This window comes from Dreissena polymorpha, chromosome 7 (assembly GCF_020536995.1).
Source record: "Dreissena polymorpha isolate Duluth1 chromosome 7, UMN_Dpol_1.0, whole genome shotgun sequence".
NCBI classification, from domain to species: domain Eukaryota; kingdom Metazoa; phylum Mollusca; class Bivalvia; order Myida; family Dreissenidae; genus Dreissena; species Dreissena polymorpha.
Genome location: NC_068361.1, coordinates 77,124,181 through 77,196,269, shown reverse-complemented (window position 1 = coordinate 77,196,269; position 72,089 = coordinate 77,124,181). Strand labels below are relative to the sequence as shown.

Genomic DNA, 72,089 nt, shown 5'->3' with positions numbered 1-72,089 from the left:
TAGATTATTCCACGATCGACCGTACAACTTCTCAATGTTTCACGCTGCCTGTACGCTTTTCGTGTTTTTATGGTCTCATTTTCGGGAGCAGTTAAGGTCAGGACATTTCTGTATGGAAATCGCACGGAGATTTGACGATAGTTTGCGAATCTGTACTATGGCCCTCTTTCTCACAGCAACAGTACGGGCATTATACGGCTTTCATTAAGGTCCATGCTGCTTTCGTGCGGCTTTAATATAAAAGCCATGTGGGCTACTCGTTGATTTCGCAATATCCGCGTTAATCACAGACATCGCATGGTTAACCTCATGCAACATTTCTACATGGGAAACGTAATCGTGCCGATGCCGAACGATCCCGTTTCGGTTCTCGTATTTTTCCATTTACGACATTTCTTTCAGTCATAATTTAAATCAACCTAATGTCATCGTAACATGACTGTTCAGCATCGTGTATGTATGTGTATATTTATATTAGTAAACATGCGCACACATTCGGGGCGTATAAAGTATACCATTTGATACGGTATTTTGTGTGATGGAACTTGAATAACTTTTGTCACCAACCAGAAATGGTATGTATATTCGCTCTATATTATTGTATGATATTTTTTTTATAATTATACCCTAAAGATAAATAAAGAAAGGTTTCATCAATATAATCATATTAAAGTTATATATATTTACAAAAGAATATTTCTCTCAACGAGTCCATTAAATGATGTTTTGTCTTTGAGAAACAAAAAGAAAATAATTGAATTATCATGCCTTTACGTATGTCTGTATCAAGTAGATATTACAAATCCCTCTTGAAAATTACGATCCAAACAATATGTTAAATGCTATCTCATAACTATTACTGTTTACCAACGATAATGTGTATTTGAAGACAACCAAAATTACTCCACGTTGTTCAAACTTTCATCAGGAAGTTTGGACAGCAATCGTTCTAAATTGAAGAAGATTGTGTACGACGCCTAATGGAAAATATATCATCAATGCACTTGATAAAACCAGGAAGACTCTTATATGAACTTATCCTAGTAAAGAGGTTTGTGATATATCAATAACTTGATATATCAATAACTTTAAATACTTCCTTGACTTCGGTCCAATAACCTGATTATTTGCATTTTGAATTAATATATTACTCGTTTCGGTGATTTTAGCAAGTATATATCACATACCATATATTAAAATCAAAGAAGAGTGTTTTTAAGCAGCTCGAATAGTATGTTCAAACGATATTTTACTTTGAATGTTTGAGCTCTTAAGTTTAAAATCTTATCTTTTATTCAACACAATTTATACTCATCAATTTTACTGCCGTGTTTGTCATGCGTTATCTTGTTGATTCTTGTATCAAAATTGGACTCATCGTTATTTATCATCCATGAACAAACACTAGATTAGGACACACAAGGGGCCGTTGGTGAACGTTTGGTATTTTAGCATCATTTAACTGTGCATCATTATCATATTATTAGTCCGTTTATATTTTATACAGGTTAAAACTGTCTTTATGATATTGAGAATACATACTATATATATATATATATATATATATATATATATATATATATATATATATATATATATATATATATATATATATATATATATATATATATATATATATATATATATATCAGAAATGCATAAACATATAAATAGTATGCGTTGATGATTAAAGAATCTAGTAAGTGAAAACACTTACTTAACCTGAACAAGTGTTACTTGCTAATTAAAACTGTCATTTCTAAAACAATTTTAAATAGAAAATGTATTTAAATTTCACTGAAAGTGACCATTTGTATATAAATATAAACAGACAATTTTCTAATAATATTATGCTTTTTAACTTAGTGGGATTTGTGTACGTATATCTTTATGTAATATGTTAAGTACACTCCACGGGCGTTACTGAGGCTATTTCAGCTATACGCACGATCGAGCAGCGAAGCTGCGAGTGGGGGTAGGTGCGGGAGGGGGTCACCCCTCCTGCTGGGGAGGTTTGGCCCCCCCCCAAGAAAATTTTGGAATATTTCATAGACAGATATTGCGTTTTGGTGTTATCTTTCAGCCACGTTTTGGCAATTTTAATCCTCAATTACTTACTTGAAAAAGACAGATAAAAGAAAATATTATATTAAACATTGTCAACAGTAAATATACTTTCGACCATAATATATTTGCTATGTTTAAGTGTAAATGCTTAAAAATCAAGAAGCCTTATTGCGAGGGAGAATGGATCCGTAGTTGCATAGGTGTGCGAGGGTGTTCAACTCTATTGCTGGCGGGAGTATGGGGTCCTCCCCTAGAATTTTGTTTAAATTTCTTTGCAAAAGGTGTAATTTGGTGTTGCATTTCAGGAACATTTTGGCAATGTTTATCCTATAATATTAGCTTGAAAAAAAATGAGAAAAATAAATATTTTCAATAAACAATGACAACTGCAAATATACTTTTGACCATAATCTGTTAAGTTTGAGTGTCAAGGCTTTAAATCAAGAAGCCTATGAATGCGCGTGAATGGGTATGTAAATGTGAGGAAATGTTTGACTCTTGCTTCCTTCCTAAGAAAACTTTGGATTTCATTGCAGAAGGAGCGTTCGTTTTTTGTTATCTTTCAGCCACATTTGGCTATTTTATTCCTAAATTTATTCCTCTAAAAAAGTAAAGGATTTTCCATGGAAACCTTTCCCATGTCCGTGTTTTTGTTGCGACTCTGTAAAAATGTGGTACCACGCCCACGGCGTGTGTATTTGTTTAGACGAGTCGTCAAACCTGGTGTGACGTGGCGCCAAAAACTAAGCCCGTCATTATTTTCATCTGAAACTGATTTGATTTGGGGTATTTAGTAAACTGAAAATTAAATTCTTTTTTTAATTAAACTGTAAAAAAACGCTCTTTGAATGTAACAACAGCAAGCTCGAGAGTCTTGAGCGAGCATACTTAACTTTTATTTAACTCGTAGATCTATCAATCGACATCCTAAGCGAAATGTAAAGCTGTGAACATTTTCCCACTTATCCGTCAAAAGAGCTAGCTTCTGGGATCATCTAATAAACATGTTTCGCTGACGCTATCTCTAAAAACATCTGGATAAAACGGAGCGTTCTCCGACATTTTGAAAATTTGCGCCATTTTAACATTATCTGGTTCCTGTGTCCGAATATTGGTCCCTAAAAAAATTGAAGGGCGACAACATAGTCGTAAAAGGAGTAAAGTATGCCAAGTTATTACACAGTGAACCCCTCATCAGTGAAAAAGACTTTACTTCGTATGTTTGGAGTTAAGACTGCGTTGTGTTTTGTACCCGCTGTTATTTTCTAAAAGTGGACGTCTTGTTTGCTTGTTTACATATTTATACCCATAACCCCCTTAGCCCTCAATTTATATAGCATTTTTCAAATTTTAAGAGTTTTCATGTTTTAAAGTTTAAAACTGAATTATACGCACGGGCGTACTGCCGTATGCCTAGGTACGTCATTGCACTCGTTCTTTTCACACGCAAAACACAATTGCAAAAGTAATTTGTTTATTTGTTTAATTGACACCCGTATCGTAGAAACATGAAAACACTGCTTACATTTAGTGACATGTAGTAGCATTGGCCTAAGCTTGAGAAAACATATTAAATAACTTCCTATTATATTTGTAGATTCGAAAGTAATTAACAAAGCTGTAGTTTCATAAGTTGCATAATTGATTTTGTCTGTAATTAGATTATTCGTATTGTTAAAAGGGTAGGATTTTTTAAATAGCGTTTTGTACTTAACGCTTTAAAAAAATAAAAAAAGACTACGGAATACATCCATTATCCAATACCCTTTTTCAATTTCTTTGATATTTCATAGCTTCTTGCCAGCCCTATACATTTCCACACTCTGATGATTGGGGTAGTTGAACTAGAATTTGTGGTAGAGGAAACAAATGCAGGACCTGCGTGTCCTGCGTGTTAATACATCCGAAACGAGAGTGTACCTCTTTTAATGAAAAAGGAGATTTTTGCGATGGTAAGTTTAACGCCGATAGATAAGGCTCTTTATAGTGATCGTTTAAATAATCAACGTAGTAAAACCGTCATATCGTATGATATGCTCTTATATATGCTGCGCTGTTATGTAATAGTTACATATTTGGATTTGTAAAATTAACTGTAAATATATTTAAAGTATAAAATGTTAAGACTTTAACCTATTGATTTTCAGAGCGTTATCAGATTAAAATTCCTCACTTTATTCCAGGACAACAGCAGTGTGGTGGATCTCATGATAGTACCATGTGTATATTTAGCGAAGATCCTTATTGTTTAGGTGGATATTATCAAGGTAGCTTAGGTAAACAGTTGTAATCTGACAATACACTCACATTGTATTATCATATGAATTCAAAATTCTTAACTAAAAATTCGACTCCTCTTTTGTCAAGAGCGATGCCAACTGCCAAGAATACCGCATGTTCAATTGACAGACAAACGCCGACGTGTCAGAAAAAAAGTAAAATGATCGAATACGTCACGCGCCATTTTCTACACGTGGTAGATTTCGAGTCTCTTCGATGTTCGTGGCATTTTGCACGGTGTTTATGTTTCTTATATAGATACTGTATAATATGTAATCAAATAAAAACTATCTCGGTCCGACGTGTTTTCTATGAAAGACTAAGCCGCTAGAGGTATGTTATTGCAAAATTTCGTGATTGTTTATATTTTAAAATGTAGTTTTTTACTTAGGCTTAACGTATGTGTCTGTGAACGCATCACATGCCATTCACTCTTAAGACACGTACTCATTAGTTCCACATATATAAAGATCTTATAATATACAGACATTTATACAATACGCATACTTATCTTAATGATTTGTTACGTTAATTAAAATGTTTTCGCGTGTGCTATTGAAAGATTCGTTTCATGTTATTATTATTTAAAACTGTATGTGCGAGTAGATAGTACTGTTTTAATTGGATAATTATCATTAATTCAGATAGCGATATAAGAACCACATCTCTGAGTATTACAATAATGTAAGGAAGTAACAGAGAAGTCTGTACACGTGAACACTACAACGCCACCTTTTCACACAGGCACCAAAATACATTGCTTGAAGTAAGTAAAGTTTAAATCAATAAGGGTTCGTGGCTCGTTATATTGGGATAATTGTGAATTTGCAAATACTGCAAACCGGATGTTGAGAGCAGCTGTCTCAAATCAAGATTAATCGATATTCCTTGCGATAGGTATGTAAAGGGAAAAATGCAATCATAAAATGCATTTATTACTTTAGAAACTACACAATTCTGAAATTATTTAATATTTGTCAATTAATTATCTTTACATTTTCAAATTTCGATGATAGTATTCAGTAAAAAGGTAAGGCTAAATTTATATACGCATTTTTGTATTCCACACACTACAGCAGAAAAAGTTGGAGGACCTTCTTCAGAAAATAATATCAGTGTGTATGCTTTTTCTTATCAGGACTCATTTACATGAGTGTTCAATACTCAAATGTTCATAAACTGGAGTACATAATTTGTAATAAGTAGAGGCTTATAACATTAAGCCATGCATATAATACGTGTATGACGAGTAGTAAAATATCTGATGATCTATACGCAGTAATGTAAGCATGTTCTGGTTCATCGTTTAATTTTATAAAATTATGATTTTATAATTTAAGAAAGACTAGATGAGCCAGAAACGCTGACATGATGCAATGATACATTTGTTGCATTTGATCATAAGAAAATTTAATTTGTAAAATTGTAAAAAAAATGATTGCGACGTTTTCTATTGAACTGCTTCAAAACGAACTTATGAAGTGAAACAACAAACAAATTGAAAAATAGAGGGGGGAAAGCGGAAAATTATACTGATGAGATGTTTGAAATCATTATCATGATATTTGAGGTTATGTTGGGTGTATAAATGAGTACATGTTACTAACCTAGAAGTAAAAATATGTCTATATAAATAATATACTCTCAAATAGTACAGTGAATACTGTTTGCAAATGATTATATCAGAGTAAGCGTAAGTATAACGATGATACTTTACATAATAAGCGCAAATTACATAAAAGTAAAGTACAGCAATATCAACAGAGCATCAGTGACTCAAGTGACATCTGCTCCCACAAGAACACTCAAGAACGTCATAGTTTGATATTAAAGAGTAAACATACAAAATCGTAATGAGTCAATCATTGTACCAATTATTATAATGTTCAATGTAGTCCACTTAATATAGGCTAAAGTTGTTGAATAGCGAGTGTTTTGTTTTCTTTTAACATGAGAAATGTTTCAAATAAAATTTTAAACCATTAAATTCTCTAAAGCGTTTAGTCGCGTTATTAACCCGCTTGAGTAATAATTAATTGGTTTGAAAGGAAAAAATATGGCGGTGTTGTTACAGATTTTTGCTTTTATATTTAAGAGCACTATACTTAAACAATAAATCATATTAAAACGAGGAACGACCTTTATAATAACTGCGCCTGTAATAATTCATATATTGGCTTCAATCATTGCAGACTTGTTGTTCTTTTAATGACATGGTTTTAGCGAAAAATTTGAACAAAAAAGATGTTTCTAAAATTTGCATTTGCGATTATATGCCCGCTGATGAATAGTTTATGTGCGTTGAAATTAGAACAATCACGTATAGATAAAAATGCGCATCAATTAGCACCATCAGATAATAATGTAGATCAGGCTTATCGGTGTGTGCCACATGATTGGAGGTGTGGCGATTTTAGAAGCTGTAGCAGAAGCTGCGGAGGCGGATATCGATGCAAGACATGCCATGTGGATGAATGTGGTGTAATTTATGCGGAAGACAGATGTGAAAGATGCAACGAACGCTGCATGTATGGGCATTATTAATATGGCGGGATATGTCAATGCCCTAGATGGAGATTCGGATCTTGTTGTGAATGTACTTAAATGCCACAAAATTTGTTTTCTTTAGCTCGCATATCGAAATAATGACCTTTTCTTAACTATATCATCATTATTTATCCTCTTGATTTGTTTGCTATATAATTATATATTTTAAGTTGTCGCACGTGATTCAAGAATATTTTTTATACAATTGTAATAGAAAACAAACATACCCACCTCATCGTTAATTATTCTTTCATACTATTCAAAGGCATATTAAATATTCAAGCTCAAAGCCATTGAATTTGATGGCTGATTTCTGTCATATTGTTCTTGTGTGTTAGCGGGTTGAACATCTCCTGCATGCCAGAACGACAAATACACCCACTAAAACAACGAATAAATGTACTCGTTTTGTCAGTCACGCGTTTTCGCAATTTTCAAGACCACTTAAACACAAGAACGACATTTGCATAGCATGTGTAAGATATTTTGAATCTTAGCAAACTTCGTTCGTTTAATAATGCCATGTGTAGTTCGATGTAATTACGCAATAATATAATTAATCAACGTTGACCTAATTTTAATATTGTCCATAAAATCAACTAAAAATGTGTTACTAAATTTAATGCAAAATAATCATAAAACGCATTTCAAAAGGTCGTAATAATGGTTTCAAATCCATGAGTAAAGCAATAAATCTAAATGTCTTGACGAAAGCTCACTCGTTTACAAAACTTAGCCTTCCTTTATACCAAAATTTGGCTAGTTGTTGTTCTTGATTCGTCTCAACAAAAAGCATACTTTTCTCCTAGATATAATAAATATTTGACCCACAACGCATGTACTATCTTGTAATGAAATCGATCACTTTTATAATCACTAATATATTATTGAAAAAAAAATATGTCGGCGTTTTGATTGATGTCAGATTTTTTTTTGTGTTTATTGCAATCTTAGATATTCAAAACAATTATAATAAAAATGGATCGCTATTATGCAGTAGTGTTTTGGTGTCTCTTTAAGATTTTGACAATTGTTTTAATTTCGTTATTTAATTAAGGTCGAAACACAAACAACAATGACGTGGCTATTTAAAAAAATGTATGATAGATGTTGATCCGTTACGCCACAGAATGCAAATGACAATGCTTCTGATAAGCACAGTGTATTTACAGTATGTGGTCCATCACGTCACTTAATCGATTATCTTTGCCGACTTTTATTGAGAACATGACATCTCAAAATTAATTTAAACGCAAATTAACATTGTACGTTCTTTTTTCGTGTGCACCAAAGGGATGATTGTCGAGCCGAACAACTGCGTATACAATACATTGCAATAAGCACACTGCAGGTATTAATCATTTAAACGTAAGCAATCAGTTTAACAGTTCGCGTAATAAATAGACACAAATAGTGTATAGTGAGTTAATATATTATAGTTTGCAGGTCTATCACAATTCCGAACTGTCTTCATGGACAACAGCAGTGTGGTGGGTATCCTGACGGCATCATGTGCACACAGTGCGAGAATCCGTACTATTCAGGAGGATATCATAATGGTTGCTTACGTAAAATATTAAGTTAACTCCTAAAGTATGCCATACATTCAGGATATTTGAAATGTAATGAGAATGCATGCATGTACTCAAAAGGTATATTATTAGTGAACAGTATTATTTTGTATTAATATCTAAACTGTGTGTTTAAATTGTCTGTAATGATTGATAGTTAGTGGTTATACTTTTAATTGATATAAATAGTTAGAATTAATTTCCGATTTAAAACAGTTTGACACGTGTTTTGGTACTTCAGCTTATAATTTGTTAAAACAATTTATCCCGGTGTCTGCACGATGCTCTCGTTTTTCGCACTGACTTTCGTAAGCTGGAGGGGTGAAGAGAAATCCGTAAGGAGACCGCAAGTAGATTACAATATACATGAGAACGATATTCGCAATGCTCACAGCCATCTTACGAACATTTTACGACAGGCTGCGACAATGAATATGAGTAATTTATTAGCGTATGCATTTCACTCGTCATGTCACTGGATGATCGCGTAAATACGTCGCTATATTTGGATAACGTATGTTATCCGCTTGCAACATTAGGCCAGCATTTTTTTATTTGTTTTACGTGAAATTTGAAAAAAAAATGAGTCGGGGGATAAATAAGATAACAATAAAATCATGAAAAGTGAGCAGTCTACCAAAAATTAAATAATAAAACTGTCTAAACTGATAAAAAAATATTTTTGAAAATTTAAAATTAAGCCAATTTAACCTTATGTATACTTGCATCAACCTTTAAGTGTTTTATATATCTTATTACACTGTTGAAGAAGCTTTTTATAATAATAGTAAACATATTTTATATATATTTATATGTTAAAGCACCATTCGCATGTTTTATACTATGTTGCTTCAATAGAGACCATTAACCACGCCAGGTGTGTAGTGTGTTATAGTGATCGTTAAACTTTTGTTGAGTGTAATCATATGTATGTTTATAACAAATATAGCATGCATTTGACTTAAATAAAAAAGAATTGAAAACTTATTAAATTGTTTAATAGCTTTAAATAACAACCAACTTTGTAACTTTCATCCATGGGTGGAATATGCACACTAAAAAATACTATTTAATAAACAACAGACTTGCTTTATATCATGATAATTTGTATCAATCATGAGAAAAAATGAGCCACATAACAGGAAATTGGACCTTAGGGCGATTGCGACCATTTTGGCTCCAAAAGAGCAGTCTGATCAGGATCCAAACTGTTCAACATAATTGTCATTCAGTCAGTACTTCTAAAGATGTTAAGCGAACACTTTGGATCTTCATCAGACTGCGCTTGAATTAATGTTGATCCAAACGTTGTGTAGTTAAAGTTAGTAAAGCTAGTAAAATGTGTATATTTTATTTAAGAAACCGTGAGTTATAGACTTATTAAATCATGTGCTGCGTTTCATTATATATTCAGAGAGAGTTATAGTGTTTATATATGTAAAGTGAACACAAGAGGCATGACTACTATATTTGGTGTGTAACATCGTTATGAGGTTCTCTTTGAAGTTTGTTCAAATCATGCAGAAAATTTGCTCTCCTTAGGGGTTACTGTTTTGCTTATAAATATAAATAATATAATCATTCTCTGAAACCGCAAGGCCCTTTGGTTTGTTGCGTTGCATGCCAACCATATAGTGGTTCTTTGCTAAGTTTCATCAAAGCATGTCTCCGTGGTCAAAACTGATTGCGCTTATGGGGTAAACTGATTTATATAGATAAATGTCATTGATAATCCCTAACAACACAGACACCGCAAGGGTCAGGGGTTCAATATTTGGTGTGTTACATGTTAGTGTTTTCTTCTTCTAGGTGTGATCAAACATACATTTGGAGTTAAAAATAACCCGTCCTTGTTTCACATGCTTAATATTGACTTATATAAGAGTCAAACAATATTATTCTCTCAAAACGCATGGGTTAGGTGATAATTATTTTGTATGTGACATTGTATGGCGGTAATCTTCGTAGGTTGTGTATCATGTCCATTGGCTTCACATTATACCGTATAACGAATTAAATAGCACATGTAGCAAGGATTTAAATTGTTCTAGTAGAATTACTCTGCTGACTGTATATAACTTACTCGCAATATTAATTATATATAGAACACAACTTTTGAACTATGTAATTGTATATTTTTAAATAGTATTTTATTTTAAAAAATTCGTAGAAGACTCTCAGTATTGTCAAAATAAAATGGTGTAAACTTTACACATATAATTTTGTTCCTCACTTATTCACAGTTTAAGTTCAAATGAAAATTTCTAGTGAATGTGTTGTCTATATTATTTTAAGGAGAAACAGCAATAACATGTTTTGAATATATAATAAACAGAGAGAGCTATATAAATGTGAAGATAATAATAACCCTTGGAACAAATACATAGAGCCGATTGAGCACCAGGGCCCTTGCTACACTTTGGGGGATTGGGACCGGGCCCTTAGAGGGCGGAATTTCACGTCGTTTTCGGCGAAAAGGAGAATTTTACAAGATCTTTTCACCAATCATTCAACACTTAATATTTCTCTATTTTAATGTAATTTAAATAAATATACATTTAATCAAAGGTTTGTAGCAAGATACCAGCTGGCAACATAGGTATAAAAGTAAAAAAATATTTATTTTTTTGTTTTGGAGGGGGGAAATTTGTACATGAAATAGGGGGAAAAAGTATACTATTTTAAGGTGGGAATGGGGCAGAATTTCGGCCCCAAAAACGACCAAACGAGGGCCCTGAGCACATTTATCAACAGAGCCTGAGGTGTGATCAATTTATTTGCATTTCTGGCAGTACAAATCTTGCAGTATGAAAACATTATTTACAGTTGATAGAACATCATATTTCGGCTAAATAATAACTCATTTTTGAAAAATAATGTCAAGAAAAATAAATAAAACTTTCTTGTGACTTTGACGGACATACGAACATCGGGACCCAATGTTATTTTCTTCAGAAGTTGTGTTGCATATTTTTTTCTAAATAAAGAATATATATGGGTGGGTGGGGAAAGGGATTATTGATGCAAATACCTGTGGTTCAGTCCTCATGTTCATTGTAAAGAAACGTAAAGTAGTACTTCTTGGACATTTTCGGGATGTTGATTTTTATATATAAAACTATTACAGGATATGCATTTTAATAAATACGCATATTTATTAAACCTACCCAAAACTTTTTAACACATCGAAAGTTATCGATGGTGACACCTTTGCATCATCTGCAAAAACTCATTATTATTTTGAATTTCGTATCACATAATATGGGCATGATGTCAGCAATGGTGTTCTGAAGATTATCTTTCAAATTGAAATTGTTTCTGCTCCGTTATAATTAATTTGATTTTAAAATATGCTACATTTGTCTCGTTGATGTTAATGTCCGCCATTTCGGAAATGCAATATGAAAATCATTTGTTAAATACTCACCGATTGGCTAATAGCGTGTGGTATTGGCTGCAATAGCCAATGAAAATCGCTGACGCTTTACAAGTCGAATTGGCACAACGAAACAACCCGTATTATAAACTAATTTTGAACAACACTTTCGTCAATCTGCGCATTTTTTTCTCGTTTTGGATAAAATACTAGGTCGGCGGGTGAAATGTAAATAAAAAAAACGAAAGTGACTTTTTTTTTTTTTTTATTTGTCGGTAAATAGGGTCGGTCGCTCCCGTAAAACAGATAATTAAAAAAATGTTGGCCTTTCTGAACTTGCGATATTTTATTTTACACGTGAAAATGACTTAATTCAGCAGCCGGAAGCGGTATGTGTATTTGTATTTACATTTATATATCTTCTTACATGTATTCATGTTAGATATGTTTATGTTCTCAATCAAGTGATATATATTATTACGTTACATTTATATGATTTGCGATGTTAAATATTAGTTGTAAGTCACTAAATAGTGACAATGTTTAATGAAGTCTTTAATGACTTTTGAGTTCGATGTAATAATAATAAATATTTACCTTAATAATTATATTAATCTTAACGACCACATTTTTGTCTTATTTATAATTCGTAACAATATCCGATAAAAAATAATGTTATTATATTATAAATATAAAATTATATGAATTGCATATGTCGATGATAAACTACGAAATCATGAATTTTTCTAAAAGACAATAATGTCACAAAATGGCGCTTTTTAATTTTATCAAGCAGATTTTGCATAAATTGTGTAAATTTTAAGATACTTCACGTATGGAAAATATATCATGTTTCACTCACTCACTCTTCGATAGGCTGTACGTAACCTTGACAAGAGGGTTGTAATAAATCAAGTACTTTGAATAGATTTGTGACTTTTGTTCGTTTACTTTAGTATTTGTAACAACAAGATCAAATCAATATTACAATAATGCTTGTTTTTATCAATTATGTATAATTCTTTTCAAGTGCTTAGTTATATTGTAAACGAATTGAAACCTTTCGTTTTCAATGCAGACGATAAAAATAACATCGGTGCACCTTATTACCCTACGAGTCGACCCAATGTACTTGTCAAACGTTATCTCGATGACATATACCAAGTGTACCAAAGAATTGGTTCTCTTAATTTAGCTTATCAGTAAAGATACAAGCTGAAAATTCCCCAACGTCTGTTATGATACCATAAAATAACCGTAAATCAGTATCATATTGAGCATCCATTCAATCTATACGATTTTGAGCTCAGACATGTACTTTGCATTTTTTGCGCCTGTACATTCCACATTAAACTATATATTACCATGGTACACATTGCTATGTTAAACTCATGATTTGTACATTCGTTTTTTCCATTAATTTTAATGTAAAGTGTGAATTGTGTCGGTCACAAGAAAAGTGTGCTTATATACACACGTGCATCCAATTAGCTGTTATGAGACTGACAAGATATTTAAAACTGCTTAATTTGATATCGCGGAAGCCGGCGTTCAAGTATTTACAATCACGCAAACAAACTAAGATACTTAATTGAGTCATCAGGCTGATCATATTGCCATGCGTACCCATTACAACCTGATAATGTCACTCTAGAGAGAATAATGAATCAGGTTAAACCTGACGCTGACTAACTACTTATTTGTTTTACAATATGTGAATAACGTCACAATTGTTTTGAAATTAGATACCGTATATGCATTTGACATGTCTATCCCTTAAAGGCAAGATCCGTAAAGAACGCAGGCAATAAACAATATACGTCTTGCCATTCTTATTCGACAAAATAAACATATCGTGGGCTTAGCGCAAAACGGTCGTAACTGACATTTTTTACAAAAATGACTTTATTGCATAATTTGTACTATAATGTCAATATTAATAATCTGAGAAAACATTAAAGCTAAACTCTGCTTTAAAGAAAACCCAAAACCGTCATTTTGCAAATGGTCGTATCTGAAAATGAAATTATTTTCATTGCAAAACGGTCGTATCTGCAGTTGCAACCGTTTTGCACTGAAAATGAATATAAACATTATATTGTAATGGTACCAGTACCTAGCATGTCAGACTGTGACCATGGTACCAGTACATACAGACTGAGACAATGCTGTGATTTTTGTAACACATTGGGAAAAGTATCGGTACCTGCCCAATTCGGAATATTGTGCCAGAAATTGAGAAAATTGGTGTATTTGATGTTTATGCTCACAAATACTTTAAAATTGATAATTAAATTTTGTCAAGTTGTCAATATTATATTAACTTAGGTTCAAGCCATAGAGCTGCATAGGAAGACTAATTAAAAGTTGCATTGTTTTTTTAGTTTTTTTCAATTGAGAATTTTTTTCACAGCCATTGGGAAATTTGTTGTTTTTCCCTATTTCGAAAAATGCCATTTTCCGGTACTTCATAAAAAAAGACAAATATCGCTGCAATTGTACCAGCACGTAGTAAGTCAGACTGTGAAAATGGTATCGGTATGTATTATGTTAGAATGTGACAATGATACCAGTACATACTACATAGCATGTTAGACTGTGACAATGGTACCAGTGGATAGCATGTCAGACTGTGACAATGGCACTAGAACGTAGCATGTCAGACTGTGACAATTATACCAGTACATAGCAGGTAAGACATTTACTAATAAATCGGTATGTAGCATTTCAGACTGTGACAATTATACCAGTACGTAGCATGTCAGACTGTGACAATTATACCAGAACGTAGCATGTCCGATGGTGACAATGCATGGTACAAGTGCTTAGCATCTGAGACTGTGATAATGGTACCAGTACATGGCATGTCAGACTGTGACAATGGTACCAGAAAGTAGCATGTCAGACTGTTACAATCATACCAGTATGTTACATGTCAGACTGTGACAAGTTTGCAAGTAGGTAGAATATAGACTGTGACAATGGTACCAGTATGTAGCATGTGAGACTGTGACAATGGTATCACTACATAGCTTGTCAGACTGTCACAATTATACCAGTAGGTAGTATGTCAGACCGTGACAATCATACCACTACATAGCATGTCAGATTGTGACAATTATACTAGTGTGTGGCATGTCGGGCTGTAACAATGGCACCAGTACGTAGCATGTCAGACTGTGACAATGGTATGTTTTATTTAAAACTGTGACAATCGTGCCAGAATGTAGCATGTCAGACTATTAGAATTTTACCAGTATGTAACATGTGAGACTGTGACAATGGCACCAGTACGTAGCATGTCAGACTGTGACAATGGTTACAGTAAGTTATTAAACATGTCAGACTGTGACAATTTTACCAGTATGTAGCATGTGAGACTGTGACAATGGTACCAGTATGTTACATGTCAAACTGTGACAATTTAACCAATTTGTAGCATGTGTGACTGTGACAGTGGTACCAGTGTGTAGCATGTGAGACTGTGACAATTATACAAGTGCGTAGCATCTGAGACTGTGACAATGGTACCAGTATGTAGCATGTCAGACTGTGAAAATGGTACCACTACGCAGCATGTCAGACTGTGACAATGATACCAGTATGTAGCATGTCAGACTGTTACAATAATACCAGTATGTGGCATGTCAGACTGTGACAATGGTACCAGTATGTAGTATGTCAGACTGTGACAATTTTACCAGTACGTAGCTTGTCAGACTGTGACAATTATACCAGTTCGTAGCATGCAAGACTGTGGCAATGGCACCAGTACGTAGCATGTCGGACTGTGACAATGGTACCAGTATATTGCATGTCAGACTGTAACAATTATACAAGTATGTTGCATGTCAGACTGTGATAAATGATACCACTACGTACCTTGTCAGACTATGACAATGGAACTGGTATGTATTATGATAGACTGTGACAATTGTACCACTACGTGGCATGTCAGACTGTGACAATGATACTAGTACGTAGCATGTCAAATTGTGACAATGGTACCAGTACGTGGCTTGTCAAACTGTGACAATTATACCAGTATGTAGCATGTCAGACTGTGACAATGGTACCGGTATGTGTTATGTTAAACTGTGACAATCGTGCCAGTATGTAGCATGTCAGACTATGACAATTTTACCAGTATGTAGCATGTGAGACTGTGACACTTTTATTTCACTGATATTTCTATATAAATCACCAGAAAGCATACAATAAACTGTTAATACTTTTAAGTTATAGTTATTGGATAAAAAACAAGCACAATGCAATAAATGTCATGTCCCCCAGGCAATCCAACTTTAATTCAAATATATATAAAATGTAGTATTTTCTTCCATCATTAAAATAAAATATTTCAATAAACACATATTTCAAGTATTCCGAAAGAAAGTCTTCATATTAAGACATATGAACAGAAAAAAAACTGATCTGATTTTCAGATACGACCTTTTTGCATAAAAAATAAAATCAAACATTACAAGATTTTAAGCGCAAAACAGTCGTATCTTGATATTTAACAAATATCTCTGACTACAATAATGCCAATAGAGGTATATAGTGTGAACTTTAAATGAATGTACAATACCTACATTTATGCAAAATAATTTTGTATTACTGATAAAAAAGAATAAAATATTATTATTTTTATCGTAATGAAAAGTTTACAAAAAGTCAGTTACGACCGTTTTGCGCAAAGCCCGCGATATATGCCTTCTATAAGTGGCAACATTCAAATTGGGATAAAATAGTGATTATCGCAATTGCCAGACAATTATTATAAAATAGGATGTGAATGAAATTTATTATCTGTGCCCACACCAATGAAAAGAATTACAAATACGTTTTGTTTTCTTTTTGTGTAGTTAGTTACATATCAGGTAAACATACTTCGTTATTATCTAAACGTTCTTATTCTAAAAGTTTTGTCTAAACGATGTGTTTCTATAAATTAATTGTTCATAAATGCAGACATTTGTATCTGGTTTATAAGAAATTAAGATTTTAAATATAATATAATGTGTACACTATGGAAACGTTGGTTCCTTCCATATTTATCATTTTTGTATACAATATTCACTCCAGTGTTGTGTTCGGTGATATAAATATAGGTATTCATTTGTGAATGAAGTCTGTTGGGAGTCGGGGTTCTTGTAGCGTAACTTTTGGCGGGTGTAGTCATTATCGATACAGAGATATGTGTTGTAATCTTAAATACGAATATTCAGACCAAGGTCGTGAATAAAGATATTTTCACATCCCTTGCTATGACGTGGAATCGTTTTCAGTCTGACAGGTACATTGTTTTTCATTGTATCATACAGGTCAAGCTGCGAGACAGGGCAACAATTAATTGTTATTGTTTTCATGATATTCCCCTTATAAATAATCGGTAAAAGTTAAAGTAAGGTAAACATGACTACTTAAATGAGTATTTCTAAAGCTATAAATATTGTTTATGATTTCCATTAAAATATAAATAATTTTGACAATCATGAATGCCGTGTACATTTTGAATGGAGGCGATATAGAAACAATATAGAAACGATATCAATGTCGCATATTGGGCCTTTTAAACAAATAGTACATTTTACGATTGATAAATACGAACGTTTTCAAAGTAGCTGTGATAGCAAACCAAAAAAGGTACGTGCATGTTATTAAACGCTTGATAAAGTTGTGGGATGAGTGATAGATATGTTTATATGTTTCACGAAAGTACAACATGTAATGATAACGTGTTAACCATAATCAGATTTGAATATTTAATTGTTAGCTGCCTGGTATTAATTTATGAAACGTTAAATGAATAACACATGAATTAGATATGCGTCTCATAAACATTATCAACTATCAAATGGGTGGTAAGTGTACACTAAAATTACAAAACGCTACTTTCGAAAAGAAATATGAGCTCTCTTCAAGGAGCAGCTGACATAATTATAATATGGGTAACATAAATGTGTGGGCGATGGTATTGTTAAACAATAAAGTAAAGGCAATTTTGAAAAAATAAACAATCGAATACATTTACATTAATTATAAAGATCGTTAGAATGTTTTCGTTTCGCTTTAATTCCGAGGTCTAAATTATAATCAAGCTATATTAAATAAATATACAGAAAGGTGTATCTCCGTGCAATTAAAACATAAAAGGAGACCCATTTAGTAATTCGTTGTAACATGTATCTAAAAGTTATGGAAAAATAAAAATTGGATATTAATCATTAAAATCACCTGAAGTATCACTTATTTTATATAATTTTCATTTGGCATTTAAATAATTCATGTTTCTTAGTGAAGAATACTTCGCCTTAAGCTTCATGGAAAATAAATCCAAACTGCACATGAATGAACCAAGAAGAAAGGAGAACCACATCTGGGTATGCAATAATACTAAATATTAACTAGCAAAAGATTGAATGTGAAACGCTACTCTTCACACAAGTACTATAAGCAATTCGTGAAGTAAGTCAAGTTTCATACAACACTACAAGTTAATGGCGATGGTGAGTTACTATTGAAGTCGCAAATTCAGAAGCGTCGATTAATGGAAAAAAAGGCGATGAAAATGCTAAAAGGTTGTCTCAAATCACGATACAACTTTATTTTGTGAGATATTGATTTCGCGAGAAATTCGCAAGCATATGTAAGTTGTTGTTTTTATTTAATAAATAAACAACATTAAATATTAAATGTGTGTCAATTACTGTTGCTTTTCTTAAATGATGCAAGTTTATTTATTTTTTTAGCAAAAACGTAAAGGATAAAGTAAAATTGTTTTTTTTATCACACTGAACATACGGACGTCAATCAAAGTGTCACGCATTCCAATATCTGAAGTTAAAGGTTAATTGACACACAACGTAAAGGTGGAAAAGGCATGATTTGTACCAAATAAAAAAAGAACCCCATATGACATATCAAGCTCATATTACCAATAAATGTAGCATCTTACGTTGTAATTGAATTTGTTCACCTTAAATACATTATAGCAAGTTAAGAATATTTCGGAACAAAATTTCATCATTATTTGAACGTTTGAAAGTGTGTTCTGTATATGAACTTTAGCGACCGGTGGATCGTAAAGGCGTACCTTTTGTATTTATCCTCCTTTTGATTTCTCCACTATGAGTTACCGGTTTGTATAAGAAAAAAAGAAATAATCAAGAAAACACGTTACGCACTGTTATTTATGCTCCGTAATCGTCATAAACGTGGGGCATATTTATGCTTCTGCAGCTTCATATGCGTAACCCTTGTTCAATTGTAATTTTGGCTATAGCATATAATTAATCACTGTTTTGTTTGTTTTTGTTATTTTTTTCAGTTCCTTTTCAGTCTTAAACACAATCGCCACACGACAGTGATATTATGTACGCTATATTGACTCGCTTTATTGAGCTCTTTAATGGGTGTTTTTGCAACATACCTTTATAATGTGTTCAAATAATGATATAATATTAAAATGTTATACATATTTAATCGGCACCAGGAAAATGTTGTGGTTTGGCCTCTTTTGTTTATTCTTGTTTTCGTCCAACTGAATTGATTTATCTTATTTCACTTAGTTATTTTATACAAGTTTTTCTATTTTTATCTGTTCTTGATAAGTCTTGATAAGTGAAATACACAAAGAAGGAAGTTGTAAGACTATTTTCAATTGCTACTTGCATTAACGAAAATGATAAGATATAATCACATACTCTCATCGCCTCAAGTGCCTTAATATTCAAGCCATTTTTTACGAAGATCATTGAACGATTATTTGAAGGAGATAAGGGCAACACGTGTTTATACAAACACGTAGTGTCTCAACACATCTTTGCATTATGGAAGACAAGTTGATAATCATAAAAGCAGGTCCCTTATGATAATTGTAATAAAATTTCATACTAATGGAATTTAACTAATATTCACTTCAAATGTGAAGCTGTTTGAATATAATTAACCAAAAATATGGATCAATCATATGTATTTAATTATTTAATATAACGGTCTTATTCTTTTTTATGCGTTTTCTTAAGTCGCTATTTGAATGTATGGGTCATATTGTTACTCAAATTAGAACTATACGTTTTCTCCTGCTGTGTTTACATACGTAATGGGTTTATTTTTTGACGCAATATCTGTTTGTAAACACATTAAGTAAATGTAACTTACGACAACTGTGCTGACCTTGTCTAATCTTTACGGGAAAATGGTAAAAAGTGCATTCACACTCTCGACTTGTTTAGAAAAAGTTTTCAAGTATGTATCTTAAGATAAACCCGAACTGTTAAAACCTTTTTCGTTTTAAGTAGATATATCAATGCGATAAGCATTTGTGTTGGTGGGAAAACTTATTTTGACTTGACGTTATCATATCGATACTTGTCAAATGTTTGTACAAATAATGATTTATTTGCTAAGTGACTCCTCGCTTTCATAGACCTTTAAAATACGCCACAAAGTGTAATAATAAGCATGCGTAAAACATTTTTTTCAAACCACTTTGCGTTCAAGTATAAGTTTGTATTTACTTAATGATTTTGATGTATACGATGATATTAAAGCTATATCTCGTTAAACATGCAAGTGCTCGGACATAGAGCCGCTCTTAAATTAGTACTTTTATTTTCAAAACATGGAATGACTTAAAATGTGAACCCATTAAGGAACTTCATTTGAAGATTTACTCTTCCTCGTTCTCTTTTCAGAATGTAGATAAGTATTAGAAATTGAGCAGATTTTAAATTGTAAGGATGGTTGCACTAAGATTTGATCGTATGCGTAAATTTAAAATATTACTTATATTATTGTATTACTTATAAATACTTTGCAGCTATTAATTGAGTTTCAAGTGTTCAGATAATGAATTATCGCTTTCGATACTTATACACATTGCAGAGTTAATGTGGGCAAATTTAACAAAGTAATAATCAATGTTCGCATGTTGCTAAATTTTAATCACATGCTGGGACTCGGTGCGTAAAAATGTGTGATTTACCAAACACATTTGGTTTAGTCACGGTATAAGGATCAAATATTAGAATCATCGAGTATTTATGTTTTCCAAAAATTAAACGAGTATTTACTCAAAAAATATAACTTACATCATCAAACATATTTTAAACTTTCGCTTCGCAATGACGCAACCATTTACATCGCCGATGTCCGAGTATTTACATAGCAATTTTTGAATCTCTCTTTAAATAGGAATAGCAGACTTCCCGCAAGAAAAACAACAGACTGTATTATCGCTCTTAGCTTTTTGCACCACCATTTAGTGGTTAAAGTTCAATTGATTTCATGTGATTACTATTGTACGATTGTTTAGTGCCAGTGTAACTAATCTATAAATTATATTGAACACTTGCCTAAGGCTTTTTTTCAACGTTAGGAATTATTTATTTTTGTTTAGACATTTATTACATAGGCTTATAATCACATGTTACACAAAATCGAAATAAATTATATATGATAACAGAAAGCTTAATTTATCACACACAATTTTTTGTGGATTTCGATACGTGCAACGTTTTTGTTTTCTATTATGTACATAATGCACTTCCAACTGTTGTCACGGCTATTTATATTCGATTGATATCCGTCATTGTCGTAACTGTTCATACATGTTTCTCTCTGAAAAAACTACATATGGATACTTATATCGCCGTAATTTTATTGTCAAGTACAACAAGGGATATTGCCTGGTATGCAGTTACGAAAAACATTCTTAAGTGAATTGTATGCATTTCGATCTATATACGTAGTGTCTCAGATCACGCCACTTATGATTACAGCTCTTTTGATTATCTTTGGAAATGTGAAAACGAACCCTTGTAAGATAAAAGACGCGTGTATGCGTTTATTTTCTTAAATCGATTGAAACTGAGTTTTGGAACGGTGGTTAATTTAATATTGAAGGCTTCAAAGATTATTTCGTCATTTATATTTATTTCCTATATGATAAGTTTTACAGGTAATTATCATAAGTGAGATATGTATATTCATAATAAAGTTTTGTTTTATTCTTTCGACATACTCGAATAGTATTAAATTATTAAATTATTATTATAGATCAATGTAAATGGTACACATATGGTGATTGTGATCCATGGGGAAGCTGCAACGAGCGTTGTGGAGGAGGGCGACATTGCAGGACGTGTTATTCGTGTGTGCTTAGTGACCGAAAGGAAGAGTGTGGAGGCTGTAACGAACATTGCGACAATGGTGCCCAATATTCAGATGGCTATTGTCATTGTCCGAGCTGGAGGACCGGAAGATGTTGCGAAAGTGAGTCGATTCTCTTCTTTCGGCAAAAGAGCTATACGCGATACACTTCATGCATTTATGAGCTACCGTAATTTCCGAACAAAACGACTTTGTGTTAACTTTTTAAACATGTTTTGAACATTCATCGATTTATTCAAAAAATGGATTCCTATTTAAGTTACTACTGTTATATTGTAATTTATTATCATATTCTTTATTATTATTTTTTTTATTTTTATTTTACAGTTATCCGATACGTCGAAATATTAAGTGTCTATGTATTTCGTAAATTATATTTGTATTTTAAATGTAATGACCAGTTTCCAATGTGTTTTTTCACAGCATGTAGACATATCAACATTGCACATTGTATTTCTGGTCAACAACAGTGTGGAGGATCCCCTGACGGTGTTATGTGTACACATTGCGAGGATCCTTATTATTCTGGAGGATTTAATCGAGGATGCATAGGTAAGGGCATATACATCATGTCCACTTTGTACAATTATTGCTTCGTAGTTTGATATGTTAGAAGAATTTCAGAATTTTTATTTATATGGCTTTTTGCAAACTTATTGCGCCCATAAAGATGTTCGGAAATCTAAAATTACACCAAAGCGTTGAAACATTTGAAATGGAATGACCCTTTACTTTGAATAACCATATGTAAATGGTATTCGATAAATTAATGGTATTGAATAGTGTGTTTATAATTCAAGATGCATTTTCGTTGGTTTTTTAAATATTTTTTTAATAAAAGTAATTTGTTTTTAATTTAAGTGAAAAAAAGCTATCGATAGTAGCAACACAAAGGTTAAAAGGTATTTATGTTATCACGAGTGGATACACAATGCGATATTTTTCATGTGTATACATTTGGGAATCAAGAAATGTAGAGTATGTTGAAAAACTATCGAAAGTGGAAAAGTGATCGAAAAAACATTGGTCACTTTTTATTGCTGGAAGTAATGAATAACCAATAACAAGTCGTATATATTTTCCCATAACCATGAGAAAGCATGCAATAAACACCAAGTCTATAGCTTGCCTTTCGTCGTTGGTTGTTTTAAAGGTCGAGATAGGACACTTAAACAAACACCATATACACTTACAAAGCAAAACACAAGTTGAAATTTACTAAACATCTTCATGAAAAAGATTATAGTAACTACGTGGACAACTAATGAGACATATCGTTTAAGTGCCGGTCAAACAACCAAAACCGTATTGTATCTCTAAATAAGTAACACGACAAACGATAATAAAACAAGTATATTATTAAAGGTTTGAAATATAAATATTGAACGCAATATTAATGCCTCATGCAGAAGCATAATTATTTATCAATTTATTAAAAAATATTTTAGGACACTAGTATAAACACATATATTACGAAATATAGGGTAAAACAATTATAAACATAACAATCAGAAACATGTATCTCTTTATATCTTCTTAAGTGCATGCTAGTTCCATAGTTAATTCGTATCGAGCTTACTGAATAGTCGAATAAGCAACAATTAACGTTGGACATTAATCCTTTAGGTGAATTTTGATAATAGAAAGCTTGATTTATCACACACGAAATATTTATGTTGGTCTAATGACTGATGTTGGCTTATTTCGATACTGTGTGGCATAAGAAAGTACCACTTTGAACTAGCAAATCAAGACTCTGCAATTGACAGTGTGAACTACGTGTCATTACTGTCTGTGCTATGCATTACAATTGTTATATCATATTTTTTATTCTTATAAATAAACTTGTCACAAATTGAAGATAATTATTATTGCTGGGTTTTATATTATATTGTATTATTATTGTATCATATTATGTTATATGTAATTTATTTCATTACAATATATTTTATTATGTTATATTATCAATTTATTTTATTATAAATAGTATATTATCAATACTATATTATACTGAGTGAATGGCAAACATGTTTTTCAATATGTAACCTTTGTTGTAGAGCGCCAAAAATAGTATAACACACCTTAATTGAAGGGACTGTCAACCACGACGACGAAGAAAAGAAAAGTTGTAAAATACCGTATTATTTTTCAATTATTAGTTTATATTGATTAAAATATCACGACTGGTATATTTCATTACTTGAAAAAAGTTCATAATTTCAGTATATTCGGTAATAAAATTTCGCGATGCGAAATCGAAAGTACATCGCGAAAATAGGTGACATGACGATACAACACTTTAAATAACGCAAGTAGATTGATCATTTTATATATACAAGAGTTCCGCGGTCGGAGATGACCGCATTGAAGCCGGATTTTTGATTTAAATGACAGGAAAGTACCTTTCGTGTTTTTGTCAATGCAATACTTAAATTACTGAAATATTGTTCAAAGGTCAAAATGAAATGTAAGTACTTTTCAAGGCATGAGCAAACCTTGTGTTATGTTTTGAATGCATGCATATACATGAACAACAATAACATTTAAGGTCACAAATATGAACTTGAATTGACAATTAGGAAAGTTTGATCTCAATTTTTTTATTAGCAAATTAGTAACATATTGTTTGAAGTTTCCATCAATTTCATTATCAAATGTAAGAAAATAAACTTAGATGAAATAATACTATTTATTGTTTTGCAGTGACCTTGACCTTCAAATGAATGACATTGAAATGAGCAGTGGTGATCTTCTAGTACTGGCCAACCTTTATGTCAAGTTTGAAGACTCTAGGTACAAGCATACCAAAGTTATAACATGGAATAAGAACTTTAACATTTTTACCTACCAAAGTTATAAGAACTTTAACATTTTTACATTCAAGGTCACAGTGACCTTGACCTTAGAATGAATGACCTTGAAATGACCAGTGGTCATCTAAGTGTGCTTGCAAACCTTCATGTCAAGTTTGAAGACTCTATGTCCAAGCATACCAAAGTTATAACAATTTTAACATTTTAACATTTAAAGTCACAGTGACCTTGACCTTCAAATGAATGACATTGAAATGACCAGTGGTCATCTTCTAGTACTGGCCAATCTTTATTTCAAGTTTGAAGACTCTAGGTACAAGCATACCAAAGTTATAACATGAAATAAGAACTTTAACATTTTTACATTCAAGGTCACAGTGACCTTGACCTTCAAATGAATGACCTTGAAATGTCCAGTGGTTACTTACTAGTTCTGGCCAACCTTCATGTCAAGTTTCAAGACTCTAGGTCCAAGCATACCAAAGTTATAACAACTTTAACATTTTTACATTCAAGGTCACAGTGACCTTGACCTTCAAATGAATGACCTTGAAATGTCCAGTGGTTACTTACTAGTTCTGGCCAACCTTCATGTCAAGTTTCAAGACTCTAGGTACAAGCATACCAAAGTTATAACAACTTTAACATTTTTACATTCAAGGTCACAGTGACCTTGACCTTCAAATGAATGACCTTGAAATGTCCAGTGGTTACTTACTAGTTCTGGCCAACCTTCATGTCAAGTTTCAAGACTCTAGGTCCAAGCATACCAAAGTTATAACAACTTTAACATTTTTATATTGAAGGTCACAGTGACCTTCACCTTCAAATGAATGACCTTGAAATGACCAGTGGTCATCTGTTAATCCTGGCCAACCTTCATGTCAAGTTTGAAGACTCTAGGTCCAAGCATACCAAAGTTATACCATGAAATAAGAACTTTAACATTTTTACATTCAAGGTCACAGTGACCTTGACCTTCAAATGAATGACCTTGAAATGACCAGTGGTTACTAACTAGTTATGGCCAACCTTCATGTCAAGTTTCAAGACTCTAGGTCCAAGCATACCAAAGTTATAACAACTTTAACATTTTTTATATTGAAGGTCACAGTGACCTTGACCTTCAAATGAATGACCTTGAAATGACCAGTGGTCATCTGTTAATCCTGGCCAACCTTCATGTCAAGTTTGAAGACTCTAGGTCCAAGCATACCAAAGTTATACCATGAAATAAGAACTTTAACATTTTCGAGCACGCCGCCACCCCGCCCGCCCGCCCCGCCCGCCCGCCCGACAACATCAATCTATAAGCCGAGATTTTTTCGAAAAAAATCCGGCTAAAAATATATACAATTCACTACGCATGCACAGTTTGCATTCCCGGGTATACCACGTAATGATGATGATCAATATACTTGCGTTATTTATTATTAACTGGTAGTTACCTGGTAGACATACCAAGTACAATTTATTACCGAATATCAATATAAACTAATAATTGTAAATAAATACGGTATTTTACAACTTTTCTTTTCTTCGTCGTCGTGGTTGACAGTCCCTTTAATTGATGACTCCTTCTGTTATATTCTTTATTGTAAATATAGCATGTAGGCGAAATATGACAACAACAGGGTTTTATATTGTAAAAATATATATGAAAAACACAGTTATTTCCAAATTTCATAAAACCTTAAATTCATATTGACCTTTCATGAAGAGACTGCACGACCATTTTGTAGTTTAAACAATACACCTTTGTGCCATACTTTATCAAAAGCTTTACTAATATAAAAAAACAACTCTGACTTCAAGGCCATTGTCTAAGGCTCTGCAAAATGTAGTTCGAACGAAGAAAATTAAATATGTGTTTATGTAATATACTCTCAAAGACCTTCTCGATAGTGTTAAGAAGTGATATGGGTCGATAATTGGACGTTAAGGATGGATCGGACACACATTTGCGATTTTCCAACAAGAAGGCATTTTGCAAGAAGTAAGACAAGAATTAAACAAATCACACAAAGGGTAACTTAATTGATGCATTGCCTCTTTGAGAATACGATTGTCTATTTCATCAGGACCGGACGCTTTTCCTTTCTTAAGACATTTTATTGAATCAATAATCTCCTCCTGTGTTATATTTATAGACTGAAGACTGTTTACGTTTGTATTGTGCATAGTTGGAAGTTCGTGGTTGCTTTCATCAATTGAACACTGGCCAGCAAAATACTGGTTTAGCATATCAGCTTTACTAATGTCATCCACTACAAAGATGTTAGTTTGGTTATCGTAAAGAGGTGGATTAGTGTTATTTGATTTCGTAGGAATAAATGTTCGAAGGGTTTTCCACCAGTCTTTAGCGCAAAGGTCGGATGACTTTAGTTTCTGTGAAATATTGTTGAAATATTCTAATTTCGAATTGCGTAAAAGTAATACAACCTCATTCCTAACATGACGGAAATTTGACCAGTGTATATCACTATTGGATTGTTTTGCTTTTTGGTATAGGCGTTTGCGTTTTCGAATTTTTTTCTTTATGTTATTGTTTATCCATGGAATATCACGAGAACGGATACAAACATTTTTGTTCGGAATGCATGTGCTTAAAATGTGTAATTCTGTTTTAGTAATATTTTCTGCGTAGATATCGACATTTTCGCATTTTAGAAGACCCCAATTAGTATCCGTCAATAATTGTCGTAGTTTCGGAAAATCTCCAATATCGTAACGCCAGATGTGTCGATAGAACGTTTTACATCTTGGTTTGGTAAATTTTAATGTAATGAACACCGGGCAGTGGTATCGAACAGTTTGATATAAAAAGGGATCGCCTGTTCCAGAAATAAGTACACTATTCCGGTTACTTACAAAAATTAAATCAATTATAGACGATGTGTATTCAGTATAATGTGTTGGTTCGTTTATAAGTTGCGTTAAGTCATGTTGTTGACATAAATTATTTATTTTTTGTGCCGACGAGTCATTTCTGGGTGCACTTCCTTAATAATCTTTTCGGACTTACGACAATAAATTGAAGATTAAACATAAGTGTACTTCTTAATCTTTGTAAAAAAATGCGTTTCGTTGGTTTATTTATATGTTATAAATTAGGTACACACATATGTTTTATTGTTCGCTATTTGTATTGCATATGTAGTAGTTCGTTATGTGCTCTTGTCTTAAACACTTCAGTTATATTACTCTGCAATCTGTATATATATATAACTTTGAACACACGACGTGTACAAAAGCCCTATGCAACTTATTTGTCTGACTTGTGTGTTATATGTTGCAAGAAGTTCATATATACGTTTATGTACATCAGCTTTGAAACTAAAATAAAGCTTTTTATTTAAAAACAGAACATAAAATGGGAACATTGGTTCCTACCATGTGTTTCTGTTATGTACGTACTAATTGCTCCAATTCAATGTGGGCATTCGACATGTATATGCAAATGCTGGTTTATGCCTAAAATATGCAAGGTTAACATTTACTTATCTTTGTAGATCAAAAGTATTTCGTTTTGTTTGTTTCGGAATCATTTCACTTTCTTTATATCGTTTCTTATGGAAATTTACATATCAAGTACATATAACATATCTAGCAGTGTCAACGGTATCAGAACTTGATATTTACATTCCTTTAAAATATTTACATTAGCACGATTCGATTTTTTTTACTTATTAATACGCGTTTGAATAAATTTCGATTTGCATATTAAATGACTCTTCATACTTAACTTCAATGCGAAAGTTAATTCTTGGTTAAACATTCATCAGAATGATAAATTCTTCAAACATTGAATTTGATTTAACTGTGATACGGTGTTTGTACGATAATCATGTTTGTTCTGAGGACCAATCACTACGATCATCGCACAATTGTTAAATGTACTTAATGTTGATTATATAAGAAGAGGTTATGCCATGTTTTATAAAAACTATTTTATATGTTTAAATGATTGATATTCAAATCAACTTTCATAATTGCGCATTGAAATCAAGATTTGTAATGTTATATGTTTAAAAAAGATACATTTTTATAATCGAAAAAAGTGTCTGCATAAATAACACTAATACATTATATGATACGAACAATTTAGATGATGAAATTTACCTTATAATAAAAGAAATTAGCGTAAAACAATGGTAGCTTGGATTTTAAAAGAATTTTAAAAGTACAAATATATTTTTTATTTTTCAGAATTTTAACGGGTAGCTGAACAAGGGAGACATGTTTATATTGAACTTGCTCATTGATTGCCTGAACGTAACTATGACACGAGGCATGTGAACTATGACACGAGGCATGTGGGAAATAACTCAATTGAACCTTTACGTGTTTTACTTGCATTTACTTATCATTTCAACAATATATTATTACATTACTGATTTGTTTGTTACCACGTAGGTAATAATCTTTCCACTTGTTTGATTTTAAGAACATTGCTTTGAAGTACTAACATCTTAGCAAAAAGATGTTTGACCCTTACTTATTGAACGTTTACGATAAACAGAAAATTTTCCATCGACCAATTACTTCATGGTGCCTTAGATATTCAACTAATTTCCCGACGTAAATGTTATACTGATATCGATAATTCTCCATCCCACTACACTAAAAATTGGCTCAGCTAAATCTTCGTTCGATTCGAAAACAAGGAAGTAGGCATAAACGGATGATTCGAATGGTTTGTTACACCCTCAAATAACCTTTTTCTTATAATAATATTGATAATAAGTCTCTTGTAAATAATTTAAAGCGTAATCACTTACTTTATATTGTTTAGCATTTACTTTACGATTCGACAAATACTGGTATAATATATCATGGTACACATTTCTTTAAGTGACATGATTATTTGATAATCGTTTATTTCAAGTGCATTTTAACCTTTCGGTAGCTGTTTGTTAAATTTATAAATAAAATTTAATACGCAATAATTGTATGCAATGGACTATTCTAGGACTAACTTAACAATTAACTTGTTTATTAAATAATATGGATGTTTTTCGTACATGCATTTCAAATAATTACTTGATTATTGTATGCCCTTAATTAGGATAGCCGAACAATTGTAACTTATATTAATTTGCTTTATAATAATTTCAGTTAAAGAACAATTAACAAAAAGGAGTTCAGCTAAAATATCATGTGTCAAGAAGAAACAGACAGACAGACAGTTTATTTCAATCCAATAAGGCATTTAAGCCCACGAGGACATATATACAATACAAGTGTTGACGAACAGTGTAGACTAGAATACAAAATTTTAACAAAAGTTGTAGTTGCATGTTTCCAACATTTGGAGAAGATCACATACATGCAAGATAATTATGGAAAGTTTTCTAAGCATTTAACCAATCTATTTTAAATTATACTACAATATGTTCTTATCTTAGAGGTTTCTTCAATCAACTACTTTGGGTAGTATAGCTGCCTATATTTATTTTTGTCCTTGTACCGATTACTGGATGATATTCTATTAACAATGTAGAAACATAGAAATTGGCTTTTAAAATGTAGCATACATTTATCCTAATTTGTTTCGTGCTATCAAATATCATCATATAAGCATGATAGTATGTTGTTTAAAAGAAGGCTGTATTCTAAACATATACATGTACATCGATTTAACAAACAATGACAAAAGAGTAGTTATATATACACATTTACATAAGTATGCCATATTACACCTCTTTATCCTGCATTAAATGGTTTCTCTACATCGGCCTGTTCGGATATGTTTATAAATTTAGTTCACTTTTACTATTACGAAAAACAAGTAAAACAACCAATCGCAAAGAAACCTTTATATACAATAATATAATACAGTTTAATCATTTAACTTGTATGAATTATATATCTATCACAGATGGTATTTTAACATCTATGGAATTAACATTAAGAGTGCCATAGATATATATGCCTTACCGAAACGAAAATGTAAGACTGTCAAGAAGAGATAATACTTTATTCACAAACGAGAGTTCATATAATATTCTTGAACACGTTTCTTCATGCAACAGTGACCTATTTAAGGGTCGAGCTGGTATATTTTCATATCTCAAGTCACCAGGAAGTGGCAAAGTTTATACGACGTTTTTCTCGTACTTGATTATTATGTGGATCCGAGCGTCAAAAATGCATGTTTACTATCAAAATGTATTCAAATTATTTCCATTATACTTTCATTTAAAACACAGCTTTTACATGCAGACCATAACACATTTCAAGTCGTGGATGACGTTTGGCAACATAAAGTACTGCTCCGATTGTTGTTTCCAATAGCTGGATGCAATATGTACGTTTCGCTCGAAACGAAATGTTAATTTAACGAAATTAAAATTGTCTTCCATTTAACGCCACTAAACACTCAAAGTGAACGAATATTTCGTAAAATATATTACATGTGAATTTCCTGGGACGATATCCGAACATTTACGAGCGAACGCGAGATTAGCTTCGGGGAGCTCATGACAATTGAGCTCAACTTTTAATTCCCATTATCGTGTTGGTTCTGTGTGGCGACAGTGAAGTTAAGCCATATCTTATAGTGTAGGTGTCGCGCGATGATTGCGAAATATCCGTGCTTATATTTTATGAACTGGGTATTCTGCTGCGACTGCATGATGTCTGTTATGTAACCTGACATATTCCGCATAATTCTACGGCGCCCAGATGTACATACACACCAAATTAAAGTCACGTAATTATACCCACGATAACGTTACGTTTTTCGTAAATTGAAACTTACGATATGTAAACATTACCCGGATAGTATTTTTAAAGATAATACATCAACGGTTATGCATCAATATTATTATTAAAATCTATATATGTATTTTATGTATTTAAAACAGCATGCATTTATATGTTTATATCATGAAATGTTTCATTGTTGCAACACGAGATTTGTTCAGATGGAACGACACACTGACCATGAATACCAATTCGGACTTCTTTAGCGCGGTAACGACTTGACACCTTTATGGTATGTTTAATCCGATTATCGATAATTGAGCGAGCAAAATGTGTGACAAGGCAACGCGCTGTGCTGACTAGGTTTTGCAATTTTCACGCCTCGGGCATCTTGAGAATTTGGACCGTCCGGTGTACTCAATCTATTTTACGTTGAAAATGACCAAATTCACGGAGATATCCGTTCGGTTTCCGGTTTTGCGAGAGTTCGGTTTATTCAACATTTTTTTTACAAAGAAATAGAAGGAGAAAATAAGGGACTGGCCCGACCGTTCGGAATCGGGAGAGTTCCGGTATTCAGGGGTCTACTGTAGTGCGGTCCGCAGAGGGTATGCATTTTTCATTTAAATGTATATGCTTTTAACATATTACTAGGATTTTACATTGATATGATTTACATAATTAATTTTAAATCGTAAAGTATTTAGTAGTAATTACGAGAATAAATTGTGTATATATATTATGCTAAACAGTATAACGAAGGCATTTATATTTAACGATGGGTATTAATATTAACAAAGTTGTAATGATATACACTATGAGACTTTTCACTCGCAAGACACACTTGGAAACGTTTCTATTGCAACTCTTTTCCAACTTTGATATCTTAATAATGAGTTAAGAGTTTGATTTAAAATGCATTAATATGACAATTTGATTTCATTCCGTGCAGGCTCACAATACATTATTCATCCGTGACAATTGGACGCTTAACGACGTGGGATAGATAGCCTGTAGTGCGTTCAGTTACAGCGAACGTTCGCCAATGATCGTTCGTTTCCGTTTTGGTCTTATTGAACGATAAGTTCGGCGCGAACGTTTTAAGATGGCGGCTCCCAGAAAATTGATTGCGATTTTGATGGAGGAAATCGCGATTTACAACATTGTATCAGAGGATAGGTCGTCGGAAGACTAAATACTGACAATTTCATAATACAAAACTATAAATACCCGTATTCTTTTTTAGATTAAGACTTAAATAAAAGATATTTCAAAAATATTGGTTGAACAATTAAATAAAACATTTACATGTATCAAGAGGATTTAGTTAATCTGTAACAAGGTAAGTTTTTACAGACATATAGGTCCAAATCAGTTTCTTTATGTTGATTACATAAAATCAATCAATGTGTTGTTTGTTTTCGTCCTTATTTGTGTTCGTTCATTGGATTCTATTTGATCTGAAAGAATTTCAATTTCTGAGTATTTTGTTGTTCTTAAAAAGGGTCGCGAATATGATTGAAACCTTATCACGATGCGGTTCATCGAACGCAAACAATAGCAGAATGGCCGCAGTGTTGACGGCCAAAATTTGAGCATGCGCAAACTTGACGTCATTATCGGAATCCCCAAAACCTCCTATACACTTTGTTTATAATTCAATTCATTTTATGTACTACAAAAAAAAAGAAAAAATATCGAAGCTACACTGAACAACAACGACAACTTACATGTCCGCCATTTTTGGTTTCGCTAGCAAACTATAGCGAACTACCTCCCGAGAGGGTTCGCTTGGGTTCGCGAGCGTTTGCTGCGAACCGAGCGTTCAATAGCGAACGTTCGCGACCGTTCGCGAACTATAGCGAACGTTCGCTGTAACTGAACGCACTACAGCAGCACGCCAAAGGCGCATCTGCAGTCCCGAATATTCATACAAGCAATTCTGTTGATAGAATAGAGGTAGCATAGGTATAATAAACCTGTTTGTTTTGATTGTATTAATGTATGCAAAACCGAACAATTTTGTTTGTGTGATGAGCGTATTCTTTTTGTTTCTCGTCGTTTGTTAATGGATGCTTAAATGTTCTGTAGTTCATCCATTAAAAAACAATATTCTGGTGTATTTTTTCAATATAAAATCTATATCTTTTGTTTTCACAGATATAAAAAACCAGGGCACACACTTATAGTATTCTAAATTAGCAGAGAAGCCTGGACGTGGAGAATTTCAACGCCTACACCGGATGCAACATTTACTTGCAATAAGTTAAGTATACAACAGCAATATAAGCTAATGACTCGTTATCTGTTGTCAGTATTTTTACATGAATACAGAAACATCGCTTTATTTAATTAACATGCGATATACACGTTAGCGAGTTTCGTTGGTAGCTTTCTTGACGTCTTGAGATTGACTTAGATTATATGCGATAATAACATTTCTGCATATAAGAAACCTTAAAATTTCACTTTTAATGGTCATCTATATTCTAGCGGTACTTAACATAAATAAAAATTAAAGTTGAAACAATAATTTACTTGATAAATTATAGACATCTTTGCGAAGATAAACAACTTTTCAGCTGATATCCATCTAACTTGTATTCATATATAATGTTTATATTTCGTGTCAAGCAGTAAATAAATTATACAGTTCACTGATGCATACGAGACGCCATATTCATATTCTCGTGGTAAGTAGGTCAACAGGCTTAATGTCAATAAATCACAGTTAACATATGCCATCTACTAAGAAGCTTATTTTTTATGAAACTTAATTTTAACGTTTAAATTAACCGTTTAACAATCGTTTACACTGCACATCCGTCATAATTCTACTCCTCTGGGCAATGGATGCACCTAAAGGCGCTTCCTCTTCTGAGCCTGTTAACATATGTACAGTGTGTCGGTGTACTAAATGTTTACAAACACCACATTGTCCCCTTTTGATCAACTGCACATCAGGAAAGTCTACGAGTTGTGGTGGAAAACCTTTGCTACATGTGCAACATAAGTCATCATAAATGGATTTATTAGATGATGATATATTGTGCGTTGGGCCGGCGTCATGTAAGGTTGAATGTCACGGCTTTGGTGATGTAATATGAAACGTTTGATTTAAAACGCTAGTCATTGGAACCATTTTATGTCCATAGCCTTTAAGTTATTTGATATTGTTTGACCCGCAGACTATTCAGAATGTCAGTTGTTTTTTCAAACATAGTATTGCCAATAACTTAAATGGGTGGTGTGAATTTCTTGTTGGGTCTATGAACAATACGGGTAATTGTTCTGTTCTGAATGGAGCTTTTTGCCGTGGAAGTTGTCAGTTCTGTATTTGAAGTCTTAACTTCACTGGCTGACTGTGTGACATCTGTGTCTTCTATTGGTTCATACAAGTAAATGCTGAGGGAGCAGTCTGTATTTCAGAAATCATGTTCCTGTCAATTTGATAGATGCCAGATTTCCGGAAAGCTGATATTATATTATCCGGGAAAATTGATTTTGCGTAATGTCAGGACGTGAGTTTGGAAACTTCATATCTTGTAACACTGACCTCTGGGTTGCTATCATATATGCATGGTATTCGTGAGAGTTGTATTTCTTCAGTGGTCCAAAAACACCAACGTCAAGGGGCTGTCCCAAATGGCATGAATGAGGTGGTAGAACAAACACAACAACATTATTCTCTTTGATCCATTCTGTAAGGATTAAAGACAAGTACATGTTGTGTCCGTCATATAAGATAAGAGTAGGAGGGCCAGTTTTGTCAATGTTCACATGTTATGCGAAACGCTTTGACAGATAACGCTAAAACAGGCCTATGTTAATCAAGCCAATCTCTGGCATGCCACCGGGAGACCTTGGTGCATCAGCCAAAAGATCATCTGACCACTGTTTTACCTGGAAAGATGTAGAGTTCTGGTACATGGATATCCAAATAATTGAACGTTTCACCTTTAAGACCCTACCATTAGGATCATTCTGGTTCATCAAACAGTATTAAATTAAGTGGTGTATGGTCTAATCTTTAATAGTGATGTGTAACCTAAGACATAAGTGCGAATATTGTAAAATTTGCATATTAATGAGATCGGAAAAGTGCGAGCAGACGATGTGTCAACAAGTTGAACATAACGTCGCTGTTCTTCGAAAACCGCGTAAGTCAAATTTGGCGCAAATTGTTATTTGTTTTTTTTTAAGAACGGCGGGTTCACGAGTCATTTTCTGCAAAAATACTGGATTTCATATCCAATTGGAAGGCATAGTTATGAGCACGTGAGAAAATCCTGAACACTCATTGGTGCACTAATTGTTTCTGCAAAAACTGCGTAAGTCAATTTTTCCAACTTTTCAAAAAACATTTATTAAATATTTTTTGAAGTTTTAAAATATATTAATTTAGATAGTCTTAGTCAAAATGGGCATACTTTTTATTTATGAAAATATAAAAACCTGTAGTTGTCATTTTAATTCTAAAAATGGACTTACGCAGTTTTCTCTTTAATATTTGGTTGCTTTTTTAGACTATCTAAATTATTATATTTAAAAAAATGTTTTTTTGCCTATTGAAAAGTTGTACAAATATACTTACGCGGTTTTCGAAGAACAGCGACGATAAGCTAAAAAATGTATTAAAAAAATAAATAGGAATATTGTTTAATTTGGTGGAAAACGTATTTCTGATGACTATTAATCAGAACTTACCAAAATCTGCTCATTATCGCTGAAAATACTGTTTTCTGACGGCGTAAGTGATTCGTTCCTCAAATCTGCCAAGTAAACAACACGTAGGGAGTGTCGCAATCGAAATACCGCGAAAATAGGGATACTGCGAGAATACGGATGCCGACTATAATTGGTTATAAATATTTATAAAGAAAAAAATGTACAAGTTAACTTATCATTTCTTTGTTGTTTTGTATTACATGTTTGCAATTTTACCTTTCCTTTGACTTCTTAACCAAATATTATTCAATCGATAAAAGAATCGTAATCATCAGGTCTTTCGTACATCTTTAAACAAATCGTTATATGGCAAAAATATATTATTCAAATATTTATTCAAGTGCGGTACTAGAAACATCATGTCGATTTGTTCTTCTGTTTTGAGTATTTTTGCTTTGGTGCTCGAACATTCTTATATTATTCTGAATCAATTTCGGGCTCTTCTGACTCAATCGGTCAGTCAATATTCGCAAACAAGGAAGATGTTGAAATATTTTCAAGTGACACTTTTGTAACCGTATCAATGTTGAAACATCAGCGGTTAATTCATCATCGGTGAATGTCTTTACGAAAACAATGCTAACCAAAGGACATTAATATACCCCAAGGTGAATAGTTTTACCTTCAAAAGTGAACTTAACCTTTACGTGGTGTAATGGTCCACTGCGTTCAAGACATAACCTTAATTGGATTTACCCGTGTGATAAGTTTTAAAACAACATAGGGTATATGCGAACATGAATAGACATGTTTTGACTGTCATGTATTCTATACATGGCATTAATAGTTAAACATTTGAATCCATCTCCATGACAATCGTTTAAAAGGCATTGCGGATACGAAACGTAAACGTATTTGATGCCTTAATAATCAATCGCAAATTGCGACCTGCAGTTGGTTTGACTGTCATGCATTCTAAACACGGCCTCAAGAGTCAAAACCTTAAAATTCAGATCCATGCGTTTTTTTAAATTTTTAAATACATTTACGATATGGAGCGTAAACGATATTGATATCCAAACATTTTACCTTCATGTGGAGGCTACACCTTGTGTCGGCTTGCTAATGCGTGCTCATTGGTCGTAACTTTGACCTAAAGTTTTTGAAAACTTTTGTAAGGTTAGCTCTAGGAAATACGAATAGAAAGTACGAATTTGATGGCTCTTCATTATTTAAGGTTCAAGTGTTACCTTGACCTTACCTGGATATCTACATGAATGACCAATTCTTTCGGCCCATTACCTTTGAGATCTTTCCAATTGAGCGAACTTTCATGAAATTCCTTTCAATTTGCATAGTATATTTAGAATGGACACGATTATGATATGGAGAGACTGTATAACGGACGGACGGAAGGACAGTCGGACAGACGAATTGAATACTTCCACATGCGCATGTATAGACTAGATCATTTTCATATGAGGACTTCCAAACATCTATTAAATTAGCACCTCTATGCTAATGTTTAAATATGCTGTGACGATAAATGTACGTGTATATAATCTTAATCAGATTTCAGACTAATTACGTAATAGGTAAGTCAACTATGTATGCTAGAAAATTTAGTGCATGACCATGCACAAACAATTAAATACATGCAGTATTACATTATTGTACTTGTTTGCTTTAATTTTTTTGTAACTTTTCTAATCTGTGTTTATCTAGTCTAACCTTTTAAAATTGATAAAACATCCATTAAAATACCGACCCACGAAAAGAGCGATCTACCAAGTCTGAATCTTAACTTACATTTAAACACGTCAATCCGCTTACCCTTCGTTTAATGATAGCATTCAAACGAGCATTTAATATGATGACAAAACGAAGTTTGCATTGGAGTAAATCTTGTCGATAAATGTCGATAAGTAGTTTAAACAAAGCAGCGATTGTTTTGCAATGTATAACCGATTTCCATTAAAATTCCTTTTTATTGAGAATTTAGACGTGGGGTTATTTCTTAATTGGAAGTATTGTTGTCTTAAAATGATAATTCACTTGTGCGCATAAATATTTATACTCTGTTTTTATATGGATTTGCACTTTTGATTATTTTTTACTGTTTAATCGTTCGGTTATTTATTTATAGTAAATATTTATTTATTTATAAATTTCCTGTGTATACATAAATGTTGTGATTGCTTATCCATAGAAAACATTGTTTGTCTGAAGGTAATAAGCATCGTTGTCTATAAAGATAAACAATGAAATGAATTAAAAAGTGGATATTGTGACTTATAAATTCCCCGAGTGATTTCATATCATTCAGATCGATCAGGTTTATCACAAACATTTAGACAAATTTCTTATATGTTGCAAAAAAAGAAAAGTATAGGGGTTAAACGCATAAAATGAGACGCTTGTTTGGATTATTTGCTTGGCTTGTTTGTTTGCCTATGGGTAAGGCCGGAGGTAAGAATTTATCTGATGTACCATTGTAACAATTGGCTTAGAATTATCAACATATTTTACAGTGAATAAATTGTATCTAGGATTGTAGAGATTTTTGACAATATATACTATTATGCCATTTACACACGTAGTAGCATAGCAAATATTTTTGTGGCATTAGTTTTGAAGTTTTTGTATATGTTGTACACATGTGTAAAACCGCTAACTGCGTATTTAAAGAAACACGTCAATTACATAAATTCAAGTACAGTAGTAGTATAATTGTATGTATTAACTCCATATCTGAAAAGCCACCAGGCTGATAAAATAAATATTAAAGAACGTTACCCTGGCGATAAGAGATTTTAAATTTTAAATTTTAGAGCCAAGTGATAATTATCGGGAAGATCATGTCGTAGAACGTCCGGAATATTCAAGTTGTTCGAGAACCTGCGGGGGCGGAAGAGAATGTTTGACCTCGTTAATTGACATTGAACAAGATTGTCGAAGTTGTGGCGAATATTGTTTCTACAATCACGCATTTTCGGACGATCACTGCAATTGTCCAAGCTGGAGGTCGGGTGATTGTTGCGAAAGTATGTAAATCGTTACCAGCTTTTTTGTGTTATATGATACACACACTAGTTAGATTGCATTACATGTAAAGCACATTTTGTCAAAACTATGTTCTGTATTTTAAATACTGCTACCAATGTTTGGATTATACTTAACTATTCGGTTTTCAAACTAGGCATGTTTGACCCTCTTTTTTAAAGATACAAGGTATAGTAATATTTACGCTGTGCTTTTTGTACCTTGACACATAATATACCACTTTTGATCCTCCTCACAAAAACCATTAAAACATGTTTCCATAATATTGTTTTTTTGCCACATTTACTCTGAAATAAATAGATTGAACTGTAATCATAGGTAAATTGTACCAGCAAGGTGTATAAAACGGACACCTGCTAGTTACGGATAAACTATTACAATTAAAAATGAGATGAGATGTAATGCAAAAAAAATAATTCAATGAGAAAATTGCCAAACACTGCTACATAAATCGCAAACCTTCATACAATTTTGTACAGCCTATTATGTTTTCATTAGCAAAGCCAGATCACATGCTGACCGTGCATTTCTTTACCGTTTTAGGTCTGTAACGTTTCATATCAAGTCAACAACATTAAATGAAATCACTGAATAAAAAAACAAAACCTAATTAAGTACAGTTTCATAAGTTTTATCACGTGCATTCATTTTAAGAATGTTAATCGGAAAGATAAATTGATTGCATTGCTTCTTACTGACTCCTAACGATATGATACAGGGTAGTAAAGGTATGTGGAAATATATATACTTACTGGCCATATATATACATATCCAAGGACCAATAGGTTGCAGCGTAAATTCAACCAATTAAGCCTTAAAAATGACAAGAAAACACATTATTCCGATTCATATTTTGCTTCCAGCTTGCAGGCATATTGACATCGAACACTGTGTCACTGAACAACAGGAATGTGGCGGATCCCCTGATGGCATCATGTGTACACACTGTGAAGATCAGTACTATTCAGGAGGATACCATCATGGCTGCTTAGGTTATTTATGCACATTTATTTTCTGAAATTGGTCATGCATATTGAAATGTATAAATTGCACATAAGTTTTATGGGCAGCTTATGTTGCGATATAGAGGATATTTGTTCATGTCAGTGTAAGATCGTTTGTTATTTCACGAGTGATGATAGAAAATATTATTTTTCTATGATCACGAGTGAAATAACAAACGATCTTACACTTACATGAACAAATTTTCTGTTTCGTATATGCCCCCTTTTCAAGAAAATAATTAACAGCTTTTTCCCTTTCGCTGAAAAGTTATCCTTTCTTCCGTGGCGTGCCTCAATACATTTATATACACAAAATGACGTCATCATACCAGCGAAATTCTCCATTTAAACTATTTTACAATGTAAATAAACGGTTAAAAAGCATAAAATAAAAAGAAAATTTGATGGATTCGATGGAATATCGTTTTTAATTCACTCGTGATCATAAAAAATATAAAAATCTGAAAATAAACCTGATAATCTAAAAATAGAAAAAGTAGTTCCGAAAATGTGTTATTTTCACCGGTGAAAATAACAATTTGTTTATTTTCACTGCTGTAATTTCAATGCGGAAATGTCATATTTTATCATAAGGTATAAAAGAAAGTTAAGGGTTTTGATCTATTAAGACTGTTGGTGTATTATTTCTTTTGAAGTAATATTTACCCGTATAGTTTGAGTATTCCTTCTTTTGATAATATTTATTTGCTTATTTTGTCATTTATAGACATTGTATACGATCTTCAGTACCTTTTTACTTCTGCTGACGGCGTCTTTAGGACGCCCGTATTTGTGTGTACTTAATTACTGAAGCATGTGATGTGCTGACAAATCCGTACGATCGCCGCGTGTGGGTCGCGTTATGGTTACGTGACAAAGTGATATTCTCACTCCTCACATCAAATGTACAGAAATGGCGTGGTATACAAAGGGCAGTTCTGCTTCTGTGCGGCGAAAGAGGAACTGAGCCATATGATCGTGTAGGTGTCGCGCGATGTTCGCTTAATATCCGTGCGCATAGATTACATATTCCGCATGATTCAACGGTATTCAGATGTGCATGTACAACAAATTAAAAAAACGTTATTATGTTAACAATAACGTTTCGTTTTTCGTACGTTAAAACTTACGCTATGTAAATTTTACCCGGATGGTCTTTGTAAAGATAATACATGAACGCTTATACGTGAACATGACTATTAAAATCCATGTACTGTGTGTATGCAAAATAAATATGCGTTCATATGTAGATATCATGAAATAATTGTTTGATGCAACAAAATTTGTTCAGATTGAACGACACACTGACAATTAATACCAACTGCAGAGGGTATGTATTTTTCATTGAAATGTATAAGATTTAAACACATTACTAGGATTTTACATTGGTATTATTTGAAGAATACATTCTAAATTGTAAATTAGTAAGCAGTACTAACGAGAATAAAATGTGTCTGTATATAATGTTAAGCAGTGTAACGATGGCATTTATATTGAGAGATAGATATTAATATTAAAGAAGTTGTAATGATATACGCTTTGTGACTTTCCTATCGCAACACGCACTTAAAGATTTTTTCTAATACAACTCTTTTCCAACTTGGATATCTAAATTATGGGTAAAGATTTTGATTTAAAATTCATAAATGTGATCAATTGACTAGAGTCCGTGCAAGCTCACAATACATAATTCATCCGTGACAATCGGACGCTTAAAAATCTGGGGTAGATAGCTTGCAACACGCCCATGGTGCAGTTGCGCTCCTGAATATTCATACAATCAATACTGTGGAAATAGTGGAGGTAACGTAGGTGTAATAAACATGTTTCTATTAATTGTATTTATTGTATGCAAAACCAAACAAAGCTGATTGTGTGGCGAGTGTATTCTATGTGTATTTTTCGTTTGATAATCAATGTTTGAATGTTCTTTACTTGATCAATTTTTCTAAAACATGGTTTTGGTGTGTTTTGTAAAAATAAATTATATATTTTTTATTTGACAGATATTGACACCAGGGCACACAATTATAGTATTTTCAAATAACAGAAAAGCCTGGATGTGGAGGCTTTCATCGCCAAAACCGGACATATTTAGCATTTGTTTGCAATATTAAGTTTAGCTTAGGACTCGTTGTGATGTTGTCAGATTTTGACAACTACAGAAGCCTCGCTTTATTTAATTACTATGCGATATACACGTTAGCGAGTTTCGGGGGAACCTTTCTCAAATTGAGATTTACTAAGATCACATGCATGCGATCATTACATTTCCGTATTTAAAAAAAACTAAAGCTTTCAATTAATTGGTAATTAATATTTATAAAGAAAATACATAGCACGTTATCTTATCATTGCTTTGTTGCGGCGTTGTATAACATGTTTACAATATTACCTTTCTTTCGACTTTTCAACCATATATATTTCAATCTATAAAAAGTATCGTCAGATCTTCATCAGGTTTTTCACAGATTTTTAAGAAAATTTAATCATGTGGCAAATATATGTTATTCACATATTAATTAAAGTGCGTCTCTAGAAACATCTTGTCGATTTATTCGTCCGTTTTGAGTATTTTGTTTAAGTGCTTGTCATATTTTATCTCGAAGACTCATATTATATTCTCAATCAATGTCGGACTCTTCTTATTTAATCAGTCAGTCATTATTCACAAACAAGGAAGTTGTTGGAATATTATCAACTGGCACTTTTGTTATCGTATCAATGTTGAAAACATCAGCGGTTAATTCATCATCGGTGAATGTCTCTACGAAACAACTATGTCAACCAAAGGACATTTATTTACCCCAAGTGAATATTTTGACCTTCAAAAATGAACTTAAACCTTTACGTGGTGTAATTGTCCCCTGTTTTCAAGACATGACCTTTATTAGATGTACACGTGTGATAAGTTTTATAACAACATCGGGCACAAATGAATAGGAATGGAAATGGCAATTGTGGTCCAAATAATCAACCACAAAATGGGAACTTTGAATTTGTGTGACTGTCATGCATTCTACACATGACATTACTATTAGAACATTTGAATCCACCTCCATGAAAATCTTTTAAAAGGCATTGAGGGTACGAAGCGTAAACAGATTGGATACCAACATATTTTATTTTCAAGTGGATACTTACCTTGACACAACTGGTACATACTTCTTGCACTTCTAAAATTTTAAATAAATATATGCTTTTAATATTGAAATTGTTTATTCATGTTACGCAGCTTTATTTGCCGAAAACAAAGCACAACACAAATCTTATGTTTTATGTAATTTATGTTATCAGTGTTTACCCAGCCTAACCTTCTTCAATATAATGATAAAGCAGCCTAACCATTAAAATACCGATCTCGCCTAGATCAAACTGACAATCAGTGATAGCAGCCAAAAGAGCACTTATTTTGAGTACAACCACGTTTTAGATTGGAGTTAATCTTATCGATAAATGTCGATGAATCGTTTACACAAAGCTGCGATTTGTTTTTGCAACTGACTCACATGTATAGATTGTTGAACGCGCCAAAGTACGACAACAAGCTTGTGTAATACCTGATTGCATCACACTTCATACCAGTATTTACTTATTATTTACGTAAATGGAGATTGTTTTAATATGCCCCGCCATACAAACTATGACGAACCATATGTCGCAATGAATGTCAGAATTTCATAATATCAGAAATAACACCTCGAAATTTCATACGCTAACTCATTTAAACGCTATGATATAAAACGGTTTCAGGCTTAGCCATTCATTCATTTGGTTGTAATAGTTGATTCAAATACAAGAAATATTCCCCTCAAATCTATGGCTCCATTAAACCATTCATATATATTATTGTGTATCTTCTACGCGTTACAGATACATAATTCAAATAATAAAAGTTACTTTACGTGACAATGTATTATCTAAGTAATGCATATGAGAATATGTTGGAAATTAGTTTGATTATACTGTACATGGAACTCTGTTGGACTGTTGTGATTGGAATAGTTGCAGCCGAAGTTATGGGGGAGGACAACATTGTCGTATGTGCTATAATAATTCATGCATGTTGAGACAAGGGAAAATAGATTGTGAGCTGTGCAATGGCCATTGCTATAATGGTGACACATATTTAGGCGGTTGCTATTGCCCGAGCTGGAGGACAAGGATTTGGTGGGACAGTAAATATAATAGCATTAGTATTTCATATCCAATAAATGTACAAAGATTGTCTGATTTAGTGCAGTTTACCCGTACTTAACTAAAGCGTTAGTTTTCGATGTAGGCGTATGTCGGTATTCATTGTAGAGTGTGTTCGATTCTACACCTTCACATTCAGCACAGTCCTATGCTTCATTTTCCTACCACTTTGTCATTTTTGATTGGGAATATTCAGTATATTTAAGATTATAGGTAAACCTTGTGTTGTATTGATATCTGGCTGTTTAAAAATTGGTATAATTATACAGGCACATGAAATACAAAACCAAAAAGCAAAACTTTGCAATTTATAACGATTGAATTTCGTCACGTTCTGTAGTATATCTCTTGAAAATGCATTATCTCTTTAGCATTAATCACGTATAAATCAGCTTATACGTATTTTCATGGCGTTACACGTTTATTATTTATGTATCTGATTATGTTTTTGAAATGCAGGTCAAACCAATTTTTGCGGTTGTATTTGTAATTGTTTCCTTATGTTAAAACCAGCATTTTCTTTATGTAACGATGAAATTAACCGAATATAATATTAAAACACTATTACTTATGTACGTGTTTGCAACATTGTTATGTGTGCATTTTATTTGTGATATTAAAGAGTCGTCGTCTTATATTGTTAGTCAGACAACGGTACGGGCAAACATGATTTATTCCGCTTTATGTATTAATATGAAACGCATACACAATAAGTCCTTGTGTTTAACAACTCGTGTAAGATTTTAATTTTAGGCTTGATTTTTTTATACACTGTCAAAAATGCTTCAGAAAGCGGCCTATTTGTAGATGTGAGAAAAATATATATGCATATTTTTTTAAAGTGACAGGGACTAATGATTCCATTGTGTTTTTTTTTGTTTGAAATTTCACCGTGTTAAGTTTGCAAACACCAAGGTAGAAACGATATTTGCAAACATTACGTAATTTCCATTACTTAACAAAACCACAAGGATACAATTATTTATATAAACACAGCGGCAAAACGGTTTCAGGATTGCTTTAAATTAAACATCTTTTTATAACATGGTAATAATACAGTGTATAATATATAAAACGGACTAAGTAAAATAATTTAGACTTGTTTGTCATGACTCCTATATCAATATATACTCATATATATATATATATATATATATATATATATATATATATATATATATATATATATATATATATATATATATATATATATATTATTTTCACTTATACTTTCCTTCGTTTGGTATTTTAATTATCGGAGAAGGGTATCCAATAAAAGGGTAAACTACATTCGTTCTCATTTAAAAGAATGTAGATATAATATGCCTAAGAATTGTTCAGCAAAATATCCCCGACATTAGTCATACCTCTTAAAGATTGTTGATTTTAGTGACGATCGTTTTTGCCCAACATAACCATTTAACATCAGCGCCGTATATCTTTGTTATAAGATATTTAAAGTTTCTTATTGACATTTTGGCTTAAGTATCATCTGTGATTATTGGTGTCGCACTGAAGTGCGGCGACTAGTATGTAATACGTTTTTTTCGCTTATGGGAGAAGAAGTTATTTTACGGATCAATGTATATATTTTTGTTGTCAGAATATCTTGCATAGCGGTGATTGTTTGTGTAAATTAGTGTAAATAAGTACTGCATTTGTGCCTATTACATTTACTACAACATGTATTGCCAATAATGCAAAGCTAATTCTTTTAATTAATATCTGATCACAGGGACTGGGCAATAATAAAAGATCACAGGGACCGGGCAAATACGCGAACCGGTGAAACTTTCTGGTTTTGTATAAAAACAAAACATAATCAAAATATATTTATTTTGTGGTTTTTCTAACAATAGCGCAGACTTTTGCTGTTCGAGTTTAAGTTAACGCGTATTTTCTTCAATTTTACCAGATGACAGCGATTACACGGTTTATTGCTTGATCATTATGTACACACCGGTCTTACTGACAATAACGTAGTGACGTCTCCATCTATGTATAGAATGATTGCTTTATTGATAACCGTTACACTACAGTCACTTATTAATATCTTAGTTAGAAGGTGATTTTTCAAGCGGTTCCGTAGTGTAGTGGTTGCACGCTGGCTTCACATGTAAGAGGTCCAAGGCTCAAGCCCATGTAGAATCAAGTTATTTTATTTGTGTTCTATGTTAATTTTTTGTTTTGATGTAGACATTATAGTTTAAATAAATATGCTGTTTTATTGTAACCCTTTTTTGTTTTTATTATGCCCATGAAATATATGTGTGAGAGGATGGGGGGGGGGGTTCGTTAACACATTAAAACTTTTACAGTGTTTTCATATCAATGAGTACTCAACCCCTATCGTAAATGAGCAACGTAAGAATAAGTTCGGAATCATTTGCCCTAGAAGTTGAGAAAAATATGAAATTACGCTTACAAGATGAAGCGGATTTTTTAAAACCTACACAGTTCTGTTCCATTAATGAAAACTGCAGACGGATGCCAGTAAAAAAAGGAAACCAATGTAAATAAAATGAACTATGAAATATGTGCGGGTTACAACACAAAACAATAGATAATGGTTATTTGGGAGTTATAACACAACATCATAGATTATGGTTATTTGGGGGTTATAACACAAAATCATATATAATGGTTATACCAGTATCTTTTTCTATTTTGTTTCAAATAATCGGCCAATAAATTAATATTTACAGTAGAAAAAAATAGTTCCATGTAACTTCATTGAGTGCCTTTTACACTGAAATTCCCGACGCCCTTTGATGCTATGCATCAATACTTATCTTGTATACTACACTGCGATACGGTTGATACTCGTATTTTGATTGGTTTATTTACTGGCGAATAGAGATCTACTTACCGGTAATCAGGAAGTTACTTGGGTGTAAATAAAGCATATCTTCTCTATTTGAGTGTTAACTCAAAAGCAATTTTATAAAACAACAGTACAGTAGCCGTATTGATCATTAAACTTGTTAAATATTTAATACTTTTAAATATAAATTACAAATATATGAGTTGAAGGAAATATCAGAGATACGTGCACATGTTTCATTTTTAAGTTTTTAATTTACAGTGTTTAGATAAAATGCGGTATTTATATATTTCTTTCATTATCGTGTTACTATTTGATGGATCGTTGTGTGGTTGTCCGGTGTCGATATGCGACTGGGTTCCTTGGGAGGCTTGGTCGGAATGTTCTCGAACATGTGGTGGAGGTTCGCATACCAGGTGGAGGCACATTTGCTGCAAATCGAGTTTAGCCAGTGATACCGCGGCATGTTTGCGAGACTGCGGTAAAGAGAGCTCGGGAAAATATGATTCCGGACAGTGTAACCAGTGGTGCTATAACGATGGCACCAGCAAACCATCCGGTTATGGTTGCTTGTGTCCAGACATTTATCACGGATATTGTTGCGAGAATTGTATGTTATACATATTTATTTAACATAAATATTTGTTATATGTTAAATTTAATGAATTATAATTGAATATGTTTAATTGTAAATATTCTCTTTGACAAACGTAAACTTCGATTGATTTACGTGATATTTGCTTTTAACTATTTTGACAACGAGATACTCTTGGAAGACTGGTAAAAGATAATCGTCGAATTGAAATAAAATGTGTATAAACTTGACTTGAACGGTTACACTGTGCATTATGATTAACTGGGATCAAACAATTTGCAGTGCATGGCTTGGGTCTTGCTTAGATTCAAGCTTTTTTTATCATATTTAACTTCCTCCCATTTTTTTATTACAGACAGCATTTATTTCTATCTATTTCTATGTATGTATACCCATAACGGGTTCCTAACATCATAATGACCTGCGCTTACGTAGATGTTTCGTCCATTTCTATGCATATCATATTAAGTTTATGTTGCATGTTATATGCTTCATTGTTTAAGCCGATCCGAAGTTTGCCATGCTCACAATTGTTTTAATACGACGCTAAGATTTTACTACAATTTTAGCATTTTAGTCTACCTAAAATACTATTTTCGCGCGTTTTGATTTGAAGACGTGTAATTCTATTTTTTGGTTCAACATTCTTCCTTTTCAAGTATAGTGCCTTGGAATCTAACAGCCGTAATAAATTGACTTAACAAATATGAATGTTGAATGAACCAAAGCATTTTAGAAGGTACACATTATTTATCACAACCCTGTGTGTTTTCTGATAAACTATGAATTCTTCTCGGATAATCCGCTCACGTAGCATGCTTGTTATTTCGTAAAACCCATTACGTATGCATATACATCCATCATTGCAAAATGTAAAAGCAGGACGTGCATAGATGGCGTAGAATGTCATGAATACACTATATGTAATGTGAAACTAATCACACGTGAATGATATTAGTGGGTTCGAGACGTCACGTCCCATCTTGGTCAGCTTGTATTATACTTACTTAGTAAATGAAACCTCAGTATTTATGGCTACGCCGATGCGCTGGTTCTCATTTATTTTCTTTGAGATTTGTTTACTCGATTAACATGTATATTCTTGTGTAAAGATAGGTTTAGATGTATAATTTATCCCAAGCCTGGTGATAAATTCATTAAGGTTTTAGATACACGGCGTATATTTTATTCGGACACATAAAATATATACTTATTTGAGGTTTAATCAACGAATGATTTATATGTTCAACTGTTCGATGCTTTTAATCAATGCTGTGTTTTTCTTAAATTATACCACACAACAAAGTGTGTATGCATTAATAATAATAAAACTAAAACAATTATTTTTATATTAAATCGATATAAAATGGAACTTGTTAATTGCTGTATACATCTTAGCAGCGCTAAATACATGCATGGATTTATATTCACACATACTTGACTAAATTGTTTATGAAATTAGGAAGTAACCTAATGCCAAAGCGGTATCGATATAAATATTTTAACTAATTCATGCTCCCGTTCAGCGCTTTATGAATAACCCCAAACCAATAAAGATTACGATAATAACATAAAAGCCGGCAATACTTGATCATTGATTCAAGTGCATGGCGAATAATAATCGACATACAATCAGGAAGTGACATCTAATAAGCGTATTCAGATTTCTCTATTGAATTTTGATTCAATTCGACACTTGTACTACTACTACTACCCAAAAATAGCAGTATGGTTTGATATAATGCCTTACTAGAGTGCCGATTGTAAAATATTTTAAATGAATAAAACATTTTAATAGCACATTCACGTATGCCATTGGGATGAAAAAGCGAATTTTTTATCTAGATTTTCAAGATATATTACTTTAAGATTTATTATGTTAAGTTAACATAACATTAACACAAATACATTGTACTAACATGTATATGTGTTTAATATGGCGCATGTAGTCTTCAAATGCTGTATTAGAATTTATCTTTCACATTCTTGCAACACTAGGCAATCCGGGAAGACCAGTAAACCTATAATCGTCGAATCGTAATTGAGTGTGTATAAGCATTGCAATGTAAACAAGAATTATTTGGCGTCATGAAATGTGACATATTTATAATACCTAATATGGGTATTGTAACGCAGAGTGTAGAAGCTGCTTAATTATATTTATCTGCTTGTATTGTACACTCACATATAGTAGGTACAGGTTTTATGCGTATAACGTTTTCATTGCATCGTATAGACCTTCCTTTACGTCAATTTGTCCCCCATTTCTATGCATTCTATACTACATTAAGTTTTCGTTTGATTTTTATGCATTTCAGTATGTCCGGACATCATCCAGTGTAAGCACAGAAGTTGTACAACTTATTGGGACACCGTTTGCAAGGAATGCAATGAAAACAATGCCATATTCAAGAAATGGAATGGAGATAGAGAATGTCAACGTAAGATGACTTTTATATGAAATTATGCTATACTATTCACAGTTGCGTAGAGTTAAAAGCATTTGAGTGCTCCGTTAGATATCAACCCGAATTGGAATGGAAAACGGAACGTATTTGTAAAGAAAGCGCGTGCATCTGTTCAGACTGCATTCACATATAAAAAACTCATTATCAGTAGTTGGACATATATCTTTACATTTGAGTTAAGAAAACTATGTAATATTTTAAACGTCTATGTCCATTGTAAACAATACTTACGTAAAAAGGACGCTATGGGTCATTTTAGCTCCGAAGGGAATCACATAGATATCGAATCGTGCATCCGTCAATCCGTTCTTCGTTCTTCAGTCCGTCATGCATCGTGTGCGGTTTATAAGTCGGGAAGTGTAGAAAGAATTCAAATGAAAGTGTTTATATTTTTTAAATAAAACTTCATTGATTTATTTTGGATATTGAGAAGACTTGCAAATAACATGTTTTATAACACCAAACTCCTTCTTAAGTGCTTAAGATTTGGTGTCCTGTGTTATTTTTCTATTTAGAGTATTACTCTTTTACTATAGAAACTAACAACTAATCCTCTTCAATGTGTAATAAATTATACGCATTTTCCCTAATTTGAATGTCAAAATCGCACTGTTGGCATAACTAATTCTTTTGAGGCGTTCTTTCAATGACAAAACGTATTAATATGAATGTATAAACGTTTTGGTAAATGTATTGAACTATCGTGAATTAATGGTGAAACCTTTCTCTATTAAGGAATGTGCGCTTGGAACAATCACTATTGCTGGCCCGGAACATGCAGCACCACCGGACTAACTAAGGACTGTCAATGTGCGAATGGCTTTGTCAAAAGCTCAACTGTTGATTACGGTTCAATAAATACAGGAGAAACAACGTGTCAGCTGAACACTATTCCTGATATTTTGACATGCGATACAGTGGCAGTGGGACCTAACGGTGAAAAGAAACGAGCAATGAGCACTGGCAACTCAACGGCATGTCAATACCTTTCGGACATGTTCGGCAACTACCAACCGAGTAATATGGAATTTACAATGTCTTCGGAATTTTCAGTAACTTTTTCTCTGAACAAACCTTCTTTCATCGAAGAAGAAAAATTTGGAATCAGCGATACAACAATAACAGTAAAGATCCAGGCTGTGACAGGTAAGTGTAACTGTTTCTTTACATTTTGAATTTATAATATGGTCTGTTAGCAACTCAAGTACATACTAAGGGTGTTCTTTTCATATTGTATATTATACGAAGTTATAATAATGGTGACTTCTTTTAGGTTCCTATGAAGCAAAGTCGATCCATACACAATTGGTCGATACATCATCCAGTACAAGCGTGAATCAAACACAACACGACTCTGGAAATATAACTGTAAACCAGGCGAAGTATAATCTACAAAATGGTGAAGCGTAAGACATTTTACAATTTTGTATCAACGATTATATATTTCCATAGAAAATGGAATTAAATTGAGAGCAAATTGCTGGATTATTTTTGTTAAGATGTGTTAGGCTTTATATTGTTAAATTTGAAAATGTTTTTTATGCTGCAGACTTTGCTTGGAGTTTGAAGCAAAGGGGGGAGGCTACTTGAAAAGCATTGATACAAGAACCACGCCGCACACCAAATCTGGACCAGTTCCGTACAAGAAGGTCCTAAAACAAAGGATAGTGTGTTACAGATACGATAACGCACCACCGGAGCATTGTTCCAAGTTGGGATCGTGTTCTTCTGAACCGTTAACACTTCAGAAGAGAGTTACACGATCAACAGTGTCGATGGTTCAATTCACCGGTTGGGTTGATCCAGTTCCAAGTGGAGGGGCAAGTAGGACAGCATCGACCATTGAAAGTTACCAAATAACTGTCAACGAAGTGCCTCCCTCCAACGGATCTTTGAAAGTTGATTACACAAAGAACACATATACCAAAAAAGTTTCTTCATCCGCTGTGCATGAAATGGAGTTGAATCTGACATCCAATTCACCGCGACTGTATTGTATAACACTAGAAGTCAAGGATATAGCAGATAACGTTCGACAAAGTAGAAGGTTTATGTTGTACGACAACACGAGTTTCATTGAAACTTGGAAAGACAATCCCTATAAATTTGATTCAGCATCGCCTGATACGAACTTTACCTGGCAAACACATCACAATGACATTTGTCTGAATTGGAAAAACTACTTCATTAACATGTTTTATTTGCAAAATGAACTTTTAAATAAAATAGAGTCCGAGCCCCATGGTCATATTACCGGCGTATATGAACAGATAACTGGCCTTCTCCCCGTCGGTGGTACACCAAATGTACATGGGATAATACAATATTTCGTATCCTGGAAACTGAACAATGGTGCGTTTACGGAAGAACAACTCGTACCAAACTTTCTGAATCAACGATTCTGCACTAACTTAAATGTTGCTGATGGACAGACCTATACATTCAACATTCGGCCAGTTGATATTGTCGATAACACTTTCAATGAGTCTAGAACCGTTTACATAGATCGCTCGCCACCCCATATAAATAACATTTGGTTAAAGAAAGACGGATATGAGATGTTATATGTTCATAACAGCACCGATTTGTCCAAGATGCAGATGACGTTCGACGCATTAGACCCACATAGTGGACTTCAAAACATAAAGTGGGAGTTCGGAATCGCCGATACGTCAACTCCATTAACTAGTGGTTATTTGTCAGTAATACAAATAAAAAACGTTAGTTTCATATTGCCATTTGTATGAGTGTTTGTTTATAATACTTACACAGACTTAAAAAAATGTTTTACATTGAAAGGAAAGTGTTTTTTAATATCAATATAAATAACAGATATGAACAATGATTTGATCAATTTTTTTTTATTTGAATTGCATACATGTTCATGTTATATAGGGCGTTACTTGTTTCAGGCAACTTGTCCAACGGGAAATGTTGATTGCTATTGCCCGGACATAGGAATGTGTGATTTTTTCAACTACTCAATTCCGCTGAATAAGCTCGTTGATGCAGATAAGCATACCGGGAACCACAACAGGAACTACTTCTTTAAAATAACGGTCACTAACAATGCCTTGCTGACAACGACAGAGCACATCGATGTACTTATCGACGACTCCCCACCAGAAGAAGGAGTGATTTATGAAGGTATTGAATTGGAACAAAGTCGAGCTTTGAAACAATATTTGGCAATCCGTAATCGCGTACTTTTTAAAATATGTCATAGCAAGTTTTTATCTATATATAATTATTGTTCAAAGGGAACATAGTGAGTTGATGTTTATAGTAATAAATTGTGGAAAATATCATAATCCGTAGTTTCCTATCGGGACGCCACTCGCTGAAGGACCTGTGCAATAGATTCGTACTTCCAGTGTATATAACTTTGTTTCTAATTGTTAAATGTTTCGTTATAGGTCCTGTGGACTACAAAGATATCGACTACACAAGTGAGGATTCCTTTGTTTTACACTGGCATGGATTTATCGACCATGAAAGTGGAATCAAACTCTACAGGTTAGGGTTAGCCGAAAGATGCTTAACAAAACAGGAACTGTACAATTTTACAGAAGTAGCTGAGATACTTGTATATAAAGAGCTTACTGAGACATCAGTTCGTCTTCCAGCTAATTTCACAGGTAAACGGTTCGTTACCATTATTGCTCTTAACCATGCCATGGAGTCATCAAAGCCTGTTTGTTCAGATGGAATCACACGAGATATCTCAGCTGCTCTTATCCGCAACTTAACACTGGCGCATGCAGCATGGACCGAAACCGTTATCTGCCAAAACGGACAACCGTATTTATTACAATCGAACCTTCAAAAGGTTCCGCTATATAACACAACAGCATGTTTAAGCATCTGCAAATCAACAGTGAATACCATAGTAGCTGACTTTATTTCTACTCATATATCCGGAAGTAAAGACCTTGATATTTCGGATTTCCTTTGTCAACACCTATCTTTGTACACTAACGAAACGGTTGTCTATTTGCCCAACGATCATATTGTGCTGAATTGGGAAGTGGAAGAATCAGGGAGTCAAATCGATGACTTTTATGTTGGGCTTGGTCTGGATGCAACCGAAAAGGATTCTCCAAGTTTGGTGGACTATATTTCTACTGATAGAAAACCATACTTCAAACATCGACATGAAGCAATTGGATCCGATGAGCTGTTCTATGTCTTCATCAAAACAGTTAACAAAGCAGGATTGTCCAACATCGCAACCCTGGGTCCTATTTTAATTGACCAAACACCACCACGGTACAAATATATTCCCCGAGTGTCTGTCGTTTTAGACACGATCGTGTTTGCCTGGGAATCGGATACATTTTATGACGATGAACAGACAGCCCAAATAGACCAACTAGTATTTCAATTTGGTAGGTTGTCATTTGCATATATTAAGTAATGCATAAATATTTTCGAACCCAACATATAATTCAATTCATAAAAATAAACATCTTTTATATCATTTAGGTCATGACGAACGTGTTTCCAGTCCACTCCTTGAATGGCGATTAGAGTCGTCGACACCGTGCCCCTCTTATACTGGAGGCTGCTTTAAATACCCTCTTAATCGTCTCCAGAATCAAGACACGGGGGATGGATTAATGTTCTATCTCAACGTTCACATATACAACAATGCCGGTCACTTTACTTTGATTAGAACCGAAACTTTCCATTTGCCCTCCAGATTTCCACCAGGACACGGATATGTGTTTGATTTGGATCCAGAAATGATGAACATTTCAACGGATATTGATTTACATTTTACTGAACACATTATGTGTGCGGGTTGGATGGGATTTAAACATCAGGAAAATGTCTCGCTGGAAGTGGGCATAGGATTAGATCGCACAACACCCGATGTAGTTCGATTTCAGAGCACGTCAGAAATGAAAAACATCTGCCTTAATTCAAGTTCGATTGTTAATGACAAAGTATACTTTTTCATTGTAAAAGCAAGCTGTAGCGGGGGCACCACAATATCTGCTTCTAACGGAATACGAATATATGATAGACATTCTCCACAAAATGAGCTGAAAGTAAAAATCGGAACAAAATGCTTTTCCGCAAAAGTCTTTGACGTAAATGTTTCGATTGCAAACGACAGTACGTTCATTGAACTTCCATTTACGTTGATTATCGGGCAGCGCTATGTTTTGTTTGCGGAAAACAGTCAATGGCAAACTATACTGAGAATTAATACAAGTGACGCCATAGTCCGAACCGAAGATAACAACTATGTTCTGATCCCTTATGTTGAGAAACCTACTCTACAAGTACACCGAAACGTATCAATGGACATTACTTTGCGTTTGAAAATCAGTAAATGTCCGGCAGAGAATATCCTTCCGAACACCAATCAATTGAATATAAGCTGGACATTTCCCTATACCGTCGCAGCATTTGAGGATATTGTATTTTCAGTTTCATTACTTAAATACGTGACTGTTAACGGCTCGGATGAAGAAAGTATATTCGCACCACCTCAAACTGGTGTTGGCTTATCTGATATTACGTTCCATGATATGAATTTTGAAGCCCAAACACTGTATATGGCCAGCGTTCAGTTGTGCAACAATGTAAGGTGTCTCAGTCCTATTCATTCGAGGGCATTTACAATCGAACTTGAAGCTCCTGATATTTCTTTCATAAACACTGAACTTGAAGTCGCAAATGCTGGGGAGTGCGTTGATGTTAAAGCGTCATGGAAAATAATTGGACAGAGCGCAAACGTTGCATTCTATCAATGGTCTATAAGTCGTGATGAAATAGGTGGTCAACTGTTGTCTGTTTGGGAGAATGTGATGCCCAATGGTACAACCGTTAAGGTAATTTTTATATCATTTAAATAAATTGAAGTCAATAAGACGCATACTTTTAATACTTTTATATAACACAAACCACTCTTGAATAATTCTTATTAGGGGGAAAACATGTAATATATATCGTACATGGATTCTTACAGGTTGCAAAGTGCGTTCGTCTCCCAACCCATGGACATATGACAACTTTCCTGTGTGTCAGGGTATTTTCTGTGAGTGGTTTAGCGAATACATCTTGTCACAAGATAAATAAAGGCGATAGTGGGTCCTATTCTAAAACTACTGTGTACGACTTTGATTCGTCATCAGACAGTTGGGTCTTCATCAAAAAGGTAAACTTGATTCGTTATAACAGAAAATTACACACTATTATTTTACTATTATATCTCACACTCTTATATGTAAATATGCTTCCGTTTAATTTTCAGATGCTCTCTAGTTCTGACATTGGTAAGCACTATGTCCTTCTTCACGATTCAGAAATGAACATAGGTAATGCCGATTCTACAGTGACCGGTGCTTTGATGTACGGTTCAGAACGTTCAGTTTCATGGTACCTTATGAAGATGCAGTATGTGCCACAAACGTGTGATTCCGACATAAACTGTGTTCTAAAGTACGAAACTGACAATGGATACATAGAATTAGACAGAAAATATATATCACTAAATGAATTATATTTCATATGCGCATACTCGAATTACACTGTGATAGAACGTGAGTATTTCACTGAAATTCTAGAAGAAATATCGTCGTGCAGCAATGGATTCATATTAGACAGTTCTCCGCCCACAAAAGGTGAAGTGCAAGTACACAACCACAGAGGGTTTATCACAAATCCTCATTATGTCATTGTAACATGGACTGGATTCGATGACAACATTGATGCCACCGTATTTGGTTACCCAGAGAAACTGCATTATTTCTCTTTGAAAACAGGCAAGAAATGTCATGTTGTGCATCACTTCTTATTTGTACTTGGTACATAAATGCATTTATTTGTGTAAAACAATTGGCAATTATGATTAATTTTAAAATGTATCAATAAACATGTCTATATGCAGGCACAGTTTCCGGTTCAAGCAATCTTTTGGAAATTGTTAGAACTGGCATGGAAACATCTGCAATATTGGACCTGTCAACACCGCCTGATGGAAGTCAAGTTTTCTTCACGATTAATGGTATGTTTTAGTACACTTTTCTAAATATATGCATGTAGAGCTATGATTGATTCTCTATAGTTTAAACTAATCGGTTAGATAGTGGTTAAATTTGAACCCAAACCTTACTGTGTATAAGCCGATTATTTCTTTCATGAACATAAATGGATAAATATATAGGATAGCGCGTCGCGTGTCTATGCATTTCTGATAAAGCGTTCTATTTATCCAACACTTATTAAAAATTAGTTGTGTGTATCTAAAAAAAATCGGCAACTAAGAGTTCATAGCTTTTTTCAAAGACATAACGTATTTGTTTAATGCGGAATGCTATTTTCCAGCAACGGATTATGCCAGTTTGTCTACCAGCTCGGACTCATTAGAATTGATCATAGATACATCACCACCTTTATGTGGTACTGTGACGATTTTAAACAACCATCAGAGAAACATATTCATCAACCAAGAACAGGCAACTGTTCGTTTTGAAGGATTTTCAGATCCGCACAGCGGCCTTGACTATTTCAATGTTGGCGTTGGTACAATCGAAGGGGTAACAGATATCATGTCGGATAGGAAAGTCTCCATCGACTTCCTTGAATTGAATTTAGCGCAGATGATCGACGGTCATCATTATTTCATAATTGTGCAAGTATGTTATCGGCTTTATTTCAATCCGTTTGTTATATTTCCCTATAAGTTAAACACTTCTATGAAACGAACTCGAGTTGTAAAATTTAAAAATTATTTAAGAACTTAAAGTTTTGCAAGAATTTGAGAAATGCATCTGAATATTTTAATTGTATTCGTTCTAGGCGATCAATCACGCAGGGCTTGTTTCACAATCTGTATCAAAAAGATTTGTATTGGATCGAACCGCTCCCACCGGAGGACACGTTCTCGATGGGATAAACGGAGCTGGGGTTAGTGTTATTAATTAGTACAACTGGTACCGTGTTCAACCCATTATTTGACTGAAAACTGAATGAAAGACTTAAACCCGCAATATCTTAATAAAATTGACTACATGCAAGCTAAAATGTGTACTTATCACATTGTTCTAAATGAACGATTATGTAATTAACGCTAATAAATGACAAGTTATATCCAATATTGAAGTATTTGTAGAAAAGTTAAGTTTAAATTGAAAAAAAACATTGTAAGACTTTTGACGAAGAACAGGATAGTGAATAAGAACACCCCCCGCATGTTTTTCATTGCAAAATCCCTTAAGCACCTTCGTACCGATACATATGAAGTTGCGTGGTATAATTCACACCAATATTTATTGTCAATCTAGGATTGATCATTTGTCAGGATAATTATACCCTCAAAAATCAATGATAATTCTATTTTGGTAACGTATAATTAGTTACATCAGATATTAAACATAAATTAATTAGCTGATAAACACTACGTTCGATGTTCATTTCGAACTAACAAGTTAATTTTTAGCCATAACATTGCAAACAATGGAACTCCAGAAATTCATGAAACTAATTCTTGGTCTTATACAATACTTTAAGAACAGATCACCATCTACAGACATACCATGATTAAAACGTGGATACCCTGGCTTGAACGGTCGATGCTTAGCATTCGGGATTTAAACTGGTTTAAAGGCTAGCGCACCCTAAAAGTTTGTTAAAAATTAATCAGAAATTTAAAGCGCTCCGTAAACGCTCTTAATCAAATGTATTTATGTCGACAGACAATTAAAAACATGACTGCAAAAACGTGATGCGTGAATCAAATACTGAACATATAGCTGGAGTATACTGAATCCGTCTTAAATTACACGTTCTTATCAGTAGGCTGTTCTCCCCAATCATTATTTAATATCAGAAGCTTGCAATCACTTACAGGAGATTGATTACCAAAATGATATATACGTTATCAATGCATATTGGAAAGAGTTTTACGACCCAGAGAGTGGCTTAGCATACTTTAAAGTCGGCCTTGGAACCGATCCATATGAGACCGATGTAAGACCTCTAAAAGATGTTGGAATGACGACAGGTAATAATGATTTTATACTTTTGCTTGATATAACAACACACATTATAAACACATACCACGTTTCATAAAGTTTAGTTTTTAGCATGCTGTTTATACATATTTTCGGAAATAATACGTTTAACTTATCAAATGTTTAAAATTTGAATGTACTATACTCTTTCTGTTAAAACATACTTATATAGCCATGAATACATACTCATATATTGCAGAGGTTTCATGGAATGGCCCGTTTGTTCTTGGACAAAAATACTTTGTGACCGTGGAGGCCTGTAACAATGCAAACCTTTGCATCAGACGTGTATCAGACGGCCTTATTGTGGACAACTCACCCCCAGTACGCGGTCTTGTACACATTGGACCAGGAGAAGGTCATGATAAATATTTAGGACATCGGTATGTCAATCAACGATCGTTCTTGTCAGTTTTCATGTATATCGTTTATGACAAAAATGCAAAACTACCATCACCATTGTTTTTTCAGATCATCTATTAAAATAAGTTGGCAAGGTTTCGAAGATCCGCAATCAGACATAGATCATTTTGAAGTATGTGTGTCAACCTCTAAGGGCGATTGTGATGTTGTTGTGCTATCAAATCGACTGCTCCACTCTTCAATTATAATATCTAATATAACGCTCCCGATAAATATTTCACTTATGGCAACAGTGTGGGCGTTCAATGGAGTCGGCATGAATGTATCAAAGGCGTCTGATATTTTTGTCATTGACGACACACCGCCATTTGTTGTGAAAGCTCCAAAATTCGTACTAAAATACAACTCGGAAAATGGTAAAACTTCACAATGGGAAAAATCCATCTTACGTGTTGAATGGGAATTCAAAGACGACATCAGTCCTATTGTCCGACATGAGATTTCTTTGAAAACGCATCACGAAGGTCACACGCCTGTTGAGAGGCTTGTCTTAGGATCGGAATGCCACGTGACTGTCAGTTTAGATGGGAGGAATTGGCTTAATAACGGTGACACATACTATGCAATTGTAACATCGTGTAACGCTGCCGGACTTTGTGCTTCTGAACGAACAAGCGACCTTTTAATTGATTCTACTCCACCACACCTCGGTGGATTTAAACCACCTTTGACGTGGACGAACTACAATAATACAATTGGAAGTAAGGTAACAAATTTATCCCTGACATGGTATGGATTCCACGACCAGGAGTCCGGAATCGAAAACTACTACGTGACGGTCTCCAGATCCTACAGCTTCAATGAACTTTCAAATGGCGTAATTCGAATTAGAGAAACTAATCAAAGCGAAACTGTTCAAACTTCATTCGTACTGACTGAAAGTATTTCTCCTGACGAATCTATTATTCTTTCGATATGGGCGCAAAACAATGTCGGACTTAACAGTTCGATTGCAAGGGTCACTGTGAATGTTTTATCTGAAACGTCTAGAAATGAAATAGGCATTTTGGAAATCGAAAAACATTCATGCGACATACATTTTTGTAACAAGGATTGTACGTGCGCAGTTATTGATCGTCCGTGTGTAGAAGTAAGCTCCAACGTAACATGTACTGCTATCTCTAGCACAGATGCGCACACTCAAAATTTACCACAATTTGATGTATATTGGGGACTACCGCATGAAATTCTTAATTTTTCGGCTTCATCGGCATGCTTGAGTGGGCACTGGTCACGAAAAATTGGAGTGAGTACTTCCGAAAATATTCATCGTTTTGAATGGAGCCTCGGCGTACATGGACACGCTGTTGGCGAAGGGGTGTACGATCTGAAGCTAGAAAACCCTTGGAGTGATGTTGGACAAAGATTACAATTTATTCATTGCCTACCAGTAAATCGTTCATTTGAACACGGGGAACGTTTCGTCATATATGTGAAGGTTTGGTATAGCAAAAGTACATACACTGTGTTCAAGTCGTCTCCAATCATGATAGATCAAAGACCACCCAAGGTCAGACGTGGTCGTTATATCAGGGAAGGTAATTGTTTTCAAGATTTGGACTTTATTGACTGGACGGATAATATTATTGCCTGTTGGGACGATGTGTTTATTGAAGAGCACAGCTTAATCGATCATTTCAGCGTCAGCCTTGGGACATCCCCTCACAGTAAGAACGTTTAAAATACACAATAATATACATTGAATAAGTAACGGCACTGTTTAAATAGTCCAACTAACCAGTATTACTGAAGCCTTTTATGAAACTCTTATACTTCTTCCAGTGTCTTATTTAAATTACTCCTGACGGTTTATTAAAATTCTCTTGAAAATACACATTCATTTTTATAAATTTCAGATGATGACCTACTGCAACAAATTGATGTCGGACTGGCAACAAACATAAGTCTTCATAACATTTCTCTCAATCCAGGCACGCGCTATTACTTTACAGTAATTGCTGTTAATAGTGTTGGACTACACACTGGGTTAACATCGGATGGATTCATTATTGATACAGATAATCCCATCCACGGGGTTGTGTTTAATACAATTGAACACGAAAACGCAGATTTCCAGAAATCGACTGCAACCTTTGAACTGTCCTGGCATGGATTCCAGGATCATTTTTCTGGAATTAAACACTATCTGATTGCCCTTGCCAAAGACGGAGGATATAATGAATCAAATCTGACCTTTACAAATGTTGGTTTATCGAACAAATATGCCTTTACCAACCTTAATCTTGTGAATGGAGAGTCTTATTTTGGATTAGTGAAAGCTGTTGACGCAGCAGGTCATGAAAGTGCAATTGTCAGATGCCCAAAACAAACAATCGATACGACCCCACCGAAAGGCTTTACATGTGGATCATCTAAAACTATTGAAATCAATGTTTCTCGCAAAGTTACTGATGAGAGTATGTCTCTCTGGTTCAACGCAAACGTCTCGAAAGATAACATGTATGTTATTCATGGAAAGATCAAAAACGCGACGTATGTGCTTAACCCTCTTCTCCTGATGGATAAATACAGATTGCCTTTGCCATTACAGAAACGTCATGATGGGTGGTTTGAATATAAGTACATGTTTATATCGCCGTTAGGAGGGTTGCAAACCATAACAATTGACTTTGGAAACACACTTGCCGAACAAGTAATTCAGAATGTTGATTTTGAAGTTTGTAAACTTGCAGAAAATAATTCCGCTGCTATTTCTGTAAACCAAATAGGCCAATATTCGCTGACTGTATCCTTGGGAATACTGGATTCGGAAAGCGAGTTACAGACGGTGAGAGTTGTTGTTTGTTTGTGTTTTGTATTGCATTGTAGAAGTTAGAAGTTAGAAGTTAAATTATATGATTATTTAATCTTTTTTCACTGTTACTGGGAAATCTAAACTTGACATGGCGCTTTACACATGCTTAATTATAAACTATCTTGCATGTCTCACCCATCATTCCCGGATAGACATGCAAATACCCTCTCAACTGGGCTAGCAAAGTCTTGTTTGTGGAGACATTCTCATAAAGTGAATCATTATGATTTTAATTCTTCTGTTAATATAACGTATACGTTTCTCGTATGTCAGGTGTTTGGAACATGGAAACATTCTTTGTATTTCATAGGTGTCCGTTGGAGTCGGTACAACTGAAGGGGGTTTTCAGATCAAACCTCTGCTTGAACTACATAATCGTAATAACTTTGGAGTAATTCTTGCACCATTTGTTCATGGGGCACCGATTTTCATAACTGCAATCGCCAAGAACCACGCTGGCCTCACGTCTGTTTTCTATTCGGGCAAAGCTTTTACAATAGATCACACTCCTCCTACCATCAGCGACATTGATGTTGCCGTTTCTGTTATAACATATAATTCTACAAAATTGGTAACAACATGGACAGCGCGAGATGATGAATCTGATGTTGAATACTGCAGTTGTTTAATTGGTGAGTAGGTTGTTAGTCCTTGAAAGTTTATATACGTACACATGTAATACAATGAACATATTATGCAATACAAAAGAAACTTCATTTTTACAGTTATTAAAATAAAATTGCACTTTTGTGATCACATGAACCTCAAATATATATATATATATATATATATATATATATATATATATATATATATATATATATATATATATATATTGTAGTTATGTCATCATTAGTGATGTTTTTCTTGTGAATTCAACATGTTTATGTTTACTAGGATCAACACCTCTGTCAGCTGATATACAGGAGGAAAGGGATTCGGATACATTACAGTTTTGTCAGTCAGACATTCTTAACCTTTCTCATGGCGACAGAGTCTTTGTTACGGTCAAATGTGTGAACAAGGTCGAAATCGCCACGACGTTAGTATCTAGACAGGTGATCATTTACCTTGAACCGCCCAACAACGCGCAGGCATTCGTTCGGTTTTTGCCCAGTGGTCAGGAATCGTTTTCTATGACTAATCAATTGTCCGCCCAGCCTTCTGCGCAGTCTAATTCAAGCATACTGCAGATGGAATGGGACAACTTCGAAGATTCTTCAGAGATTACATCCTACAGTTATCGTATCCAAAGCAATGGTGAGATTGTTGTAGACTGGACTGATGCAGGCCTAAAAGACATGTTCTCCAATGAGCATCTGAAGTTGAAATCAGGCCAGACATACACGACCGAAGTTCATGCAGAAAATGGTGGAGGATTCACCAGTTCCGGTGTCAAGTCCTCGCTGATTGTAGCATCAGAACCACCAGCGCTTACAGGTGTGTTATCGAATATTGTTTGTTAATTTCTTAGTATAAAATATTCACCACAATAGCCGTCTCCCCCATTAGAGATAGTAATATTTGTAACGGATCAGGAAAAATATACAATAATCTTGTAAAACTTATGTAATAATTTGAATTAGAATTCCTCATTCGCTTTAACATAAAAATCGCACATCTAGTTGTGCAGTAATTGGATATAGTCGATGTGTATCGGATCTAGAAGAATATACAATCATCTTGATAACCTTATGTTATAATTTAAATTTGAATTCCTTATTCGCTTTTATATGAAACTCAATCATCTAGTCGTTCACTTGATTTGATATAGTCGATGTGTAACGGATCTATAACTACATACTATAATCATGTTCATCTTATGTGATAAAGTGGTAGCGTTGCTATACATGTTCGATTTGGAATGCGTTACTATCTTATAACCTGTTCGATTTTCAGGATCCCATATATCTGCTGTTGTCGCAAACGGCAAATTAAGTCTCAATTGGGAAAGTGTCTTCAATAGAATCCCGGGAGCACCAGTTCACTACAGTCTGGTTATTGGATCCCGTGACGGATTTTCTGATATTGCTGACGTTAACTACATACGTAACCACGTATATGACGTCAAAGTTCCATCATCGACGCTCGTTTCTCCCAACCTCAACGAGCTGTACATAAAACTGAGGTGTAGCTACAGCACGGGGTTGTTTACAGAATACAGTTCGTCGTACAAACTGTGAAGTTGATATGTTAGGTAGAAATCAGCGACTATTCAACATCCCCTTTTTCTTTTTTTTCATTACGATACATGCATGTAGTGTCCCGCAAAAATCGTAAACTGAATATTTAACCTTGGACTTTTAATTAATCATGTTATGTTAAACAGTATTCGTCCGCGAAAGCCCTTAAATATAAACGTTTGTTTTGAAATTTCAATATGTGTGTACATGTATATATTCCCTTTTATTATGCATCATTTCGTAATAAGTAATCAGATTAAAATATGTATCATACAGTGATTGTATTATTTTATTATATGCATATGATGTCTTTGTAGAACAGTGTTTTGTCAAAAGCATACATATTATATTTTATATTTTTATTTTATATTCATTCGAATGAGTTGTGTTTTATTGTTTTCTATGCTGTACTTGCTTCTCTTTATTTCTTCTAACTTGTTGATTGAGAGTGCCTTGAATTACAATAATCCCTTAATAAGTAATATGTGGTTTACTAAATATGAGAAACGTTTTAATTTCATTGTAACCATGTGATACTCGACGAAACAAAAATATTAAGAATAATATATATAATTAAATCTATACTTACGGTATATGTTTAGTGCTTAAAGTTGTTGATATGTGTGTGTGATGTGCTTTGAAATAAATAAACAGAAACAAATGGTTGCCTTTATAGTTGTCTTCTTCTTATCTGATACGTCAGATTGTTTTCTGCCAAAATTTTCCATGATTAAGTCGTTTTATTTAAAAATGCAAACAGCACCCGATTGTATAAACGCTGGTTAAAGTTACCGCTCGGCAACATTCAAACCTTGGTAAGTTTGCGGTTATTCGGGTATAGTTACCTTCAAGGTAACTCGATTGTATAAACACGATATACCGCAAAGTAACCTAACCGCGCATAGTGGAATTTAACCACCGGTAACTTTAAACCAAAACATTCCCACAATGCATTTTCTAATGGCGTAATTTTCGCGCGAAGTGTCACGCTTATAAACAGCGACATGTATTTTTTTTCAAATTCATTTTCAAATGAATTCACAATATAATAAAGTGTAAATTTTAACTATGAGTTCCTCAAAATGACCAGGGACAAATTGATAATGATGTCGGGATTTGCATCATTTAGCGGAATCCCTGGTGCTTCCAAACTGCAAGAGAGTGCTTACAAAGACGTCTATTCTTCTAGTTGTTCTAGATGTAACATAAAAATTATACATGGTCGTCGTAACATGCTAGACTATTCTTCTTATATTTGGCTTATGTTTACAATAAACTTACTTACTCTCTTGTACAATAAGGGAATTTACAATAGACAAATAAAACATTGTTCAATTTTAAATATATCTTTGTATGCAGAAATCTGCAAATGCAACCGAGTTCACCAACGGCTATTATTTGTGTCGCGTTCTGAGAAAACTGGGCATAATGCATGTGCGTAAAGTGTCGTCCCAGATTAGCTTGTTAAGTTCGCACAGGCTAATCAGGGACGACACTTTCTGCCAAAAATTGATTTTTGCTAAGAAGGGACTTCATTTTAACAAAAAATGTCATAAAAGCGGAAAGTGTCGTCCCTGATAAGCCTGTGCGAACTGCACAGGCTATTATGGGACGACACTTTAAGCACATGCATTATGCCCATTTTTCTCAGAACACGACACATTTGATTAACTGCTCCGGTTCATTTTAACAGCAGTAATGTACATAGAGCACATGATGGCATAAGGGTCTTTATTTAACTATGCTAAAATAATTATCAAAGACCCTAGATGCAAACTCGTCAATTATTGAATTAAATGGATTATTTATGGATTGTAAAGGATTATTAAAGGTATGATACTAGTTCGAACGTGTTTTGTTTTTTGTTTGAACTTTTGTTGTTCCCTGTTCTCGGAGAAATTATTTTAACATAGGCGCCATTGATGCATCGGATCACACACGACATACCCATCACAGAATATAAGAAACACGTTCTGTGCGTCCTTAAATTCGTCGTCCGAAGTAGGAAATCGTATTGCCCTGTAAATTAAGTCAAATAAAGTGTCAGTCGCTGCAATTTGTTGTTTACTCGTCGAAATTGTGAAGGTCGTCGATGGTTAGCGTTTATAATGTCGCGCGCCGCAGCCATTTTGTGTAAGTTACCTCTCGGTTACTTGTACTTACCCACCTAGGGAAGCGAATATGTTTTAACTGGATTTGAACCGATCGGTATAACTAACCAAATTTTATACAAACGCTTACCAACCAGTAACCAACCAACATGTTACCGACTTTTAACCGCCGGTATGTGGTTAACCGCCGGTTTAACTGTTTATACAATCGGGTGCTGATGTTATATATTGGATTGCGACACTGTTTGCAAGTATGTGAATTGATTTTTTTTTATAAAATGGATATAAAAGGTGCACCTCTTTAAGAACACAAAATTATGTATGAAGCACTTTGAAGGCGTAAAGCTGTTAATAATATAACATTTACCCTAAACGATGCTTACATTCGCATTGCCTGTTTAAATAGACGTTGCAAGCCAAAAGAGCAAATTGTAACATGAGTGAAACATGAGTAATAAAATAATGTCCGATTTCTTATACATTCTATTTTATATGTGTATTTATTAAATAAAAAACAAAACAACGTCTACATTCTTGTTTGTATCCATGCATTTTTTAATAACTGTGAAGACGCAAAATACATGTGCTTATATAAAAATGGTAACGGATACGCGAAACATACTTTAAAAGAGTAATGCGATTGTAAAATTAATAACAAATCCTTTCAAATAAATACGCTTACTTGAAATTAAGATTTCTCTTGCATACAAAATATTCTATGGCTTTACAAAACGCTATTTGCAAAGTTCCGTATATTACAAACTGATTTATAAATATGTGCGACTGTTTGCACTTCTCTGAACATTTCATTAAATCAACATGGCTAATAAAATCGATTTTGTTGGAAGATAATTACTTTGATACATAGTTCAACTATATAGTCATTTTAGAAATGTACTTAAATAAATAAGCAAAAAATAACAAACACGTGACGATTTCAAAGTGTTAAGAGAACAACAAGATCATGCTTACCGCCATGAAATTTGAATGAAATAAAACATCTCAATGTCGCCTGTAAACGGCATACTTGAATCAGTTCAAGAAAAAAGAGGTTGAGGAGAATAATTCTCCTCTACACTCCGCAGCAATCCAATGACTCTCAAACAACCAAGAAACGAATATTAGGGTAAAACATTTAAAGGATATTTCATCGCGCCAGGAATCAGGCAAAACACGCCCATCGTACTCCATTAAATAGAACCTGCACTAATTAAATAATAAAATTAACATTTTGGCAGACTGGAAGAATGTGCTATATGTTCAAACGTCAAGTTGGTAATAAAATGAAATGAATTGTTATGGTCTTATTATTTGTATAGGTTTTGAATAAATGAGTTTTGAGGGTCAAAATGTATTTCACTGTTCACTGATCATGTATACAATGTTAACGGCTACAAGTTACAGCTTCATGATATGTCTTGAGAACAAGTCAGTCAATTTTCAAAGACAAGGGTAATTTTGAATTTGACTGTCAAAGTTATATCCAAGAGGTGTATGCAAGACCTCGACTGTTGTTTGATTCAAGTTAAGGTTTACTAGATCCCAAAATATAAATCTAGTATTAATGAAAAACTCGATGTGTCTATTCAAAATGTATGCCGGTAATTTAAATTTTAATTTCATGGAATCAAAGTAAAAATATGTAAATAACAAGAGTGCCAAACTGTCACAAGATACACCCGTTCGAAGGTTTTGGTCACCATGCTCAATGCTTGAAAAGCACCAAGTGACCTCGAGACTTAGTTATTGACCCGGCATGACCCATATTTGAACTTGACCTAGATATCATGTAGACGTAACATCTGACTAATTTCGGTAAAGATCAGATGAAAACTACGTCAATTAGAGAGCGGACACCATGATAAATGCTAGAATGCACCAAGTGACCTCGAGACCGAGTTATTGAACCGGCATGACCCATATTTGAACTTGACTTAGATATCATTTAGACGTAACATCTGACTAAATTAGGTGAAGATCAGATGACAACTACTTCAATTAGAGAGCGGACACCATGCTAAATGCTTGAAATGCACCAAGTGACCTCGAGACCTAGTTATTGAACCGGCATGACCCATATTCGAACTTGACCTAGATATCATTTAGACGTAACATCTGACTAAATTCGGTGAAGATCAGATGAAAACTAATTCAATTAGAGATCGGACACCATGTTAAATGCTTGAAATGCACTAAGTGACATCGTGACCTCGTTTTTGACCCGGCATGACCGATATTCGAACTTGACCTACATATCATCTAGACACAACTTCTGACCAAATTAGGTGAAGATCGGATGAAAATTACTTCAATTAGAGAGCGGACACAATTCTAAATGCTTAAACTGCACTAAGTAACCTCATTACCTCTTTTTTGACCCTGCATGACCCATATTCGAACTTGACCTAAATATCATCTAGACACAGCTTCTGACCAAATTAGGTGAAGATCGGATGAAAACTACTTCAATTAGAGAGCGGACACCATGCTAAATGCTTGAAATGCACTAAGTAGTCTCGTGACCTAGTTTTTGACCCTGCATGACCCTTATTTGAACTTGACCAACATATTATCTAGACACAACTTATGACCAAATAAGGTGACGATCGGATGAAAACTTCTTGAATTAGAGAGCGGACCCCATGCTAAATGCTTGAAATGCACTAAGTAACCTCATGACCTTGCATTTGACCCGACATGACCCATATTCGACCTTGACCTACATATCATCTAGACACATTTTCTGACCAAATAAGGTGAAGATCGGATGAAAACTACTTCAATTAGAGAGCGGACACCATGCAAAATGCTTGAAATGCACTAAGTGACCTCGTGACCTCGTTTTTGACCCTGCATAACCCATATTTGAACTTGACCCACATATCATCTAGACACAACTTCTCACCAAATTAGGTGAAGATCGGATGAAAACTACTTCAATTAGATAGCGGACACCATGATAAATGCTTGAAATGCACTAATAATCTCATGACCTTGTTTTTGACCCGGCATGACCCATATTCGAACTTGACCTACATATCATCTAGACACAATTTATCACCAAATTAGGTGAAGATCGGATGAAAACTATTTCAATTAGAGAGCGGACACCATGCTAAATGCTTAAAATGCACTAAGTAACCTCGTGACCTCGTTTTTGACCCTGCATAACCCATATTTGAACTTGACCAACATATCATCTAGACACAACTTCTGACAAAATTCGGTGAAGATCAGATGAAAACTACTTCAATTAGAGAGCGGACACCATGCTTAATGCTTGAAATGCACTGAGTAACCTCGTGATCTCGTTTTTAACACGGCATGACCCATATTCGAACTTGACCTACATATCATCTAGACACAATTTCTGACCAAATTTGGTGAAGATCGGATAAAAACTACTTCAATTAGAGAGCGGACACCATACTAAATGCTTGAAATGCACTAAGTGACCCCGTGACCTAGTTTTTGACCCGGCATAACCCATATTTGAACTTGACCTACATATCATCTAGACATAACTTCTGACCAAATCTGGTGAAGATCGGGTGAAAACTACTTCAATTAGAGAGCGGACACCATGCTTAATCCTTGAAATGCACTAAGTAACCCCGTGACCTAGTTTTTGACCCAGCATGACCCATATTCGAACTTGACCTAGATATTTCTAGACACAACTTCTGACCAAGTTTGGTGAAGATCGGATGAAAACTCTTTGAATTAGAGAGCGGACACTACTGTGGACGCCGCCCGTCCGCCGCCCGCCGCCCGCCCGCCAAGGGTGACACTAAAATACGTCCCGTTTTTAAAAACGGGCGTATAATAAAATGAAATAAAATAATTTCTAAAAAGATTCACTGTGATATCGCTAGTGGTTTATGTTTACATGTGTACACAAAAACATAGATCAGTTGTCTCATAGTTATGAGTAAATTTATTATTTTCTAATCTCAAAATACTATTAAATTATCATCATCGTTATCAACCATATCATCATTATCCTACCTATAAACATAATTATCATTAATGTCATTATCAACCTAATCATCGAGAAAAACACCATTGTTATTCTCGTTAATCTTAACAAATGTTTTAAATGCAAATAATAACCAAAATACAAAATAGGAGTGGGTGTTTGTATTTGTCAGGACGTTCGAATAAAACAAAGTGAGAATACAAATTATTAATAACCATATAAAGCATAAAATAAATACCTAAATATTCTCCACCATGTTATAAATCTCTCGAAGTGTCATTTTAGTGAAAAGATCAATTTCCAAACATTTGTAAAAGCAATACAAATATGTGTTTCAACCCAAATCGGCACACTATGGTCTTTAACAACGGTCAAACGACCACACAAGCCAACTGGCTTTCCTCATTAGGCACAGTATTTCCTTCAACAAACGGTCATAAGGCCACTTAAATAATACAAAAGAGAATAAAACAGATAAAATAAAACAATATTTATACACTTAATTATAATTATAAAAAAAGCATAATCATAATAATAATAATAATAATAATAACACTGTCCATAAACCATACCTTTATGGTCTCAAATACTATATATACCATTCGAACAGTCCAGTTACTGCACACAAAAAAACTTGCAAAGAATGTTAATTCCATGTGGACAAGCAAGTTCGGTCAACTGACAACACAATCCAACTGGCGTTTACACATCAGATCGACAGGCTTAAAAAAACGGCCAATTGACCATACAAGCCAATTGGCTTTCCAAATAAGACCAAATGGCCTTAAACAAATTGGTCCAATGACCACAAGTAACATGCACAAATAACAAACACATAACTCACTAAAAATAAAAAGCATTTTCGAATCATTTTTATCAAAATAACTTATAGTGCCGTTACATGTGCTACCAACAACACATCATACAATTCCACATACATTAATAATGACTCAAGTCTAACCTTTTTTCTTGAATTTTCCGCAACCCATTCTGCTTCCAGTTGAAAGTCTTTTAGAAGGTCAGAAAATTTTCTGACAAACTGCCTTCCATGCTTTTGTTCTCGTTGTCCATACATTGTGCCTGTCAAATACACATCTCGAATGGCGACTCAATAGATTTGCAAATCATATAAACCCCAAAACGAGAAACCCGTGCGTTTTCGCGCTACATCCCCCACACAAAAACGTGCATT

At 33.8% G+C, this 72,089-nt stretch overlaps 2 protein-coding genes and 1 long non-coding RNA gene across 3 annotated transcripts; all 3 read left to right on the top strand.

Moving 5' to 3' along the window:
• The first annotated feature begins 21,721 nt into the window (after positions 1-21,721).
• On the top strand, positions 21,722-57,186 carry LOC127839844 (uncharacterized). The gene is made up of 12 exons (XM_052368233.1): positions 21,722-21,808; positions 21,907-22,122; positions 22,444-22,572; positions 50,211-50,333; positions 51,096-51,506; positions 51,634-51,766; positions 51,910-53,080; positions 53,273-53,507; positions 53,777-54,748; positions 54,846-56,203; positions 56,341-56,529; positions 56,626-57,186. Exons 1-12 carry the CDS (start codon positions 21,793-21,795, stop codon positions 57,184-57,186), a joined length of 5,514 nt encoding a protein of 1,837 aa, XP_052224193.1. The 5' UTR covers positions 21,722-21,792.
• On the top strand, positions 24,988-26,054 carry LOC127838786 (uncharacterized). The gene is made up of 2 exons (XR_008029959.1): positions 24,988-25,146; positions 25,447-26,054. It is a non-coding gene; the product is annotated as an uncharacterized LOC127838786 (long non-coding RNA).
• Positions 57,187-57,260: 74 nt separating the features above from the next.
• LOC127838793 (uncharacterized) lies at positions 57,261-65,473 on the top strand. Its single transcript, XM_052366792.1, has 10 exons — positions 57,261-57,378; positions 57,699-58,009; positions 58,173-58,280; positions 59,223-59,376; positions 59,586-59,769; positions 59,858-61,476; positions 61,666-62,597; positions 62,935-63,256; positions 63,522-64,064; positions 64,524-65,473. Exons 1-10 carry the CDS (start codon positions 57,309-57,311, stop codon positions 64,805-64,807), a joined length of 4,527 nt encoding a protein of 1,508 aa, XP_052222752.1. The 5' UTR covers positions 57,261-57,308; the 3' UTR covers positions 64,808-65,473.
• The last annotated feature ends 6,616 nt before the right edge of the window (positions 65,474-72,089 follow it).

Bases quoted from the DNA above. Each gene is read 5' to 3' on its own strand.
- LOC127839844 (XM_052368233.1), top strand. The intron at 22,573-50,210 runs GTAAGGGCATAT...TATGCATTTCAG, and splicing joins ATTTAATCGAGGATGCATAG to TATGTCCGGACATCATCCAG. The intron at 56,530-56,625 runs GTAAACTTGATT...TTTAATTTTCAG, and splicing joins GTTGGGTCTTCATCAAAAAG to ATGCTCTCTAGTTCTGACAT.
- LOC127838793 (XM_052366792.1), top strand. From the start codon at position 57,309: ATGGAAACATCTGCAATATTGGACCTGTCAACACCGCCTGATGGAAGT. The intron at 57,379-57,698 runs GTATGTTTTAGT...GCTATTTTCCAG, and splicing joins AGTTTTCTTCACGATTAATG to CAACGGATTATGCCAGTTTG. The intron at 59,377-59,585 runs GTAATAATGATT...CATATATTGCAG, and splicing joins AGATGTTGGAATGACGACAG to AGGTTTCATGGAATGGCCCG.